We start from the raw sequence: 72,089 nt of genomic DNA on the forward strand, positions 1-72,089 counted from the left end.
GAGGCACAGATCTGGGGAAGGGTAAAACATTTCTGCAGCATTGAAGGCCCCTATTTTAGCCCCCTGCAGTAAAAGGTTATTCATGGGGTAAAATGATCTGTTTAAGTCATTAGTAAAGGGCACATCGTTAACAATACAATTATCTTTTTTTTTGTGGTCTATATCCTCTTCATCATTTATTCCTTCATAAATAGAAAACAACCTCTTGACCATTAAATCTGATCTGTTTAGGTCGTCAGTAAAGGAAGCATAGTTAAAGAGTACAATAAACCTTTCAAAGAGGATGGTGTGAGGCCTCTGGGGCTTTTTTGGGGGGGTTGACTGAGACATCCCTCGGACACTCTTTTATGGGGGGTAAAATGTATCTGTTTAGGTCATCAGTAAAGGGGACATCTTAAATATTACAATGACCCTTTCAAAGACAGACATCCCCCGGACATCTCCCATATACTATTTTTAAAAGGGTAAAAATGATCTGTTTAGGTCGTTAGTAAAACAGATGTTTTGAAAGACACCTGGGGGTCCAGGTTGTCAGTTATTTTGTGTACTTATTGTTCCCCTGTGTGCAAGGGCCCCCCGAGATTCACAACTTCTTCACCCTTAACATTCCCAGTCAAGGGGGAGAGAGAGGGAGAGAGATAGAGAGAGATAAATGACCCTTTCAAAGACTGAGACATCCTACCAAGAAAAGACTTCCCAGGACAGTTGATCAACAAAATAAATCAACAGATCACTGTGGACTGTGCCTCACTGCTCAACGTCAGAACGGCTCACGTCCCCACGCTGACATGTCAACACTTATACGATAATGTACATCTTGATCAGGACAGTATCAGAACCTTTGCCAAGGACCTAAAAAATGCAACACTTGGCAGGGACCCACACACCCATCACCCCAGCAACAGAGGTCCCCCGCCCCACATTCTGAAACAACAGTACCTCCACCATCCCCAGGAGAGAAGAGCCAGACACGGCTTATTACAGCACAGCTCTACTAGACCAGACCCATCACAACACAGATTTACCAGACCCGCCTCAGGACAGCACGACTAGACCCGTCCCATCACAACACAGCTCTACTAGACCAGGCCCATCACAACACAGCTCTACTAGACCAGGCCCATCACAACACAGCTCTACTAGACCAGGCCCATCACAACACAGATTTACCAGACCAGACCCACCTCAGGACAGCACGACTAGACCTGGCCCATCACAACACAGCTCTACTGGACCTGGCCCATCACAACACAGCTCTACTGGACCTGGCCCATCACAACACAGCTCTGATCACTACTCCAGGGTCGGACAGAACACTGTCCTTCAGAGAAGTACACCACATGATGCAGTCCACACCATGTATCATTCAGATCATCAGCCTACATATGCTGAGGTAACCTCTGGCAAAAGATACCTAGAACAATCAGAGATAGGAGAGGTGCACCAACTACAGCAACTAATATGCAGACTACTGAGCTAGACAGACCCTTTAATTCACACACACACACACACACACACACACACACACACACACACACACACACACACACACACACACACACACACACACACACACACACACACACACACACACACACACACACACACACTTGCAGATTGCATTGTACTTATTTTTCATGCAATCTTATTCCATTCTTATTCATTTGTTTACAACTATTCTTAATTTTATTGGCACCGGTATTATAGTAATGTATGTATGTATGTATGTATGTATGTATGTATGTATGTATGTATGTATGTATGTATGTATGTATGTATGTATGTATGTATGTATGTATGTATGTATGTATGTATGTATGTATGTATGTATGTATGTATGTATGTATGTATGTATGTATGTTATTATTATTATTATTTCAATGTACTTTACTCAAACCAGTGAATATCACTTATTATAAATGAGATCATTAACTATCAGCTCTTGGAATATCCAGGGCCTATACTCTTCACATTTTGGTTATAAAACAACAAATCCAGAATTGATTAAAAACATCAAGGGACAGGACATCATAATCCTACTGGAAACATGGTGTCGTGGAGACATAGATACTCAGTGTCCCTCAGGCTATAGAGAAAGTTTACTACCATCAATCAAACATAAAATTGTTAAACTGGGCCGAGACTCAGGTGGAATCATCATTTGGCATAAGCAGGACTTAGCACTGAATGAAATGAAAAAAGGTACCAGTCACATTTGGCTAAAACTTAACAAAGGTACAATCTACTGTGACAATGATGAATACATATGTGCAGCTTATGCTCCTCCTTCAGATTCACCATATTATGATGATCAGTTTTTCCACAATCTCCACACAGAAATTATTACATTTCAGGCAGAGGGTAAAGTGCTTCTTTGTGGAGATTTCAATGCAAGAACAGGTTCTGAGCCTGACTACACTGATGTGGGAGGTAACCACCACATATGTGGACACCCCTCCTTGTACAGTAGCCCTATTATAAATAATAGAAACAGTCCTGACCAAATACTGAACAAAAATGGGAAGGAGTTAGTGAATCTCTGTCGAGCCTTAGGCCTATACATGCTTAATGGCAGAATCAGAGGGGACTCTTTAGGTCGGTTTACTTACTGCTCAGCTCTTGGGACAAGTGTAGTCGATTATGCCATCACTGACATCGACCCCTCCTCCATTAGTGCATTCACTGTCAGACCACAGACACCATTGTCAGATCACAGTCAGATCAACGTGTTTCTGAAGAAATTAACCGGCAATACTCATTGAAAAAAACAGCCCATTAAACTCTACAACATAAACCCATCGTACAGATGGGCTCCAAACAGTGCAGAGAGATTCATTGAAACGTTGAACTCAAATGAAATGATGAACTCTATACAGTTTTTCAATAACTCACAATACCAAAACAATAAAGAGGGTGTCAATTCGGCTACTCAAAACATCAACTGCATATTCCAAAAAGCAGCATCGAAAGCAAATTTGAGAAAACCAAAGAAATGCAACATCAGAAACAAAAAACAAAATGTTTCTGATAAATGGTTTGATAATGAATGTAAAACAATTAGAAAACACCTAAGACAAATGTCAAACGAAAAACATAAGCAGCAAAACAACCCAGAGCTACGATATGAATACTTTGAAACTCTGAAACAGTATAAACAAACACTGAAACGCAAGAAACTGAATTATACCAACAAGACACTTGATGAAATTGAAAACGCAATTGACCAAAATCAGTTCTTGTCACGTCCTGGCCAGTATAAGGGTTAATTGTTATTGTAGTTTGGTCAGGACGTGGCAGAGGGTATTTGTTTTATGTGGTCCGGGGTGGTGTTTTGGTAAAAGGGTGTTTGATTTAGTATTTCCGGGTTTTTGGTTTATGGTCTATGTTTATGTATTTCTATGTGTAGTCTAGTAAGTGTGTTTCTATGTGGAGTTAATTGGGGTGGACTTCCAATTGAAGGCAGCTGTGTGGTGTTGCCTTTGATTGGAAGTCCTATATTAGTTGGGTGTGTTTGTTCTGTGTTTAGCCTTGTGCCTTGCCAGACTGTCAGTGGATCGTTCGTTCTCTTGTTTGTTGTTTTTGTGTTCGTTTTGATTTAATAAATGTTCAACATGAACAAACACAGTCCTGCTGCATTTTGGTCCTCCTTCACCGACGATACCCGTGACAGTTCTGGGACATGTGGAACAATTTAAGCACAACAAAGCCACAGGAATTAGCCATACAAGATGTAGGAATTTGGAAAACGTATTTTGATAATCTATACAAAAACATCCCACAAAAAGACTTACAACAGAACCAATTAGAAATTAAAGAAACATTGAACATCCTTGAATCAGTCATTAAAAACAACCAAAATCCATTAGATTACCCAATAACCCAACAAGAACTAAATGAAAAGCTCAAATCTATTAAATCAAAGAAGGCTTGTGGTCTAGGCAACATCAGAAATGAAATGCTGAAAAGCAGCACACCTGAGTTGCAAAATGCTGTGCTTAAATTGTTCAACATGGTTTTAACTTCTGGCTGCTTCCCTGATGTCTGGAACCAGGGGCTCATCTCCCCTATCCACAAAAGTGGAGACAAATCAGACCCCAATAATTACAGGGGAATTTGCGTAAACAGTAACTTGGGAAAGGTTTTCTGTAGCATTTTGAATTCAAGAATTCAAACCTTTCTTCAAGAAAAAAATAATAAGTTGTAACGGCTGTCGGGAGAGAGTAGACCAAGGTGCAGCGGAGTTTGTGTTCATCATGATTTTAATTTAATAAAGACCACTACACAAAACAAAATGAGAAAACTGACAGCCATACAGTCCTGTCAGGTGCAAAACACTCAACAGAAACAATTACCCACAAAACCCAAAGGAAAAACATGCTCCTTATGTGTGACTCCCAATCAGCAACAACGAACTTCAGCTGTGCCTGATTGGGAGCCACACACAGCCCAAAACAAAGAAATACAAAAAACCTAGAAAATGAACATAGAACGCCCACCCAATGTAACACCCTGGCCTAACCAAAATAAAGAACAAAAAAACCCTCTCTATGGCCAGGGCGTTACATAAGTAAATGTCAAATTGCCTTTCTCCCTAACCATCGCACTACTGACCATATATACACCTTACACGCACTAATTAATAAACACGTCCACCAAAAAAAAAGAGGGCAAAATCTTTGCTTGCTTTATTGACTTTAAAAAAGCATTTGATTCTATTTGGCATGAAGGGCTATTCTACAAAATTCTACAAAATGGGCTTGGTGGTAAGGTGTATGACTTAATAAAATGTATGTACACAGAAAATAAATGTGCAATAAAAATCAAAAACCAAAGAACAGAATTATTTTCACAATGTCGAGGTGTGAGACAAGGCTGCAATTTGAGTCCAAACCTTTTCAACATTTATATCAATGAATTAGCAGACATGTTGGACCATCTCCAGCCCCAGGACTCACACTATTTGACACAGAGGTGAAATACCTGCTATATGCTGATGACTTGGTACTTCTATCACCAACCAAAGAAGGTCTTCCACAGAACATTAATATTCTAGAGCAATATTGCCATAATTGGGCCCTGGCAGTAAATTTCCAAAAAACGAAAATCATGATCTTCCAAAAGAAAACCAGATGTCAGAAACACAAATATAAATTCACCCTGAACAACACCATCATTGAACACATTAAAAATTACACCTACCTTGGTCTGACCATATCTGCATCGGGAAACTTTAATATGGCAGTGAATGCACTCAAAGAAAAAGCCCTCAGAGCATTGTGTGCAATAAAAATGAAATTATTCAAAATCAACATCCCAATTAGAATTTGGACCAAAATATTTGACAGTGTAATCCTACTAATAGCTCTTTACGGAAGTGAGGTTTGGGGGCCACTCAATAAACTGGACTTTAAAATGTGGGACAAACATCCAATTGAAGCCCTACATGCAGAATTCTGTCGGAAAATCCTACAAGTCCAGAGAAATACACCAACTAATGCATGTAGGGCAGAATTGGGCCGCTTTCCAGTAATAATGAAAATACAGAAAAGATCATTAAAATGTTGGCTACATCTAAATTCAAGTCCAAATTCAAGTCTGCAATTTAAAGCACTCCGAACCCAAGAGCTGAGCCCAGAAACGAGCCCTCTCAGTCAGCTGGTGTTGGACCTCACCAACCAAGCTGACACCAGCACTGCTTCAAAAGAAAGAATTCAAATAAACAAAATCATGAACCAATCAAAGGACTCATATTTACAACATTGGAAAAACGAAACAAAATCCCAAAGCCGACTAAATTGCTATCTGACCCTAAACAGAGAATATGAATTGGCTGATTATCTCTACTCTGTCAGAGATACGAAGCAGAGACAGATCCTTACCAAGTACAGGCTGAGTGACCACCGATTGGCAATAGAAACCGGCAGACATAAAAAGACATGGCTACCCAAAGAGGAGCGTGTATGTGGTCACTGCACGACAGGGGAGGTAGAGACAGAGATGCACTTTCTCCTTTACTGTGATAAATATTCCTCACAAAGAGATTCCTTATTCACAGAAATGACTACATTTATTCCAAATTTGAACTTATTAAACCCAGACGAAAAACTAAAAATACTCATGGGCGAAGGAGCAATGGCTCCTCTTGCAGCCAAATATGTATTTGCCTGCCATAGCATGAGGGACACTGAATAATAACATCTGCATAGTAAGCAGTAACTTACTTATTATTACTATTATTGTTATTACTATTATTATTGTTGTTGTTTATCATTCCAAATAGTAGTGGTATGGGTGGTAATGATAGCAGTTTAGTGATGGTGGTGGTGGTAGTAGTGGTAATGATGATAGTAGTTGTAGTACTGATGTAATGGTGAAGATGACCGTTATTTAGTTATAACTTAGTTATAGATTCATTTTCCATATTTAGAGTTTTATATTTATTACACTCTACTATTTTACTATTATTTTACTACTATTCTATTGTTATTATTTTTATATTTAATTTTGTATTATTATTTAATGCCATTTTATATTATTTGTTATTGTTTATAATTGTATTACAATGTATATTGTATACATTGTTGCTTTGGCAATATTGACACAATGTTTTTCATACCAATAAAGCAGCTTGAATTTGAATTTGAGAAAGATTTAATTCATTGAAAATTACATTTTCTTTCAAACCTTTTATTTTATTCAAAAACTTTAGAACATACATTTAAACATACATATTACAATTAATAAAGTTTACTATGTAATATTAAATACTAAATTATGTCACTAATGTTTTATTACTAAAGAAATGTATATAAATCACATATGTTATTATTACATGTAGCAACACCACATAACAACAACATGGTAGAACACAACATAACAACAACATGGTAGCAACACAACATAACAACAACATGGTAGCAGGACAACATGGTAGCAGCACAACATGGTAGCAACACAGCATGGTTGCAACACAACATGTTTGCAACACCACATGACAACAACATGGTAGCAACACAACATAACAACAACATGGTAGCAGGACAACATGGTAGCAGCACAACATGGTAGCAACACAGCATGGTTGCAACACAACATGTTTGCAACACCACATGACAACAACATGGTAGCAACACAACATGAGAACAACATGGTAGCAGCACAACATGGTAGAAGCACAACATGGAAGCAACACAACATGGTTGCAACACAACATAACAAGAACATGGTAGCAGCACAACATGGTAGAAACTCAACATGGCAGAAACACAACATGGTAGAAACACAACATGGTAGCAGCACAACATGGTACAAACATTATTGGGCACAGACAAGAGCACAAAGGCAAGAAGGTAGAGACAACAATACATCACACGAAGAAGCCACAACTGTCAGTAAGAGTGTCCATGATTGAGTCCTAGAATGAAGAGATGGAGATAAAACTGTCCAGTTTGAGTGTTTTTTGCAGCTTGTTCCCGTCGCTAGCTGCAGCGAACTGAAAAGAGGAGCGACCCAGGGATGTGTGTGCTTTGGGAACATTTAACAGAATGTGACTGGCAGAACGGTGTTGTATGTGGAGGATGAGTGCTGCAGTAGATATCTTAGATTGTGGGGAGTGAAGCCTAAGAGGGTTTTATAAATAAGCATTAAACCAGTGGGTCTTGTGACTGGAATACAGAGATAACCAGTTTACAGAGGAGTATAGAGTGCAGTGAGGTTTCCTATAAGGGGCATTGGTGGCAAATCTGATGACCGAATGGTAAAGAACATCTTGCCGCTCAATGTATCCTACCATGACTATATCCAACCCAACTCCATGTGTTTCCACTATCAAAAATCCTACCATGACTATATCCAACCCAACTCCATGTGTTTCCACTATCATGTATCCTACCATGACTATATCCAACCCTACTCCATGTGTTACCACTATAATGTATCCTACCATGACTATATCCAACCCTACTCCATGTGTTTCCACTATCATGTATCCTACCATGACTATATCCAACCCTACTCCATGTGTTTCCACTATCATGTATCCTACCATGACTATATCCAACCCTACTCCATGTGTTGCCATGTATCCTACTTGGCTGAAGCTTTGATCCAGTGGAAGAAGTATTGAGGAGCAGGGAGGTTAAAGGTCACTTCAGGCTACAGCTGTTACTCTACAGTATCCCTAGATAATCCAGTAATGAGAGAAAATGTATAGATTATTTAGGGCCCTATAACATCTCTATCTGTATATAACATCTCTATCTAATCTGTTTTCTTTTCTCTTTTTTTTACCTAATTCCATTTTCTCCGTTTAGTTTTTCCAGGTTTCTGATTTGTCCCTGTTTTTCTGTTTTTCTCTCTAAATCACACTGTTAATAGAAAAACAACAACATTGGATGTTCTAAGTCCTCAACAATACTTAAACCACATCAGGAGACCACTTTTGAAGTCTGAGAAAAATCTAAGACATTTTCATTTTGGGATGTAGATACCCTTTAATTCAAGTGGCACCAGCAAGAGCCTTGCTTGGTAAGTGGTATCTCTGTAGCACACATGTGATTGCAGAGTTTGCTGAACAAATCACAACTGGATTGATGCAAATAATCATGATATCATTCTGCCAGGTAGGCATAAACTACTTTGAAGTTAACATTTAATTGACAAGGTTTTTGGGAAAGCTTTTCTATCAACCAGAAGATGGTTGTCATTAGCAACAGCTACACATAGTGGTAGACAAATGCACTCAGACAGGGACATTTCCTCTTCAGAAAGTTTAAGGAAAATACAAATCACTTAGGCAAATTTAACAACGGCTTGCAGGCAGTGGGTTCAATATAACTATGACAAAAAAATGAATACTCTTTAATCTGTCACCTAATCCTGCCTAATGGGCAGGTCAGCCCTGGAGGAAAGTATTGGCTGTAAGAGGTAAGAGAAAACAACATCTGGTTGTTTTTAAATGACTTCTTATGACATTGTTCGCTAGAATAAACATTGTAATTAATATTTTTCCAATCTGCTTTACCCACTCCAGTCAGCAGATGGCGATATGAGTATTTCAGGTGACGCTTCTTGCATGACGTATAATCTAGTGGACGGACAGGAGGCTTCTTCAACAGCGACAAAAGGCTTCTGATTCAACCAACGTGGTGGTTTGCTAGTGAACATACAACCGAAACATTGAAGCTCTTTAGACCAATCTTGTGTATATTACCATTAGTGTTTTCAACATAATTCTGTTTACCTATCTACTAGTTAATTTAAACGTAATTTGCTTGTTAAATTAGTAAATGTGTTAAATTGATACTGCACTAGTCTAATCGACCGGAGCATGAGGTCAATAAACTAGACGGAGAAAGAAGCTCTGGTGAAAGGAGACGAAGAAGCTTTCAGGATGAAAAAGGAGGAAGAGGAGGCTATCACATTGAAAGAAGAGAATGTAATGAAAGAAGAGGAAGAACCTTTTAGAGCAAAAGAGGAAGAGGAGGCTATCTCAATAAAAGAGGAGGAAGACGTTTTGGAAGTGAAAAAGGAGGAGGAGGCTGAAGATCGGATTACCACCAGTGAGTACTGTCTTAAAAACAGGGACACTATGCAGTTGTAGAACTAATGTGTTGTTTTAAAGGGGCATTCTACTGAAGTTCTACACTTGAATATGTTGTTCACTACTGTAGGAATTGTTTAAGGGACAATCTGCCATTGGTACATATTTTTTGGGGACTTCGATGTATTGAATTCTCATTCTCCATGTGGTCTTCATTAAAGTTCATCTCATCTAATATAACAGGCTTTTAAAATTCAATATTGGTGCATAATTTCTACTTAAAATATCAAAGGGACGTAAAAGCATCCATTCCGTTTAAATGACCCTTTACATTTGCAAAACAAACAATGTTTTACAAAATCATGATGAAAGTGGCCTTTTTAGGCCCTTTTTAGACATATTCATGCCACTTGTAAGACTATGATTGCAATAGATGGTCATGGGTTTACAATCGGTTTGATGTTCTCGTTCACACAGGAGAGAGAAATGACTATCGTGGATCCTCTGGGGAGCCTCAACAACATCCTGATGCTGACGAGGCAGAGAAGAGTCTCTCCAGATCAGAACACCAGATGGTACAGCTTGGTCTGGTCTAGCATACAGCTTGCTCTATCTGGGCTGGGTTTCTGTAAAGCACTTCATGACAACAGTGACATCAACATTCATAATGTTATGTGTCTGTGTCCCCTCTTTATGGTTACCAGGACAACGCTAGCCCTTCCTCTCTCCTGGAGTCCCCGTGTCGTGCCTCTCCCGGTATCACTTTACTGCTGGGTATGAAGAGGTTGTCTGTGCTGCTGGTGGACTGCAGGAAAACAACGGCACAGAGTGGAACTGTGAGCGGAGGAGAAGAGAAGAAAGGATCAGATTTGACTCATCAAAGTAAGTGCTGTAGTTTAGTTTGAAGAAATACAATAGATCTGCCCACTGGTATCTGTTACCAGGACAACCAGCAGAGTTCTGTTAGTTGACAGGAAGATAGACTGGTGGATATGGATGTTATGAATATCATAACACTGAAAAAGGATTCTGCCAATGAAAAGAGAGAAGCCAATAGACCATATAAAACCTTGATGAAAGTTAGATTTAGAAAGTTTCAAGATGATCTGATGTAAGGTGCATGTTTTACAAAAACATTTTCTCAAAACATTATGGATGTTACATTGCCTGTCCCAGTCAAACCCCCCTGTCTTTACAAGACTCTAGAACACACAAACTAAACTCAAGACACTTCAATGTGGTCTGTATTGCTTCATTAACATCTGATCTACAGATATATTATTCTACACTACTGGTCAAAAGTTTTGCCTCCAAAACATCCGGTGATTTTGTATCAATTTACAGAAATACTCATCATAAACGTTGATGAAATTACAAGTGTTATGCATGGAACTTTAGATCAACTTCTCCTTAATGCAACCGCTATGTCAGATTTCAAAAAAGCTTTACCGAAAAAGCACACCATGCTATAATCTGAGTACGGCGCTCAGACACAAAAACAAGCCATACAATATCCGCCATGTTGGAGTCAACAGAAGTCAGAAATAGCATTATAAATATTCACTTACCTTTGATGATCTTCATCAGAATGCACTCCCAGGAATCCCAGTTCCACAATAAATGTTTGTTTTGTTCGATAAAGTTCATCCTTTATGTCCAAATACCTCCTTTTTGTTCGCGCCTTCAGTTCACAAATCCAAATTCACGACGCTCAGGCCAGACGAAAACTCAAAAAATTCCATTACAGTTCGTAGAAACATGTCAAACGATGTATAGAATCAATCGTTAGGATGTTTTTATCATAAATCTGCAATAAGGTTTCAACCGGAGAATTCCTTTGTCTTCAGAAATGCAATGGAACTCAGCTACCTCTCACGGGCGCGCGCATGGCTGAACTCATGCCTTATTTTGGGACACCTGACTCTTCGAGCTCTTATTCTCTCCCCATTCACAGTAGAAGCATGAAACAAGGTTCTAAAGACTGTTGACATTTAGTGGAAGCCTTAGGAAGTGCAATAGGACACCACAGACACTGTATATTGGATAGGAAAAGACTTGAAAAACTACAAACCTCAGATTTCCCACTTCCTGGTTGGATTTTTTCTCAGGTTTTTGCCTGCCATATGAGTTCTATTATACTCACAGACAGCATTCAAACAGTTTTAGACACTTCAGAGTGTTTTCTATCTAAATCTACTAATAATATGCATATCTTAGCTTCTGGGCCTGAGTAGCAGGCAGTTTACTCTGGGCACGTCAGTCATCCAAGCTACTCAATACTGCCACCCAGCCATAAGAAATTAACACTTGTGGTTACTACGTTATTCCATATGTGTTTTTAATAGTTTTGATGTCTTCACTAATATTCTACAATGTAGAAAATAGTAAAAATAAAGAAAAACCCTTGAATGAGTAGGTGTCCAAACATTTGGCTGGCACTGTACATTAACCTCTCTGGGCTAGGTGGGAAGTGACCGTCCCACTCTATTCAACAGCCAGTGGAACAGCGTGGCGCGAAATACAAAAACCTAAAAAATGCAATAATTTACATTTTTTAAACATAGGACTATTTTACACCATTTTAAAGATAAGACTCTCGTTAATCTAACCACGTTGTCCGATTTCAAAAAGGCTTTACAGCGAAAGCAAAACATTAGATTATGTTAGGAGAGTACATAGCCAAAAATAATCACACAGCCATTTTCCAAGCAAGCATATATGTCACAAAAACCCAAAGCACAGCTAAATGAAGCACTAACCTTTGATCTTCATCAGATGACACTCCTAGGACATTATGTTATACAATACATGCATGTTTTGTCAATCAAGTTCATATTTATATCAAAAAACTGCTTTTTACATTGGGGTGTGATGTTCAGAAAATGTATTCCCACCAAAAACTTCCGGTGAATTTACTAAATTACTCATCATAGACGTTGACAAAATACATCATTATTTTAAGAATTATAGATACAGAACTCCTTTATGCAATCGCTATGTCAGATTTTTTGGCGAAAGCACATTTTTCAATATTCTGAGTACATGGCTCAGCCATCACGGCTAGCTATTTTGACACCCGCCAAGTTCGGTGCACACTAAACTCAGAATTAGTATTAGAAAAATGGTATTACCTTTGCTGATCTTCGTCAGAATGCACTCCCAGGACTGCTACTTCCACAAGAAATGTTGTTTTTGTTCCAAATAATCCATAGTTATGTCCAAATACCTCCGTTTTGTTCGTACGTTCAGGTCACTACCCAAAGGGTAATGCGCGAGCGCATTGCGAGACAAAAAAAATCTAAATGTTCCATTACCGTACTTAGAAGCATGTCAAACGCTGTTTAAAATCAATTTTTATGGTATTTTTCTCGTAAAATAGCGCTAATATTCCAACCGGACAATAGTGTATTCATTCAAAGAGGAAAAGATAAAACAGCGTGGTCGCGTGAACGGTTATAGCCAATCTCTTTGTCACCAGGCAGACCACTGAGAAACTGAGCTACTATACTCTGCCCAGAGACAGGAGACGCCTCAATCCGCTTTCTGAAGGCTTTAGAGAGCCAATGGAAGCCTTAGAAAGTGCTACGTAACCCCACAGATACTGTAGTTTCGATAGAGAATCAAAAGAACTACAAATTCTCAGACAGGCCACTTCCTGCTTGGAATTTTCTCTGGGTTTTGCCTGCCATATGAGTTCTGTGTACTCACAGACACCATTCAAACAGTTTTAGAAACTTCAGAGTGTTTTCTATCCACCTCTACACAGACTCGTTTCTGGGCAAGAGTAGTAACCAGTTTAAATCGGGTACGTTTTCTTATCCGGACGTGAAAATACTGCCCCCTAGCCCAGACAGGTTAAATTCCCTGGCAACAGCTCCAGTGGACATTCCTGCAGTCAGCATGCCAATTGCACGCTCCCTCTGAGACATTTGTGGCATTGTTGTGTGACAAAACGGCACATTTTAGAGTGGCCTTTTATTATCCCCAGCACAAGGTGCACCTGTGTAATAGTCAAGCTGTTCAATCAGCTTCTTGATATGCCACACCTGTCAGGTGGATGGATTATCTTGGCAAAGAATAAATGTTCACTAACTGGGATGTACAAAATTCTGAAATCTGTTTTTTTTTTCAGCTCATGAAACATCCAACACTTTACATGTTGCAATTATATTTTTGTTTATTGTAGTTACTATCAGTTTTAGGAACATCTACCCAAAATATTTCACCTTATTTTTTTACTTTACCCAAAATATGAAATCAGCAATAGTCAAAATGTTGAAAACCTATGAACATCTAAATAAGAAATTGGTCCATTTAACCTCTCTGGGGTATGTGGGATGCTAGCGTCCCACTCGCCAACAGCCAGTGAAATAGCAGAGCGCCAAACTCAAAACAACAAAAATCTCATAATTCAAATTGCTCACACATACAAGTATTATACACCATTTTAAAGAAACTTCTCGTTAATCAAACCACAGTGTCCGATTTCAAAAAGGCTTTACGGCGAAAGCATACCATTAGATTATGTTAGGACAGCACCTAGACAAGAGAAACCACACAGCCATTTTCCAAGCAAGGAGAGGCGTCACAAAAACCAGAAATACAGCTAAAAGGAATCACTAACCTTTGACGATCTTCTTCATATGACACTCCCAGGACTCAATGTTACACAATACATGTATGTTTTGCTCGATAAAGTTCATATTTATATCCCAAAAAAAACCATTTTACATTGGTGTGTAATGTTCAGAAATATTTTACCTCCAAAACATCCTGTGAATGAGCACTGGCTAACCTCTGGCTAACGTTGGAGTTCAGCTAGCCACGGTTAGCGGTCCTCAGCTATCCATTAGCTCGAAAAGCTATCGCCAGTTTTTGTACAGCGCGACTCAGACCAGAGCATACCGGACCTTTTCTCTCTCCATATCCCCGGATTTCTATCGCAGGCTCTGGACATTTACACCTGGATCTTGCAGCTAGCTAGCTGCTACCTGAGGAGTGACTATTGGCAACGTCGGTCCCGGAGTTAACATAAATTATTCTGGAGCTAGCCAGCTGAAGAGTTCCATCAGCCTCTCCTGGGCTACAATCACCTATCCGGACCCGTTTTACTGCCGATGCCCAAGGGAGTTATCTAACTGGCCCCTCCGTCGAGATGTAACCTGAATGCTCATCTGCGGCCCGCTAATCGTTAGCTGTCTTATCGGCTGCTATCTGAATAGGTCTATCGGACAATTTTCTTGGGCCACTATAACTAACTATTTTGCCCCCCTACCACACGGAACCCCACTAATCTACAGACGGAAACGCACGAGGTGGCTAAAAACAGACCTCCCTCCATCTTCTACCAGCTTGCTACCTATGGCTCGGCTAGCAATCTAATTCTCACTGGACCCTTTGATCACTCGGCTAAGCATGCCTCTACTTAATGTCAATATGCCTTGTCCATTGCTGTTCTGGTTAGTGTTTATTGGCTTATTTCACTGTAGAGCCTCTAGCCCTGCTCATTATACCTTATCCAACCTCTCAGTTCCTCCACCCACACATGCTATGACATCTTCTGGTTTCAATGTTTCTAGAGACAATATCTCTCTCATCATCACTAAATGCCTAGGTTTACCTCCACTGTATTCACAATCTACAATACCTTTGTCTGTACATTATACCTTGAAGCTATTTTATCGCCCCCAGAAACCTGCTCCTTTTTCTCTCTATTCCGGACGTCACAGACGACCAATTCTTATAGCTTTTAGCCGTATCCTTATCCTCATCCTTCTCTGTTCCTCTGGTGATGTAGAGGTGAATCCAGGCCCTGCAGTGCCTAGCTCCACTCCTACTCCCCAGGCGCTCTCTTTTGATGACTTCTGTAACCGTAATAGCCTTGGTTTCATGCATGTTAACCTCTATGGGCTAGGTGGGATGCTAGCGTGCCACCCGTGGTGCACTCCATCAACAGCAGGTGCATTTCAAGAGCGGCAAATTTGAATCCAAATAAATGTCAAAATTCAAATTTTTCAAACATACAACTATTTTACACCCTTTGAAAGATAAACATCTCCTTAATCTAACCACGTTTTACGATTTCAAAAAGGTTTTACGGCGAAAGCATAAATTTAGAGTATGTTAGGACAGTACATTTACAAGAGTTGTGTATAATGTTTTGTCAATTCAAAGACAGGGTCACCAAAACCATAAAACCAGCTAAAATGATGCACTAACCTTTTACAATCTCCATCAGATGACACTCCTAGGACATTATGTTAGACAATGCATGCATTTTTAGTTCTATCAAGTTCATATTTATATCCAAAAACAGCGTTTTACTATGGCATTGATGTTGAGGAAATCGTTTCCCTCCAATAACCGGCAGTCAAGTCAGCGTCACAAATTAAATAATTAAAATTAGAAAACATTGGTAAAATATTATATTGTCATTTAAAGAATTATAGATTTACATCTCTTGAACGCAATCAACTTGCCAGATTTAAAAATAACCTTACTGGGAAATCACACTTTGCAATAATCTGAGCACTGCGCCCAGAAAAATACGCGTTGCGATACAGACTAGACGTCATGTTGGGGAGATCTAAAATCGAAAATACTATGTAAATAATCCATTACCTTTGATTCTCTTCATCAGATGTCACTTCCAGGTATCACAGGTCCATAACGAATGTAGTTTTGTTCAAAAAAGCTCATCATTTATGTCCAAAAATCTCCGTCTTGTTAGCACATGATCTAAGCCAGCCGGACTTCTCGTCATGAACGAGGGGGAAAAATATATTTATGTTCGTTCAAACATGTCAAACGTTGTATAGCATAAATCATTAGGGCCTTTTTTAACCAGAACATGAATAATATTCAAGGTGGACGAATGCATACTCTTTTATAACGTATTGGAACGAGGGTACCCAACATGAACTCGCGCGCCAGGTGTCTAATGGGCCATCATCGTTCCATGGCTCTTGTTCGGTCAGATCTCCCTCCAGAAGACTCAAAACACTTTGTAAAGGCTGGTGACATCTAGTGGAAGCAATAGGAAGTGCCAAAATATTCCTCAGCCCCTGTGTTTTTCAATGGGATAGGTTTAAAGGTAATACAACACATCAGGTATCCACTTCCTGTCAGAAAATGTCTCAGGGTTTTGCCTGCCAAATGAGTTCTGTTATACTCACAGACACCATTCAAACAGTTTTAGAAAATTTAGGGTGTTTTCTATCCATATGTAATAAGTATATGCATATTCTAGTTACTGGGTAGGAGTGGTAACCAGATTAAATCGGGTATGTTTTTTTATCCAGCCGTGCAAATACTGCCCCCTAGCCCTAACAGGTTAAGGGACTGCAAAAACCATGAGAGAATACACACAGGGGAGAAGCCTTACCACTGCTCTCAGTGTGGCAAGTGTTTTAACCTGCTAAGAGCCCTGAAACACATGAGAGAATACACACATGGGTGTTCCCATTGTAAAAAAAAGTTTTAAACAGATAAGCTACTTGAAAAAACATGAGAGAATACACACAGGGTAAAAGTCTTACAAATGCTCAGACTGTGGGAAGACATTACTCATCACAGTCACTTAAAAGTCATGTGAGAATCCACACAGGAGAGAATAATTACTTATCCTAGTGTGTAAATTGATATTTCACATCACATTGACTTAAAATTCATCAGAGAACATACACAGTGCTCCCGTTGTCTTATATTTTTGACCGATAATGTGTTTACCTGTTTATACCATATGAAATTGAATTGTACAAAGTATACTCAAACATATATTTTTATGTTTTTATCAGAAAACATGAATTGAATATGGAGTATGTCAGTTTGAATATAAAGTAGATCAGATTCCTTCTGTTTTAAATGGTCCTTTTTTAAACTGTGTTTGTCATTCCTCCAGCACTACAGATAATCAAGTGATATTTGGACGTGATGCATTTGTTCCATTGTTTACATTTGCATTGTTGGCCCACTGATGGTTTAATGAAATGAAAATGTTCACAGACTGTAATGGAAATGTGTGTCCACATAACTGAGTATGTGACTGACCTTGTGAAACTGACCTATTATAATCTCCTGTTCCTGGGAGTATCATCCTGCGTTGCAAACTAGCTTGGACCTGTGTCCTTGTATGAATGAAGTCCCTCCCAGGAACAGGAAACTATAAAGATATGTGCTCATCACCCAATGCTTCACGAATTCAGACTGTCTCCTCTACGCTGTGTAACTCTGTTATTCTCTCTGAGCTCAGAAATAAACAATCTTGGTTTGACTTGGACTCCAGCAGATCCTTATTTTATAATATCCACCACAACTCTCCCACAGATTGCTGTTTCATCGTTGTCTCAATGAAGAGTTCTTTGTTTTACTTTCCTGGGGGCATTTACAAGCCTCCCACTGGTTGAAAAACATTATGTCCATGTCATTTCAACAAAACAAATCCATGTGATGATGTTTAATTAATGTGGAAAACTGATTGGATTTGTAAAAAGCCATGATCAGGTATTTTTTCACCGAACTGGCAACCTAAATCCAATGACATGTGACATTTTGTGTAGTAGTAGGACTGCTACTTCCTATCTGACTGGTAATAGGACTTCACTGCTACTTCCTATCTGACTGGTAATAGGACTTCACTGCTACTTCCTATCTGACTGGTAATAGGACTTCACTGCTACTTCCTATCTGACTGGTAATAGGACTTCACTGCTACTTCCTATCTGACTGGTAATAGGACTTCACTGCTACTTCCTATCTGACTGGTAATTTCACTGCTACTTCCTATCTGACTGGTAATAGGACTTCACTGCTACTTCCTATCTGACTGGTAATAGGACTTCACTGCTACTTCCTATCTGACTGGTAATAGGACTTCTATTTATTCAATCAATCAATCAAATTTGTATGGCCTTTTTTTTTTTTTTACCTCAGCAGTGGTCACAAAGTGCTTTTACAGTAATCTGGCCCAGAGAAACCTTGGACATACAGGGCACCACTGCTCCTGCCTTTCTCCCTGTGTGATGTCATATCCTTTTCCTGTTAAGGCACCTGACCAGCTGAGTGCAGGTGGGCACTCCTGTGAACATGGGGCTGAAGATCAGACAGTGAAGAGACTCCGGGGGCAGGGATGAAGGCTGTAGGAATGAAGATAGCATAACTTTCTGTAGGCAGTATAGCATAACTTTCTGTAGGCAGTATAGCATAACTTTCTGTAGGCAGTATAGCATAACTTTCTGTAGGCAGTGTAGCATAACTTTCTGTAGGCAGTGTAGCATAACTTTCTGTAGGCAGTATAGCATAACTTTCTGTAGGCAGTGTAGCATAACTTCCTGTAGGCAGTGTAGCATAACTTTCTGTAGGCAGTGTAGCATAACTTTCTGTAGGCAGTGTAGCATAACTTCCTGTAGGCAGTGTAGCATAACTTCCTGTAGGCAGTGTTTGAAAGTAGTGGAATAAATGACATGGAATTAAAAGGTGTGGTGTTTACTAATGAGTATGTACAATGTTTATTGTGTGATCAAAATCTACTATAAAAATGATAGTCGTCTTAGTTTACCATACTTAATTGCCAATCAACTATCCCAGCATGAACAGCAGCCTCAGAACAAATTCTTATTTACAATGGCAAAATGCCTGCTGTTGGGCAGTAAACACAGATCAATGACAGCATGGCAAAATGCCTGCTGTTGGGCAGTAAACACAGATCAATGACAGCATGGCAAAATGCCTGCTGTTGGGCAGTAAACACAGATCAATGACAGCATGGCAAAATGCCTTCTGTTGGGCAGTAAACACAGATCAATGACAGCATGGCAAAATGCCTGCTGTTGGGCAGTAAACACAGATCAATGACAGCATGGCAAAATGCCTTCTGTTGGGCAGTAAACACAGATCTGGTTATTTTGAAGATACTTTTTATGAAGTTGTTAGCAAGAATAAACAATGCAATTAACATTTTCCCAAACTAGTCAGCAGATGATTTTTTCAAGTTGTTTCTTGCGTGACGTATAATCTAGTGGACGGGACCGTTCGACACAAGGCTACTGATTCAGACAGATCAGTAGCTTGCTAGCCAACGTTCTATACTGAAAACGGGTACATTCTGAAAGATTTTGTTGACGTGATAACAAAAATGTTATTCACTTCTGAATTCAGGATAATGCTGTTTGTTTTATTTTACTTAAATGTTATTTATGTCTCATACTATGCGAATACACTACCAAGCAATGCAAGTAGATATTTGGAATGAACCCCAAAGCAGTTTTTGATCAAGAATTTAAGAAAACCAGTAGTCATGATCAGACTATGCTTCCTATTCAGGCATCATATAATGCACAGCCACATGCAAATACATGAACTCCACCAACATTTTAAAAAAAACTTTAACATGACTACTGGTGATGGTTAGATTGCATTATTTTTCTTTGTACATGGTGTGCCCGCCTCCTGAGTCTGACTAAAAGTCCACTCGGAATACCTCTTCTCTACCGTCGGCGACGAGCCCTGGGGGGTACGAACAAAGGATCCAATTCTGGAAAGTCGTATTCTTGGTCGTAATGCTGGTGAGTTACCGCCGCTCTGATATCCAAATGTTATTTCCGGCTGTATTTAATAACACAACAAACGTTCTGGGCTAATAGTAATAACACACACAAAACACTGCAAAGTTGCTAAGGAGCTAGAAGCAGAGTTTAGAATATGTCTCTTGGGAATATTTTAACTTGGCACATACTGTGCATTGGGAAAGTATTCAGACCCTTTGACCTTTTACCTTACAGCCTTATTCTAAAATGGATTAAATAGTTTTTTTCCCTACACACAATACCCCATAATGACAGAGCGAAAACAGGTTTGTATTTTTTTGCAATGTTGTGAACAATTATAAATGTACGCGACCCACCATTAACAGGGTCACAACCCATACTTAAGAAAGGCGGTTGTAGGGTCATACCCAAAACTCGATGCAGTAATCGCTGCCAAAGGTGCTTCAACAAAGTACCGAGTAAAGGGTCTGAATAGTTATGTAAATGTGATATTTCCATTTTTTATTTTAACCTGTTTTTGCTTTGTCATTATTGGGTATTGTGTAGATTGATTAAAAATAAATACATTTTAGAATAAGGCTGTCACGTAACAAAATGTGAAAAAAGTCAAGGGGCCTGAATACTTTCCGAAGGCACTGTATTTGCACCCTCTCAGTAAACTAATCCATGGCAGAGGCCTAGACTAAAATCCAATTTATGCTTTTTCCAAAAATTTGGTCTTAGGCTCCATATGGAGGGTTAAAACCTCTTCCAGATAGGACCCTTCATCTCAATTTCCACCTAAAATGACACCCTGCCTGCATCTCAGGACCCGAAGCAGGGATATGCATATTCTTGATACTATTTGAAAGGAAACACGTTTGTGGAGATGTGAAATTAATGGAGGAGAACATAACACATCTGGTAAAAGATAAAAACAAAAACATGTTTTCAATTTTTATTTGATCATCTTTGAAATAAGAAAGGACATACATTGAGATGGACGCTGGGGATCATTTATATGTTGTCCACAACAGGGCAACAGTATATGTGCAAAGTTTGACTGATAAGTTCAGGAATGAGCGAGTTACATGACATTTAGTATGAAGTCACCCAGGTGTCCCACACGAGTTGCCCAAATGTACCCAAGTGGCCAAATTGATACATTCAAGAAAATACCTATATAGAACAACACAAGAGGGCAACAGTAGTTGTGCAAAGTGTCAGACTGATAACTTCAGGAATGAGCGAGCAACATGACAGTTAGCATGAAGTCACACAAGTTGCCCAAATGTACCCAAGTGGCCAAATTGGTGAAGTGATACATTTTTATGCAAATAACTATATACAACATAACAAAATGCTATTCTTACACACCATTTTATAAAATAAAAATGTTTTAAAAAAAATATTTTAAAAAACAAGGGTAAACCCTTGGAAGACCCTCAGTCCTCTACACAATATCGTGCTGCTGATGCCATGTCCCATAGCAGTCTCTTTCTGCTGTAAAGCAGAGGCAAACTGAACAAGTGCTGCAGGTGATGGGGGACTTCATGCGACAAAGAACACAACGACGCCTCCATGCTGTGGCCTTTTGGCCCCGAGGCACATTCATGCCTGCAGTTATGAATTTTGGCATGTGAACAACAATGGTGACAGGAGTAGAGGGGACAGAAGGTGCTGCAGTGGACTTTGTGCCGTAGCCAGCAAGCTCCCGGATGAGCAGCTCTCTGAAGGCTAGCTGTGTCATGGAGGTCTGTCCAGAGCTCTTAGCCATTTCCTTCTGGAGGACGAATGCATTCACCACAGCAATGTCAATGAAGTGATAGAACACTGTCTTGTACCATTTCCTTGTCATGTGGAGAACATTGTTGTAGCCTATCAGAGCATCTGACAGGTCCACACCTCCCATGCTCTTGTTGTAGTCCTTCACAGCAGCAGGAATGGGGACATTCTTTGTGGTCCATGCCCCATTAGCGTCCTTCACACGCCTGACGACGTGATCGCCACTGAAGGATTTGTGGATAGTGGTGCACATGACCACCTCTCTGGTATCCATCCACTTTACAAAGAGCAGGTCATCTTTACGAATCCATCTCATGGTACCCCTATCAGCCCTCTTAGGCATGTCGTTCACTTTTGTTTTGGGAAAACCTACTCGGTTGGGACGAATGGTGCCACAAGCCCACACATCCAGCTTCCTCAGGTCTGTGAACAGGGTAGGGCTTGTGTAGAAGTTGTCCACAAACAGTTTGTAGCCCGTCCCCAGCAGTTGAAAATCCAATAATTCCATAACGGAATCATAACTAAGTCCCTTACCGGTGTCTGAGATGGATTTCCCCTCGTAAACAAAACAATTCCAAGTGTAGGCACACACAGAATCGGCCAAAACAAACAGTTTGTACCCCCATTTTGTCGGCGTGTTACACATATATTGTTTGAGGCCAATTCTAGCCTTTGAGGATACCATCCTCTCATCTATGGACAGGTTCTGGTTGGGCTGAAAATGGGTCTTGCAGGCCTCAACCATGCTGGGGTAGAGAGGTTTGATTTTGCAGAGCCTATCAAAGCTTGCTGTGCCTCTCTTCTTGTTATTGTCATCGTCAGCTTGTGGGTCACTGATATGAAGCGCCCGTGAGATAGTCAGAAACCTTTTACAAGACATGACAGTGGTGGGGAAAGGCAGTTGGTAGAGTGTTGACGTTCTCCAGTAGTCCTTGAGGTGTTCGAACTTCACAAGCCCCATGTAAATAACCAGTGAGATGTAACAGTACAGGTCTTGGATGGAAATGGGCTTCCATGCCTCTTTCTTGCCTGCTTGTTTCTTAGCCCCATACTTGTTGGTGTTAGACACCAGCGAATCCAGAACTGACAAGGAGAAAAACATCTGGAAAAGATGAAGGGGGCTGTACTTTGCAGTCATGTCCAGCTGAGGTCCTGGCTGTCTTTTCGGTCTAAATGTTGGTGGAAGTAGCTCCACATCATCTTCTAGCACGGTGTGCCAGCGGTCCTCTGCCTCGCTGGTAGTTATCGCTGGTTCACTGGCCCTCCTCCGCTTCTGGGCTGGCCTCTTCACACATCTAGATGGCCGGGCGGGGGAAGGTGTGGAGCCGGAGACAGCAGGGGTCCGGCTGGATGAACCAGCTTCAGCGTCTGAATTAGTGGGGGATGAACACCTTGACATTGGGGGTTCCCATTGTTCATCAGAGTCCCTGGCACTGTTTAAGAAAAAAAAGAAAAAAAATCAGTAAGAATACTTTTACAGATGAGCCCTGTATCAACACGTAAAATAAACAGATATCTACTATATAGAGTAGAGGGACCATAATCACGACAGTGAAGTGTGTGTTTATCAATGGTAAATAAGGCTGGTCAGGGGAGAACGGCTCATAGTGGTGGCCGGGGTGGGGTGAGTGGAATGGTATCAAGCAACACGGTCTGTGGTGCTGCTCCATTCCGGCCATTGTTGTGGGTCACCCTCCCCTCAACAGCCTCCAGCCTATTTATATAACAATGGAATGGAGTGAACGGAACAGCACCAAACAAACCATGTTGCTTGATGATGTGGAACCTTGGGGCGGCAGGTAACCTAGTGGTTAGAGCGTTGGGCCACTAACCCAAAGGTTGGTGGATCGAGTCCCAGAACTGACAAGGTAAAAATCTGTCGTTCTGCCCCTGAACAAGGCAGTTCCTAGGCCGTCATTGTAAATAAGAATTTGTTCTTAACTGACTTGCCTAGTTAAATAAAAAATAAAATACCATTCCACTCACCATACCCCGGCCACCACTATGAACCGTTCCCCCCCCTGACCAGCCACAGGAATAGAAGACCCATAGTTACCTCTGCTGCAGAGGATAAGTTCATTAGAGTTACCAGCATCAGAAATTGCAGCACAAATAAATGCTTCACAGAGTTCAAGTAACAGACATCAACTGTTCAGAAGAAACTGCTTGAATTGCTGCAAAGAAACCACTACTAAATGACACCAAATTAGAAGATGAGACTCTTGGGGCCAAGAAACACAAGCATTGGACATTAGACCGGTGGATATCTGTCCTTTGGTCTGATGAGCAAATATTTGAAATTTTTGGTTCCAACCGCAGTGTCTTTGTGACATGGAGTAGGTGAAGGGATGATCTCTGCATGTGTGGTTCCCACCGTGAAGCACGGAGGTTGTGGTGTGATGGTACTTGCTGGTGACACTGTCAGTGATTGATTTAGAATTCAAAGGTACCAAAGCATTCTGCAGCGATACGCCATCCCATCTGGTTTGAGCTTAGTGGGACTATAATTTGTTTTTCAACAGGACAATGACCCAACACACCCCCAGGCTGTCTAAGGGCAATTTGACCAAGAAGGAGAGTGATGGAGTGCTGCATCAGATGACCTGGTCTTACACAATCACCCGACCTAAACCCAACTGAGATGGTTTGGGATGAGTTGGATAGTAGAGTGAAGGAAAAGCAGCCAACAAGTGCTGGTTGAGAGAATGCCAAGGGTGTGCAAAGCTGTCAAGGCATGATTCCATGTGTGTGTTTTCATAGTTTGTCATCACTATTACTCTACAATATAGAAAAAAATAAAGAAAAACCTTTGAATGTGTAGGTGTGTCAACTTTTGACTGGTACTCATAATATATATATATATATATATATAGATAGTGGGGAGAACAAATATTTGATAACCTGCAAAATCGGCAGTGTTTCCTACTTACAAAGCATGTTGAGGTCTGTAATTTTTATCATAGGTACACTTCAACTATGAGAGACGGAATCTAAAACAAAAATCCAGAAAATCACGTTGTATGATTTTTAAGTAATTAATTTGCATTTTACGGTTAGGATGGTGTTCTTTGACTTGCAAGCCCCCACCTTTTTCCTATAAACATAAATGGTCATTATGGACAAACAGTTCTATTTTTGTTTCATCAGAACTGAGGACATTTCTCCAAAAAGTACAATCTTTGTCCCCATGTGCAGTTGCAAACCGCAGTCTGGGTTTTTTTATGGCGGTTTTGGAGCAGTGGCTTCTTCCTTGTTGAGCGACCTTTCAGGTTATGTTGATATAGGACTTGTTTTACTGTGGCTATAGATACTTTTGTACCTGTTTCCTCCAGCATCTTCACAAAGTCCTTTGCTGTTGTTCTGGGATTGATTTGAACTTTTCACACCAAAGTACGTTCATCTCTAGGCGACAGAACGCGTCTCCTTCCTGAGGGGTATGAAGGCTGCGTGGTCCCATGGTGTTTATACTTGCATACTATTATTTGTACAGATAAACGTGGTACCTTCAGGCGTTTGGAAATTGCTCCCAAGGATGAACCAGACTTGTGGAGGTCTACATTCTTTTATCTGAGGTCTTGGCTGATTTCTTTTGATTTTCCCATGATGTCAAGCAAAGAGGCACCGAGTTTGAAGGTAGGCCTTGAAATACATCCACAGGTACAACTCCAGTTGACTCAAATTATGTAAATTAGCCTATCAGAAGCTTCTAAAGCCATGACAAACGGAGGTATTTGGACATAAAGGATGGACTTTATCGAACAAAACAAACATTTATTGTGGAACTGGGATTCCTGGGAGTGCATTCTGATGAAGATCATCAAAGGTAAGTGAATATTTATAATGCTATTTCTGACTTCTGTTGACTCCAACATGGCGGATATATTGTATGGCTTGTTTTTGTGTCTGAGCGCCGTACTCAGATTATAGCATGGTGTGCTTTTTCGGTAAAGCTTTTTTGAAATCTGACATAGCGGTTGCATTAAGGAGAAGTTGATCTAAAGTTCCATGCATAACACTTGTATTTTCATCAACATTTATGATGAGTATTTCTGTAAATTGATGTGGCTCTCTGCAAAATCACCGGATGTTTTGGAAGCAAAACATTTCTGAATGTAACGCGCCAATGTAAACAGATTTTTGGATATAAATATGAACTTTATCGAACAAAACATACATGTATTGTGTAACATGAAGTCCTATGAGTGTCATCAGATGAAGATCATCAAAGGTTAGTGATTAATTTTATCTCTATTTCTGCTTTTTGTGACTCCTCTCTTTGGCTGGAAAAATGGCTGTGTTTTTCTGTGACTAGTTGCTGACCTAACAATCGTTTGGTGTGCTTTCGTAGTAAAGCCTTTTTGAAGTCGGACGCTGTGGTGGGATTAACAACAAGTTCATCTTTAAAATGGTGTAAAATACTTGTATATTTGAGGAATTTTAATTATGAGATTTCTGTTTGAATTTGGCGCCCTGCACTTTCACTGGCTGTTGTCATATCGATCCCGTTAACGGGATTCCAGCCATAAGAAGTTAAGAAATCCGTGGAGTGGTTGAAAAATGAGTTTTAATGACTCCAACCTAAGTGTATATAAACTTCGACTGTGTATGTATGTATGTATGTATGTATGTATGTATGTATATATATATATATATATATATATACACACACACAGTGCCTTGCGAAAGTATTCGGCCCCCTTGAACTTTGACCTTTTGCCACATTTCAGGCTTCAAACATAAAGATATAAAACTGTAATTTTTTGTGAAGAATCAACAAGTGGGACACAATCATGAAGTGGAACGAAATTTATTGGATATTTCAAACTTTTTTAACAAATAAAAAACGGAATAATTGGGCGTGCAAAATTATTCAGCCCCCTTAAGTTAATACTTTGTAGCGCCACCTTTTGCTGCGATTACAGCTGTAAGTCGCTTGGGGTATGTCTCTATCAGTTTTGCACATCGAGAGACTGACATTTTTGCCCATTCCTCCTTGCAAAACAGCTCGAGCTCAGTGAGGTTGGATGGAGAGCGTTTGTGAACAGCAGTTTTCAGTTCTTTCCACAGATTCTCGATTGGATTCAGGTCTGGACTTTGACTTGGCCATTCTAACACCTGGATATGTTTATTTGTGAACCATTCCATTGTAGATTTTGCTTTATGTTTTGGATCATTGTCTTGTTGGAAGAGAAATCTCCGTCCCAGTCTCAAGTCTTTTGCAGACACCATCAGGTTTTCTTCCAGAATGGTCCTGTATTTGGCTCCATCCATCTTCCCATCAATTTTAACCATCTTCCCTGCCCCTGCTGAAGAAAAGCAGGCCCAAACCATGATGCTGCCACCACCATGTTTGACAGTGGGGATGGTGTGTTCAGGGTGATGAGCTGTGTTGCTTTTACGCCAAACATAACGTTTTGCATTGTTGCCAAAAAGTTCGATTTTGGTTTCATCTGACCAGAGCACCTTCTTCCACATGTTTGGTGTGTCTCCCAGGTGGCTAGTGGCAAACTTTAAACGACACTTTTTATGGATATCTTTAAGAAATGGCTTTCTTCTTGCCACTCTTCCATAAAGGCCAGATTTGTGCAGTTAACGACTGATTGTTGTCCTATGGAGAGAGTCTCCCACCTCAGCTGTAGATCTCTGCAGTTCATCCAGAGTGATCATGGGCCTCTTGGCTGCATCTCTGATCAGTCTTCTCCTTGTATGAGCTGAAAGTTTAGAGGGACGGCCGGGTCTTCGTAGATTTGCAGTGGTCCGATACTCCTTCCATTTCAATATTATCACTTGCACAGTGCTCCTTGGGATGTTTAAAGCTTGGGAAATCTTTTTGTATCCAAATCCGGCTTTAAACTTCTCCACAACAGTATCTCGGACCTGCCTGGTGTGTTCCTTGTTCTTCATGATGCTCTCTGCGCTTTAAACGGACCTCTGAGACTATCACAGAGCAGGTGCATTTATACAGAGACTTGATTACACACAGGTGGATTCTATTTATCATCATTAGTCATTTAGGTCAACATTGGATCATTCAGAGATCCTCACTGAACTTCTGGAGAGAGTTTGCTGCACTGAAAGTAAAGGGGCTGAATAATTTTGCACGGCCAATTTTTCAGTTTTTTATTTGTTAAAAAGGTTTGAAATATCCAATAAATTTCGTTCCACTTCATAATTGTGTCCCACTTGTTGTTGATTCTTCACAAAAAATTACAGTTTTATATCTTTATGTTTGAAGCCTGAAATGTGGCAAAAGGTCGAAAAGTTCAAGGGGGCCGAATACTTTTGCAAGGCACTGTATATACACATAAAAATCAATAAAAAATATAAAATGAATATGCGACCATTTAAACAACTGCATTAACATGAGAAGCAAAAACATATTTTACTTACTGATCTAAAAGTGGATCTTTTCCTTCCAAAAACATTTCTTCCCCGCTGGAATCATAACTGTGGTCACTCACAGAGTCCTCATCCATTCCTTCTGTGTCACTCTGCCGGTCAATTTCTGCAATAATATCATCAAAATGTTTATACTTGGACTGAGATTTAGCTTTTCCACTCTTAGTAGCCATGTTTAACTTTTTCAGATTTGAGAAGTTTGTAGAAGAGAACGAACTGATGTGAAACGTAGACTACAGTTGTTCCTTTTTACATTTACATTTTAGTCATTTAGCAGACGCTCTTATCCAGAGCGACTTACAGTAGTGAATGCATACATTTCATACATTTGTTTCTCCGTACTGGTCCCCCGTGAGAATCGAACCCACAACCCTGGCGTTGCAAACACCATGCTCTACCAACTGAGCCACACATGAACTCTATTGACAGCTCTAGCGCGATGGCTGTTTGTCCTACAAACAGCGTTCACATACTGCTGGAAAGCCCAGCTCATTGGCTATCTAGCTAGGTTTCAAAACGATAGGTGGTCATCGGACCAAGATCCTTCATGGGCTAATTCAGGTGTTGTATAGCCAATACGTAATGTAGAATTTTGAAACAAGTTTGGTTGCCTTCTAGAGTGTCTGAGGATTGCACAGAAACCGGACTTGACCGTGTTAAACAACGTTAGATTGCTAACAATATTAGATTTCATAAAATTGTTTTGTTGCAAGTTGAAAGAGTCGGAATTCATGCAGAACTCTGTTTACAACATGGATCGTGTTAGGATATACACTACCATTCAAGAGTTCGGGGTCACTTAGAAATGTCCTTGTTTTTGAAAGAAAAGCAAAAAAATGTGTCCATTAAAATAACATCAAATTGATCATAAATACAGTGTAGACATTGTTAATGTTGTAAATGACTATTGTAGCTGGAAATGGCTGATTATTTGTGGATTATCTACATAGGCATACAGAGGCCCATTATCAGCGACCATCACTCCTGTGTTCCAATGGCACGTTGTGTTAGCAAATCCAAGTTTATCATTTTAAAATGGCTAATTGACCATTAGAAAATGCTTTTGCAATTATGTTATGTTTTGCAATTATGTTTTGCAATTATGTTAGCACAGCTGAAATCTGTTCTGATTAAAGAAGCAATAAAACTGGCCTTCTTTAGACTAGTTGAGTATCTGGAGCATCAGCATTTGTGGGTTTGATTACAGGCTCAAAATGGCCAGAAACAAAGAACCTTCTTCTGAAACTTGTCAGTCTATTCTAGTTTTAAGAAATGAAGGCTATTCCATGCGAGAAATTGCCAAGAAACTGAAGATCTCATACAACACTGTGTACTACTCCCTTAACCTGTTGGGGCTAGGGGGCAGTATTTGCACGGCCGGATAAAAAACATACCAGATTTAAACTGGTTACTACTCTTGCCCAGAAACGAGAATATGCATATAATTAGTAGATTTGGATAGAAAACACCCTAAAGTTTCTAAAACTGTTTGAATGGTGTCTGTGTATAACAGAACTCATATGGCAGGCCAAAACCTGAGAAGATTCCATACAGGAAGTGCCCTGTCTGACAATTTGTTCTCCTTCTGTGGCATCTCTATCGAAAATACAGCATCTCTGCTGTAACGTGACATTTTCTAAGGCTTCCATTGGCTCTCAGAAGGCACCAGAAAGTGTAATGGGGTGTCTGCAGTCTCTGGGCTAAGTACAGCAGCTCTGTTTGTGAGTGGCCAGGCTGGGAACAGTGACACTGGAGATGCGTGTTCATGAGAATTCTCAATTTTTTTCTTTCAGCCTTTGAATGAATACAACGTCGCCCGGTTGGAATATTATTGCTATTTTACGAGAAAAATAGCATAAAAATAGATTTTAACCTGTTATGGTATAGGGGGCAGTATTTTCACGGCCGGATAAAAAAACGTACCCGATTTAATCTGGTTACTACTCCTGCCTAGAATATGCATATAATTAGTTTGCAAGGTGGGATGCAAACGTCCCACCTTGCCCAGGGAGGTTAACAGAACAGCGCAAACTGGCTCTAACCAGAATAGAAAGAGTGGGAGTCCCCGGTGCACAACTGAGCAAGAGTACAAGTACATTAGAATGTCTAGTTTGAGAAACAGACGCCTCACAGGTCCTCAACTTGCAGCTTCATTTACTTCTTTGGGCTGGGGGGCAGTATTTTCACGTTTGGATGATATGCGTGCCCATAGTAAACAGCTTGCTACTCAGGCTCAGAAGGTAGGATATGCATATTATAAGTAGATTTGGATAGAAAACACTGAAGTTTCTAAAACAGTTTGAATGATGTCTGTGAGTATAACAGAACTCACATGGCAAGCAAAAACCTGAGAAAAATCCAACCAGGAAGTGTGGAAATCTGAGGTTTGTAGAAATCCAACCAGGAAGTGGTTTGTAGTTTTTCAAGTGATTGCCTATCCAAACTACAGTGTCTGTGGGGTCATTTTGCACTTCCTAAGGCTTCCACTAGATGTCAACAGTCTTTAGAATGTTGTTTTATGCTTCTACTGTGAATATTGAGAGAACAAGAGGTCCTGGAGTCAGATGACAGAGAATGACATGAGTTCAGTGGCGCGCATTCCCGTGAGAGTTAGCTCTGTTCCTTTTCTTTTTTTGAAGACAAAGTAATCGTCCGGTTGGAATATTATTGAAGATTTATGATAAAAAAGAGCCGAAAGATTGATGCTATACATCGTTTGACATGTTTCTACGAATGTAAATATAACTTTTTTTGACTTTTCGGCGTGACATTTCGGCGTGCTTCCTGCATTTGGAGTAGTGGACTAAACACGCAAACAAAAAGGAGGTATTTGGACATAAATTATGGACTTTATTGAACAAAACAAAGATTTATTGTGGAACTGGGATTCCTGGGAGTGCATTCTGATGAAAATCAAAGGTAAGTGAATATTTATAATGCTATTTATGATTTTAGTTGACTCCAAAATGGCAGGTATCTGTATTGCTTGATATTGTCGTCTAAGCGAAGTACTCAGATTATTGCAAAGTGTGCTTTTGTCGTAAAGCTTTTTTGAAATCTGACACAGCGGTTGCATTAAGGAGAAGTCTATCTATAATTCTTTGAATAACTGTTGAATATTTTATCAACGTTTATGATGAGTATTTCTGTAAATTGATGTGCTCATTCACCAGAAGTTTTGGGAGGCAAAACATTTCTGAACATTACACGCCAATGTAAAATGGGGTTTTTGGATATAAATATGAACTTTATCGAGCAAAACATACATGTATTGTGTAACATGAAGTCCTATGAGTGCCATCTGATGAAGATCATCAAAGGTTAGTGATTCATTTTAGCTGTAGCTTCTAGCGTCCCACATTTACCAGAGAGGTTAAATAGTACCCGCAAACCACCAGTCTCAACGTCAACAGTGAAGATGGAACTCCGGGATGCTGGCCTTCTAGGCAGAGTTCCTCTGTCCAGTGTCTGTGTTCTTTTGCCCATCTTAATATTTTATTGGCCAGTCTGAGATATAGCTTTTTCTTTGCAACTCCGCCTAGAAGGCTGAAGCATCCCGAAGTCACCTCTTCACTGTTGAAATTGAGGCTGGTGTTTTGCGGGTACTATTTAATGAAGCTGCCAGTTGTGAGGCATCTGTTTCTCAAACTAGACACTAATGTACTTGTCCTCTTGCTCAGTTGTGCACTGGGGCCTCCCACTCCTCTTTCAATTCTGGTTAGAGCCAGTTTGCACTGTTCTGTGAAGGGAGTAGTGCACAGCGTTGTACGAGATCTTCGGTTTCTTGGCAATTTCTCGAATGGAATAGCCTTCATTTCTCAGAACAAGAATAGACGGACGAGTTTCAGAAGAAAGTTTTGTTTCTGGCCATTTTGAGCCTGTAATCAAACCCACAAATGCTGATGCTCCAGATACTCAACTAGTCCAAAGAAGGCCAGTTTTATTGCTTCTTTAAAATCAGCATAACAGTTTTCACCGCGCTAACATAATTGCAAAAGGGTTTTCTACTGATCAATTAGCCTTTTCTTTCGAAAACAAGCAAATTTCGAAGTGACCCCAAACTTTTCAACGGTAGTGTATATATAGAAACACACGTTTCAAATTTGCACCAATTGATTGGTCGAAAGAACAGGTGGCTAAGTCAATCAAACAAGATTTTTATTAGTCAGGGACAGCCCTACTGGTAAAAGATACCAGTCCATCTTCATATCAACTAACAGAACTCTGCTGGTTGTCCTGGTAATAGATACCAGTGGGCAGATCTATTTTATTTGTTCAAACTAAACTACAGCACTTACTTTGATGAGTCAAATCTGATCCTTTCTTCTTTTCTCCTCCTCTCACAGTTCCACTCAGCCCCGTTGTTTTCCTGCAGTCCACCAGCAGCACAGACAACCTTTTCATATCCAGCAGTAAGGCACTACCGGGAGAGGCATGACACGGGGACTCCGGGAGGGTGGAAGGGCTAGCGTTGTCCTGGTAACCATAAAGAGGGGACACAGACACATATCATTATGGATGCTGATGTCACTGTTGTCATTAAGTGCTTTACAGAAACCCAGCCCAGATAGAGCAAGCTGTATGCTAGACCAGACCAAGCTGTACCATCTGGTGTTCTGAACTGGAGAGACTCTTCTCTGCCTCATCAGCATCAGGATGTTGTTGAGGCTCCCCAGAGGATCCACGATAGTCATGTCTCTCTTCTGTGTGAATGAGAACATCAAACAGATGGTAAACTCATGAACTTCTATTGCAATTACAGAGTCTTACAAGAGGCATGAATATGTTTAAAAAGGGCCTAAAATTAGCCACTTAAAAAAAATGGCATCATCTGGTTTGCTTAATATAAGGAATTTGAAATTATTTATATACTATTACTTTTGATACTTCAGTATATTTTAACTTTTACTCAAGTAGAATTTTACTGGGTCACTCACTTTTACTTGAGTTCTATTAAGGTATTTTTCCTTTACTCAAGTATGACAATTTCTACTTTTCCCACCACTGTGATGCAAATGTTAAAGGGCCGTCCCACGAAATGGGTGCATTTTGCATCCCTTTGATATTTTAAGTAGAAATGATGCACTGTATATTATATTTTAAAACCTGGCTATACTAGAATAAGTGCACTTTAATATAGACCACATAGAGAATTCAATCAATCACATTCTGAAGTCCCAAAAATATATGTACCAATGGCAGATTGCCCCTTAAACAATTCCTACAGTACTGAACAACATATTAAAGTGTATAACTTCAGTAGAATGCCCCTTTAAAACAACACGGTTCAACAACGGCATAGTTTGTCTCCCTGTTTTTAAGACAGTACTCACTGGTGGTAATCGGATATTCAGTCTCCTCTTTCATTGAGATATCCTCCTTTACTCCAAAAGGTTCTTCCTCTTCTTTCAATTTTACGGCATCTTCCTCCTTTTTGATTCTGAAAGCTTCTACCTCCTCTTTTTCCACTTTGACAACCTCTTTCCCATATTCCTCTTTCACTGTAATATCATCCTCTTGTTTCAATGTGATAGCCTCCTTTTTCATTCTTCAAGCTTCTTCCTCTCCTTTCACCAGTTTCTTTCTCCGTCTAGATTAGTGAGTTTGTGCTCCGGACAATTAGTCTAGTGCAGTATCAATGTAACACATTTGCTAATTTAACAAGCAAATTACGTTTAAATTAACCAGTCGATAGGTAAACAGAATTATGTTCAAAACACTAAGAGTAATGTACACAAGATTGGTCTAAAGAGATTCAATGTTTCAGTTTTATGTTCGCTAGCAAAGCTCCGCGTGGGTAAACCAGGAGCCTTTTGTCGCTGTTGAAGAAGCCTCCAGTTCCGTCCACTAGATTATACGTCACGCAAGAAGCATCACCTGAAAGACTCATATCGCCATCTGCTGACTGGAGTGGGCAATGCGGAGTAGGCAATGCAGATTGGAAAAATATTAATTACAATGTTCATTCTGGCAAGCAATGTCATAAGAAGTCATTTAAAAACAACCAGATGTTATTTTTTCTCTTACTTCTTACAGCCAATCATTTCCTCCAGGTCTGGCCTGCCCATTAGGCAGGATTAGGTGACAGATTGACGAGGGTGGTGTATTCCGAGCTAAATTGATCAAGGCCCATTGTTAACAACACATAATAACACTTCATATAATGAAGCAGTGCCCACTTTGCATAAGGCTACATGGACAGATAGGGCTCTACCTGTGTAGAGCACATGACCCTTTACCCTTCCTGTCTCTAAAGTGCCCTTTTGGGTGGTGGTATAATTTGGATTCATTTTTTCTCATAGTTATACTGAACCCACTGCCTGCAAGTCGTCGTTAAATTAGCCTCAGTGATTTGTATTTTCCTTCAGCTTTGTTCCTGTTCCCAAGAAAGCTAATGTAGCAGTGTGATGTTGTTACCCTAGATTGTGCGCCAAATTGCACACAAGGACCAATTCAAATAGGCCAGGTCAATAGGGGATGTTAATAATTTGATAATAATAATAATTCAGTGTGTTTTTTAAATTTAATTACAGCTGCATAGGTAATGTTATTTTTTGGTGTACAAACACTTTTTCATATCAATCTTGTACATACACGTGATTGTAAAAGTTTTGTATATTTTGGTTTGGCCCATTGCGGGTTATTTGTATTACCGTACCCCCTTATTGTTCTCTTTTGTCTGACCTTCGGCTAGCAAGTTATGTTGTCCTTGGCTCCGAAATTGTTCAATATAAAACCGTGGTAATGTTACACAATGTGCTGTTATGCAACCATAAGTTTGTTACAATGTGGACAATATAAAGATTTATGTTAAGTTTCACTGAGCTCGCTAACTAGGGTACCTACTGTAACTTGTGAGTACTTGGGACAGTGTTTGAGTGACTGTCCATGTGCTTGCGCACGTGCCTGAGAGCTGTGACAGCGCCAAGGGATAAAGTATTGTGTGTTGTCTCTTCGTGTGCAGGTATGTCTTTTATTTTGTCCGAATTATGTTCTATATCATTGTACTTGTATTGCATGGTGTGCTGTTGTGCACTGAATGCACGCAGCACCTGTTATTTCTTTTTGGCGCGCTCTCTTTTGTCTGACCTTTGGCTAGCAAGGTGCCTGAGAGCTGTGACTGCGCCAAGGGCTAAAGTATTGTGTGTTATCTCTTCGTGTGCAGGGCAAATAAAAATAATTCAACCAGCAGACCTCCAGTTGTGGCAGTGTGCTAATTAAAAGTACACAACGCAGAACGAACCACGCTACACCTAGGTATTTGTAGTTGTCCACATATTCTAAGTCAGACCCGTCCAGAGTAGTGATGTTAGTTGGGCGGTGGGTGAAGGGCAGCAATCGGTTGAAGAGCATGCATTTAGTTTTACTAGCATTTAAAAGCAGTTGGAGGCCACAGAAGGAGTGTTGTATGGCATTGAAGCTTGTTTGGAGGTTTGTTAACACAGTGTTCAAAGAAGGGCCAGATGTATACAGAATGGTGTCGTCTGAGTAGAGGAGGATCAGAGAGTCTCCAGCAGCAAGAGGGCGACATCATTGATGTTCCCAAGAAAGCTAAGGTAACTGAGCTAAATGACTATCGCCCCGTAGCACTCACTTCCCTCATCATGAAGTGCTTTGAGAGACTAGTCAAGGACCATATCACCTCCAACCTACCTGACACCCTAGACCCACTTCAATTTGCTTACCGCCCCAATAGGTCCACAGATGACACAATCACACTGCACACTGCCCTAACACATCTGGACAAGAGGAAAACCTATGTAAAAATGCTGTTCATCGACTGCAGCTCACCATTTAACACCATAGTACCCTTCAAACTCGTCAGAAAGCTCAAGACCCTGGGTCTTGAACCCGCCCTGTGCAACTGGGTCCTGGACTTCCCGACGGGCTGCCCCCAGGTGGTAAAGCTAAATTAAAGAGCAGTGATACTCTGATGAAGGCCTTGAGGTCGATACGTAAAGCTAAATTAAAGAGCAGTGATACTATGATGAAGGCCTTGAGGTCGATACGTAAAGCTTATTAAAGAGCAGTGATACTATGATGAAGGCCTTGAGGTCGATACGTAAAGCTAAATTAAAGAGCAGTGATACTATGATGAAGGCCTTGAGGTCGATACGTAAAGATTATTAAAGAGCAGTGATACTATGATGAAGGCCTTGAGGTCGATACGTAAAGCTAAATTAAAGAGCAGTGATACTATGATGAAGGCCTTGAGGTCGATACGTAAAGATTATTAAAGAGCAGTGATGCTATGATGAAGGCCTTGAGGTCGATACGTAAAGCTAAATTAAAGAGCAGTGATACTATGATGAAGGCCTTGAGGTCAATACGTAAAGCTAAATTAAAGAGCAGTGATGCTATGATGAAGGCCTTGAGGTCGAAACGTAAAGCTAAATTAAAGAGCAGTGATACTATGATGAAGGCCTTGAGGTCGATACGTAAAGCTTAAATTAAAGAGCAGTGATACTCATGATGAAGGCCTTGAGGTCGATACGTAAAGCTAAATTGAAAGAGCAGTGATACTCTGATGAAGGCCTTGAGGTCGATACGCAAAGCTTATTAAAGAGCAGTGAGACTGTGCGCGTTTCTTATTTGCTCTCAAGGCATCAAAATGTGAAAAAAAGCCTTTCTATAGGCTCTGTACAGCCTTTACCATGGAGTGAAATGGGATATCAGCCAACTCAGTGACAACAGAACACTGTACAGCCTTAACTATGGAGTGAAATGGGATATCATCCAACTCAGTGACATCCACAGAGCACTGTACAGCCTTAACTATGGACTGGCCCCATGAAATGGGACATCAGCCAACTCAGTGACAACCACAGAACACAACCAAAGAACACAACTATGTATAGTTTACACAAATATTAGTGTCTTAGCTTTTATTGCAGGACTTTGACTGTGTGTATTGAACATTCATATTGGACTGTACAGCCTTACCTATAGAGTGTACACCACCACCGATCACAACTTCCTGTTTCCATCACAGTTGTCGTGAGTTTTTTATACGGTATGACTTTACTGACATAACAACTTTGGATGGAAACGTGGTTAATCAATCTGTATACAGCCTAATTATTTTCCCCTCAGGAAGCTCCGGTAAACAGTGGTTGTAGTGCACTGCTGCCACCACCAGGCCTGGAGGGCATTTTGACTTTGTTGTTAGCTAGCTGTGTTAGCTAGCTGTGTTAGCTAGCTGTGTTAGCTAGCTGTGTTAGCTAGCTGTGTTAGCTAGCTGTGCGTCTAAAGATGTAGCAGCTAGCTGGCTACTGACCAACCTATTGTGTGTATTGAACATTCATATTGGACTGTAGCAGCTAGCTAACTGGCTACTGATCAACCCATTGTGTGTACTGAACATTCATATTGGACTGTAGCAGCTAGCTAACTGGCTACTGATCAACCTATTGTGTGTAATGAACATTCATATTGGACTGTAGCAGCTAGCTAACTGGCTACTGATCAACCTATTGTGTGTATTGAACATTCATATTGGACTGTAGCAGCTAGCTAACTGGCTACTGATCAACCTATTGTGTGTATTGAACATTCATATTGGACAGCCTTACCTATAGAGTAGCACCACCACCCATCAGCCCATTCTCTTCTTGACGTCAAAGCTGCAGTGTATTGTTGCTGTAGGAGTTTATGATTAATAATCCTATTTATTTGATGTCACCATACTATTCCTTTAAAGCCCCATGCTGTAAAATATAAATCATCAGAGTGGGTCACCAACCTAAACGTAAACAATATCACTTGATTATTAGAGGAGTAAACTATGAAGCCAGCAAGAACTACTCAGACATTCCAAATATCACTTGATTATCAGAGGGGTGTATTATGACATCAGATAGAACTACTCAGACATTCCAAATATCACTTGATTATCAGAGGGGTGTATTATGACATCAGATAGAACTACTCAGACATTCCAAATCAGGCTTCATCCATATATATTTACATTTACATTTAAGTCATTTAGCAGACGCTCTTATCCAGAGCGACTTACAAATTGGTGCATTCACCTTATGATATCCAGTGGAACAACCACTTTACAATAGTGCATCTAAATCTTTTAAGGGGGGGGGGGGGGTTAGAAGGATTACTTTATCCTATCCTAGGTATTCCTTAAAGAGGTGGGGTTTCAGGTGTCTCCGGAAGGTGGTGATTGACTCCGTTGTCCTGGCGTCGTGAGGGAGCTTGTTCCACCATTGGGGTGCCAGAGCAGCGAACAGTTTTGACTGGGCTGAGCGGGAACTGTGCTTCCGCAGAGGTAGGGGGGCCAGCAGGCCAGAGGTGGATGAACGCAGTGCCCTTGTTTGGGTGTAGGGCCTGATCAGAGCCTGAAGGTATGGAGGTGCCGTTCCCTTCACAGCTCCGTAGGCAATTACCATGGTCTTGTAGCGGATGCGAGCTTCAACTGGAAGCCAGTGGAGAGAGCGGAGGAGCGGGGTGACGTGAGAGAACTTGGGAAGGTTGAACACCAGACGGGCTGCGGCGTAACCATCCATATCATGAAGATGGATATTGATCCAACCATTTCAAAAGTAATGACCAGGCTGAACGAAATAGGATATGGTTTTACAATTTTATAAATGACGACAGACGATTTGTTAGTTTGTTTTACATGGTTTATTATTTTGTTTGACAAATAAAATATCTCTCTTATCCATAATAATCTCATTATGTATGTAGCCTACCATCACTGTATATGTGAGCTGCTGGCTACAGTGCACGGGACAAGAGCACGTTTGCTATTGTGGGAGATAAGCAGCTGTGCTGAAGGAGAAAGAACATAAATACATTGGCTATAGGAGGAGAAGATGACATCTGGTTCTAATAGAGCAACAGGCCACGGTGGGAGGCATAGCGACCTGACAACTGTACTTGAGTTATGCAGAAAGGGCCCCAAATACATTCAAGATAGTCAGACAAAGGGGCACAGAGAAAAGGATGGCGGCAAGAGGACCACACATGAGTATCCAGTGCATGCATTATTTTTGTACCACATGAGGAGGCCCTGCTAGCATTATAACCTATACAGCTGTCAGATGTGGGCGTTAACAAGCAACAACTGATATGGAGAGATAATGGTAAAGAACGGTCAAGGGAAGCTATTTTCATATAGAGGGAGGGGACTCTATACGTTATGCAAAGACAGAATCCTATAAAGATAGGACTCTGTAATATGAGAATTTAGTCTTTTCCATGGAAGGGCTTGGCTCTGTTACGTGTGTAATAGGGTCCTTCCATGGAAGGGCTCGGCTTTGTTACTCTGTATTAAAGTCTATATTGAATTCACAAGTTCTTGTAAGAGTATTATGTTCTTAAGACAATTTTCCACGACACTATATAACTCAACGTTTAAAAAAAAAAAGAAGATCAGTAGAGTTGAAAATGTGATGGAAACCAATTTAACTTGTATTTTTCATTCGGCACATGTGAATTTAACAGCAGGTGGATATTGATCCAACACCTGCCGCTTATTCAAACCAGCCCACTGGGCACAGACGTCAGTTCAACATCTTGTTTCCATTTACATGTCAACTAAAGTCAATTCAACATGAAATCAATACATTGGATGTAGTTTGCAAGTTCAGTGAAAAATGTATGAAAAATACCTGATGTTGATGGCTTTTTACAAATCCAATCAGTGTTCTACATTGATCTAACACCATCACATGGATTTATTTTGTTGAAATGATGTGGAAACAACGTTTATTTAACGAGGGGGAGGTTTGTAAATGCCCCCAGGAAAGTCAAACGAGGAACTCTTCATTGAGACAACGATAAACAGCAATCCGTGGGCGAGTTGTGGTGGATATTATAAAATAAGGATCTGCTGGAGTCCAAGTCAAACCAAGATTCTTTATTTCTGAGCTCAGAGAGAATAACAATTACATTGTCTACACTATCTGAATTCCAAAGCATTGGGTGATGAGCACATATCTTTGTTTCCTGTTCCTGGGAGGGACTTTATTTGTACAAGGACGCAGGTGCAAATTGGTTTGCAACACAGGATAATACTCCCAGGAACAGGAGATTATAATATGACAGTTTCACAAGGTTAGTCACATACTCAGTTATGTGGACACATACAATTAACATTTTCCATTACAGTCTGTGAACAATTTTTTGTAAATTAAAATCATCAGTGGGCCAACAATGCATGTAAACAATGGAGCAAATGCATCACATCCAAATATCACTTGATTATCTGTAGTGCTGGAGGAATGACACATGCAGATAAACACACACACAGTCAGAGTTTAAAAAAGGACCATTTAAACACATGGAATCTGATCTACTTTATATTCAAACTGACATACGCCATATTCAATTCATATTTTCTAATGACAGCTAGTCTAATGACATATTTTTGAGTATACTTTCTACAATTAGAATAATTATTCATGGTTTCTTACATGACTGTTAAGTGACTGTGATGAGTAATATGTCTTCCCACAGTCTGAGCATTTGAAAGGCTTCTCCCCTGTGTGTATTCGCTCATGAGTTGTCAGCATTCCTGACTCCTTAAAACTATTTCCACACCAGGCGCAATGGTATGGCTTCTCCCCTGTGTGTATTCGCTCATGACATTTCAGTTGTCCTAAGCGGCTAAAACTCTTTCCACACTGGGCGCAAAGGTATGGCTTCTCCCCAGTGTGTATTCGCTCGTGAGATTTCATGTTTCCTAAGTGGTTAAAACTCTTTCCACACTGGGCACAATGGTATAGCTTCTCTGCTGTGTGTTTCCTCTCATGTCTTTTCAGACTTCCTAACTTGGTAAAACTCCTTCCAATCTGGGAGCAGAGGTGTTGTCTTGCTGGTTTGGATGTCCCTGGTTCCTCCGGGTTTGTTTTTTCTCCTGCCAAAGACAGTGTTTATGTAAAGAGAGACCTGAATGAAACCTCTACATGATAAAACTAGCTGTATGATACAGAACGCGACCTACACACTTCCTTATTAAACCTAAAATAGGTAAAGAAGAGACAGACACAAAGCACAGTAAGATCTCCCCATTGTCAATTTGGGAAGATGATACAAAAACTATAAATACAACATGTAAAGTGTTGGACCCATGTTTCATTAGCTGAAATATAAAGATCACAGAATTCTTCACTTACGCACAAAAGCTTCTTTCTCTCAAATTTGGTGCACAAATTCAATTACATCCCTGTTAGTGAACATTTCTCCTTTTACAAGATAATCCATCCTCCAGGTGTGGCATATCAAGAAGCTGATTAAACAGCATGATCATCACACAGGTGCACCTTGTGCTGGGGAGAATAAAAGGCCACTCTAAAATGTGCAGTTTTGTCACACAACACCACAGATGTCTCAGGTTTTGAGGGAGTGTGCAATTGGCATGCTGACTGCAGGAATATCCACTGGAGCTGTTGCAAGAGAATGTAATGTTAATTTCTCTAGCATATGCCGCCTCCAATGTCGTTTTAGAGAATTTGGCAGTACACCCAACTGGCCTCACAACCGCAGACCACGTATTAACGACGCCAGCCCAGGACCTCCACATTGTCTGAGACCAGCCACCCAGACAGATGATGAACCTGAGGAGTATTTACCTCTGTAATAAAGCCCTTTTGTGGGGAAAAACAAATTCTCATTGGCTGGGCCTGGCTCCCCAGTTGGTGGGCTTATGCGTCTCCTTCCTGAGCGGTATGGCAGCTGCGTGGTCCCATGGTGTTTATACTTGCGTACTATTGCTTGTACAGATGAACGTGGTTCCTTCAGGCGTTTGGAAAAAGTATTCTGAGGTCTTGGCTGATTTCTTTTAATTTTCCCATGATGTCAAGCAAAGAGGCACTGAGTTTGAAAGTAGGCCTTGAAATACATCCACAGGTACACCTCCAATTGACTCAAATTATGTCAATTAGCCTATCAGAAGCTTCTAAAGCCATTACATAATTTTCAGAACATTTCCAAACTGTTTAAAGGCACAGTCAACTTAGTGTAAGTAAACTTCTGACCCACTGGAATTGTGATACAGTGAATTATAAGTGAAATAATCTGACTGTAAACAATTGTTGGAAAAATTACTTGTGTCATGCACACAGTAGATGTCCTAACCGACTTGCCAAAACTATAGTATGTTAACACGAAATTTGTGTAGTGGTTGTCAAACGAGTTTTAATGACTCCAACCTAAGTGTATGTAAACTTCCGGCTTCAACTGTATGTTGAAAACGTTTTTTTGGGAAACGCGATGGATCATTGGGGATCATTCAATATTCGCTTTTTTTTTTACGTTTAAGTTTCCGACTTCAACTCTCTGTCCATCTTCTCAAGGGTCTGTTTCACAAGGTCCACAAAGTACTGTCCAGTCGATGACTCAGTCAATGACCACAATGAGTCTCTCGTGGACAACATCAGTGACATATCGCAGAACTACTGCACACTGGTCGTTGGATGTTAAATCCTGTGTAGTGTCCATTTGTACTGAGAACATCCCTGCCTTTCTCACTTCAACAGCAATTGTCTGCGGAATCGACATTCTGATGACTTCAATTACTTTATTTGCTGTTTTGGGCAAAATAATAAAACTGGATTTTCAGTGCTTTTGCTGTCCCTTCCTATTTTCCGTGTACTGAACCTCTCTCTGCACATCTGGTTGCTCTGCAGAATGAGATTAACATTGTAAATAACCTAAACTTAAACGTGTATCTGAAGGTTCCTGCTCTGAGTCTAACTCTGTACTGACCACCATCTCCAGTTCTGCAGGAGCACCAGAAGCTCTAGGCGCTGCTGCTGCTTCCTTCTCCACCTTTACAAAGAAAATACTCTTATCATACTCACTATCATTAGTGTATCAGTAGGCTACATTAATACAGCGCTGGAAAAAAAATAGAGAGACCTGATGTCATTTTTGGCACGTGGACACTGCAACGAGAGCGTGAGAGTCGCGCCTGATGCATGGATTCTCCATCAACTCATTCCTGTTTGCTATATTGTGGCGGGTCAAGTTGACCATTCATGGCAGGCCAAAACAACACTCAGGCCACCAGGAAACGTCCCGGTGCTCCCGACGGCCAGTCCGCCACTGCTGTCAGGAGTTTTGCTTGCCTGTTCTAGAGTCTTGTAAAAATAGGGGGGTTGACTGGGACAGGCAATGTAACATCCATAACATTCCCAGGAAAGGTTTTTGTAAAACATGCACCTTACATCAGATCATCTTGAAACTTTCTCTCTAAAGCTAACTTTCATCAAGGTTTTATATGGTCTATTGGTTTCTCTCTTTTCATTGGCAGAAACCTTTTTCAGTGTTATGATATTCATAACATCCATATCCACCAGTCTATCTTCATGTCAACTAACAGAACTCTGCTGGTTGTCCTGGTAACAGATACCAGTGGGCAGATCTATTTTATTTGTTCAAACTAAACTACAGCACTTACTTTAATGTGTCAAAAATGATCCTTTCTTCTCTTCTCCTCCTCTCACAGTTACACTCAGCCCCGTTGTTTTCCTGCAGCCCACCAGCAGCACAGACAACCTCTTCATACCCAGCAGTAAGGCGCTACCGGGAGAGGCACAACACGGGGACTCCGGGAGGGAGGAAGGGCTAGCGTTGTCCTGGTAACCATAAAGAGGGGACACAGACACATATCAGTATGGATGCTGATGTCACTGTTGACAAAGTGCTTTACAGAAACCCAGCCCAGACCCCGATAGAGCAAGCTGTATGCTAGACCAGACCAAGCTGTACCATCTGGTGTTCTGATCTGGAGAGACTCTTCTCTGATTCGTCAGCATCAGGATGTTGTTGAGGCTCCCCAGAGGATCCACAATAGTCATGTCTCTCTCCTGTGTGAATGAGAACATCAAACAGATGGTAAACTTACGTCTATTACAATCATAGGGTCTTACAAGAGGCATTAATATCTCTAAACAGGGCCTAAAATGCAAATGTGAAAGGGTAGTTCCACGAAATGGGTGCCTTTTGCATCCCTTTGATATAAGTATAAATTATGCTCCAATATTGAATTTTAAAAGCCTGTTGTATTAGATGAGGTGCACTTTAATGTAGACCACATGGAGAATTCAATAAATCTAACTTAAAAGTCCCCAAAATATATGTACCAACGATTGAAACTTTAACAATTCCTACAGTACTGAACAACATATTCAAGTGTAGAACTTCAGTAGAATGCCCCTTAAAACCCCACATTAGTTCAACAACTGCATAGTTTGTGGCCCTGTTTTTATGACAGTACTCAGGGGTGGTAATCTGATATTCTGTCTCCCCCTCTTTCACTCCCAAGACGTCTTCCTTCTTCACCTTTATTGAGATAGCATCCTCTTCCTCTCTAAAAGGTTCTTCCTCTGTTTCCTCTATAACATCCTCTTCTTCTTCCACGACAATGTTCAGTCCCAGAGCTTCTTCCTCCATACAGCAGACCTCTTCTTCTTTTGCAGGGGACGAGTAGTTTAGTGAGGTCATGGTCGGGGATGTTAGCTAGCTAGTTAGCATTAGCTACTAGCCTGGTGCAAACCTCAGTATAAATATTTAACAAGTTTGCAAATTGAACAAGCAAATTAGGTTAAAGTTAACACGTCAACTGAACTGTGTTAACAACACTGAGATTAGCTAATGTACATTAACATGGTCTAAAGCGTCAATCTTTCAGTTTTATGTTGGCTAGCAAGCTACCGAGGTGGTAGAAAGAGTAGCCGTGTTGTTGTTCCTGAAGAAGCGTCCCGTCCAGTCCATTACACGTCACGCAAGAAGCAACACATGAAAGACGCACATCGCCATCTGCTGACTGGAGTGGTAACGCAGTTTGGAAACAATAGTTACAACACTTTTTGTATTGGAAAGAACGTCATAATAATTTAACAATAAGCTGATATATTTTCTCTTACGTTTTACAAAGAATACCGTCCTGTACACAGACGTAGAAGATTCATCTGAATATGTAATGCTGAATAAATACTTATATGAATAGGTTGTGTTTTAATACACATTTGCTCTGTTCAGTTTTTACATTCGTTTTTATCTAGATGTGACGGTACTATTCCCTTAAAGCTAAGATACAAATCATCCTGTAAACCAGGGGTTGGAAACTCCAGTCCTCGGGGGCCCGGATTGATGTCACCCCTTTTCTCCATCCCTAGCAAACACAGCTGATTAATCAAACTGCATTCTAAACTGAAGATCATCATTAGGTGATTATTGGAGTCAGGTGTGTTAGCTGGGGCTGGAAGCTATGATCCCTTATTGATATCACTAGTTAAATCCACTTCAATCAGTGTAGATGAAGGGGGGAGACAGGTTAAATAAGGCATTTTAGGCCTTGAGACAAATGAGACATGGATTGTGTATGTGTGCCATTCGGAGGGTGAATTGGGAAGACAAAATAGTTAAGAGCCTTTGAACAGGGTATGGTAATAGGTGCCAGGTGCACCGGTTTGTGTCAAGAACCGCAAAGTTGCTGGGTTTTTCCAGCTCAACAGTTTCCCATGTGTACCAAGAATGGTCCACCACCCTAACAGTGGCGGTCAGTGCCATTTAAAATGAGGCAGGACAATTTGTTTTTTTCATGAACATGGCCTTATTTCTATTACAGCATATTAGATGACTGTCATTCATATTTCATTCACCCTGTTCAATGTAACAGCGATAGGTTTAGGCTACTACATGATACTAACATTTCCCCTATACCCATCATGAGGTTGCTACAACTTAGCCTATGAATTCAAATTTAGAATGTAGGTGCACACAGGTTGAGAGAAACATTTGAGGTGACAGACAGTGACACATGGACAGACAGTGACACATTCAATACCACCTTGCACACTCTTGCCTGCATCTAGCTGACCTAGGGTATAATCATTAGTCAGTTGCAGACGAGAGTTTCTATTGGACAAATTCAGGTATGTTTATCCCCGTTTTGTTCCGTTTAAGAAACGTTTTGCAACAACAATCAGCGGAATGTGTGATCTAACTTGAACTTTAAGTAGCCTATATTTGATGTGATATATTCCTTTCGAGACAGGATTGTGTCACGGCACAGATCTGGGGAAGTGTACCAAAACATTTCTGCCACATTGAAGGTCCCAAAGAACACAGTGGCCTCCATCATTCTTAAATGGAAGAAGTTTGGAACCACCAAGACTCTTCCTAGTGCTGGCCGCCCGGCTAAACTGAACAATAGGGGGAGAAGGGCCTTGGTCAGGGAGGTGACCAAGAACCCGATGGTCACTCTGACAGAGCTCAAGAGTTCCTCTGTGGAAATGGGAGAACCTTCCAGAAGGACAACCATCGCTGCAGCACTCCACCAATTAGGCCTTTATGGTAGAGTGGCCAGACGGAAGCCACTTCTCCGTAAAAGACACAAGAAAGCCCGCTTGGAGTTTGCCAAAAGGCACCTAAAGGACTTTCAGACCATGAGAAACAAGATTCTCTGGTCTGATGGAACCAAGATTAAACTCTTTGGCCTGAAGGCCAAGCGTCACATCTGGAAGAAACGTGGCATCATCCCTTTGGTGAAGCATGTTGGTGGCAGCAACATGCTGTTGGGATGTTTTTCAGTGGCAAGGACTGGGAGACTAGTCAGGATCGAGGGAAAGATGAATGGAGCAAGGTACAGAGAGATCCTTGATGAAAACCTGCACCAGATCTCTCTCCAGAGATGTTCGATCCGGTTCAAGTCCGAGCTCTGGCTGGCCCACTCAAGGACGTTCCGAGACTTGTCCCAAAGCCACTTATGCATTGTCTTGGCTGTGTGCTTAGGGTCATTGTCCTGATGGAAGGTGAACCTTCATCCCAGTCTGAGGTTCTGAGCGCTCTGGAGCAGGTTTTCATCAAGAATCTCTCTGTACTTTGCTCCGTTCATCTTTGCCTCGATCCTGACTTGTCTCCCAGTCCCTTTTAAAATGATCAGAAAAAAAATATTCAGTTGTATTTGGAACGGCAAGCAAGACTAAATTAAATAGGCCTATTTATATAATGAATATGAATTCGGAGGGCAGAAATGATGATTTATTAAAGCATTAGACCTCTCGCTAAAGGCTTCAGTCATACAAAAGTTATACTTTTATTCCGAACTGGTTCTCTATCAGATTAGTAAGAATGTCTTACCCTATGTTCAAGAATGGCCTTTTCCCCTTTATTCAGAATACAACCTCTCACTTTCGGTTATTTGAAAATGAAATAATCTCCAAAATAACGTTATTTTTAAAACAAGCCATAGAAAGTTGGTTGCAATTTCAGTTTAATCCACCAGAAAATAACAAATAATACAAAAAAATGGTGGTTAATCTCAAATATACTAAACGATAAAAAAATAAAAGTAAAATTTAATACATAAAAAATGTATAATCTTTGTAAATTATATCATCAATAGGACTGGTGGAGTTGTCACACATGCAGCTAATAAAAATATATGGAAATGTCTGCTCTACCCAAAATTACAAATAACTAATTGCAGCATTACCACAAAAATGGAAGAGGCAAGTGGAAGGGGGGAAAAGTAAGAAACTTGTCTGTCAGCCCTGCTTTAAAGACCAAACTTGGTTAATGAAAATTGTGAATGACGCATGATTCAAAACATAGAATTTTTCAATTTAAATTATTGTACAAAATATATATGGGGGATACAACGAACCTCTCTGCAGATTTAGCTGCGAAGAGACAGAATCATTAGATCATTTGTTTTGGTACTGTCCATATGTAGCTTGTTTTTGGTCGCAGGTCCAGGAATGGCAACATTTACCTGGAGCTAACTCTGCAGACAGCACTACTGGGTGATTTGAAAAGTCATAGTCAATTGATCAATAATATAATAATACTTTTAGCAAACATGTTTATTTTTAATTTACAATCTGTAGCAACTATGAGAATATAAAGGTCAAGAACTTTTGTGAAACAGCACAGTTAAAAATATATGGCGAATAGAAATCAAACAGGGTGGTCTTCAGAGATAGATGGGAGAGGTTTAGGGTAACTGAAGGATAGGATTAAAAACAAACTAAATATAACTATTGTAAAATACATTGTGTCTGTAAAATGTATATAGTATGTATAAGCTGGAAGTAGAAGCCTGAGTGTTGGTGTGCATTAGTGGAAAACATTTTTTTTATACATACAGTGCCTTCGGAAAGTATTCAGGTTTTTTGAATTTTTTTCAAATTATATAAACTAAAAAGAAATACCTTATTTACATAAGTATTCAGACCCTTTGATATGAGACTCGAAATTGAGCTCAGGTGCATACTGTTCAATTGATCAGCCTTGATGTTTCTACAACTTGATTGGAGTCCACCTGTGGTAAATTCAATTGATTGGACATGATTTGGAAAGACACACACCTGTCTATATAAGGTCCCACAGTTCACAGTGCAAGTCAGAGCAAAAACCAAGCCATGAGGTCGAAGGAATTGTCCGTTGAGCTCCGACACACGATTGTGTCGAGGCACAGATCTGGGGAAGGGAGACACGTTTTTTTTGCAGCATTGAAGTTCCCAAAGAACACAGTGGCTGTAGCCAAGACCATAAGCAAATAGTTCAACTGGGATATGACTACTGAGGGTAGTGCGTACAGCCCAGTGCATCACTGGGGTCAAGTTTCCTGCCATCCAGGACGTATATCAAATCAAATCCAATTTTATTGGTCACATACACGTTATTAGCAGATGTTATTGCAGGTGTAGCGAAATGCTTGTGTTTCTAGCTCCAACAGTGCAGTAATATCTAACAAGTAATATCTAACAAATTGCACAACATATAGCCAATACACACAAATGTAAGTAGGAATGAATTAAGACTATATACATAAGGACGAGTGATATCAGAGCGGAACGGACTAGGATACTGTAGACTAGTATAGAATACAGTATATACATATGAGATGAGTAATGCCAGATATGTAAACATTATTAAAGTGACTAGTGTTCCATTCCTTAAAGTGGCCAGTGATTTCTAGTCTATGCCTATAGGCAGCAGCCTCTAATGTGCTAGTAATGGCTGTTTAACAGTCTGATGGCCTTGAGATAGAAGCTGTTTTTCAGTCTGTCAGTCCCAGATTTAATGCACCTCGCCTTCTGGATGATAGCGGGGTGAACAGGCAGTGGCTCGGGTGGTTTATGTCCTTGATTATATATTTTTTGGCATCGGGTGCTGTAGGTGTCCTGGAGGGTGGGTAGTTTACCCCCGGTAATGCGTTGGGCAGACCGCACCACCCTCTGGAGAGCCTTGCGGTTGTGGGTGGTGCAGATGCCATACCAGGCGGTAATACAGCTCGACAGGATGCTTTCATTGTGCATCTGTAAAAATGTGTGAGGGTTTTAGGTGACAAGCAAAATGTCTTTAGCCTCCTGAGGTTGAAGAGGCTCTGTTGCGCCTTCTTCACCACACTGTGTTCTTTGGGTCCTTCAATGCTGCAGAAGTGTTTTGGTACCCTTCCCAAGATCTGTGCCTTGACGCAATCCTGTCTCTGAGCTCTATGGACAATTCCTTCTACCTCATGGCTTGGTTTTTGCTCTGATAGTCTCATAGCAAAGGGTCTAAATACTTACTGTTGTGTAAATAAGGTATTTCTGTTTTTTATCTTTAATAAATTACCTACATTTTCTAAAAACCTGTTTTTGCTTTCTCATTATGGGGTATTGTGTGTAGATTGCTGAATATGTAATTTTTTAAAAGTCAATTTTAAAATAAGGCTGTAACTTAACAAAATGTGGAATAAGTCAAGGGGTCTGAATACTTTCTGAATCCACTGTACAAACATCACATTGAAAATTCAACTCACTTTCAAAAAGCTCCATGAGGAAGAAAGGATTCCCAGATGATCTTTAGATGTTCTGTCTTCAGGATGTTCTGGGTTGATGGCTGTTGGAGAGGGGAGGAGCAGTTGAGTGAGCTGGGGCCTTTTATTGCCCTTCCTCTGGGAGCCTGTCAGCTTGTGACATGAGAGAGAGTGAAAGAGGGTCTACCTGTAAGATAGTTAGGCAATTTTAACAATGACTTGCAGGCAGTGGGTTCAGAAAGACTATGACAAAAAAATGAATACAAATTATACCACCACCCAAAAGGACACTTTAGAGCCTGGAAGGGTAAAGGGGCATGTGTTCTACACAGGTAGAGCCCTATCTGTCCATGTTTCCTTATGCAAAGTGGGCACTACTTCATGTGGCAACACCAACACTCACCTAAATAGCCCATATGCCACTGGGTGAGAGAAGTTTTCATTGTTTTTGGGCAGCATTATGTGAGGTGTTATTATGTGTTGCTAACGAGGAGCCTTGGTCAATTTAGCTCGTAATACACCACCTAGGAAAATGCTACCCTCTTCAATCTGTCACCTAATCCTACCTAATGGGCAGGTCAGCCCTGGAGTAAAGTATTGGCTGTAAGAAGTAAGAGAAAACATAACATCTGGTTGTTTTTAAATTACTACTTATGACATTGTTTGCCAGAATAAACATTGTAATGGAGATTTTTCTCCAGTCTGCGTTACCCACTCCAGTCAGCAGATGGCAATGTGAGTATTTCAGGTTATGCTTCTTGCGTGACGTATAATCTAGTGGACGGAACTGGAGGCTTCTTCAACAGCGACAAAAGGCTTCTGATTCAACCAACGCGGTGGTTTGCTAGCGAACATAAAACCAAAACATTGAAGCTCTTTAGACCAATCTTGTGTATATTACTCTTAGTGTTTGGAACATAATTCTGTTTACCTATATACTAGTTCATTTAAACGTAATTTGCTTGTTAAATTAGCAAATGTGTTAAATTGATAATGTACTAGGCTAATCTCCGGGAGCATGAGCTCACTAAGCAAGACGGAGAAAGAAGCTCTGGTGAAAGGAGAGGAAGAAGCTTTCAGAATGGAAAAGGAGGAAGAGGAGGCTATCACATTGAAAGAAGAAGAGGATGATATTACAGTGAAAGAGGAAAATGGGAAAGAGGTTGTCAGAGTGGAAGAGGGGGTTGTAACTTTCAGAATCAAAAAAGAGGAAGATGCCATAACATTGAAAGAAGAGAGTGTTGTGAAAGAAGAGGAAGAATATTTTGTCGTAAAAGAGGAAGAGGAGGCTATGTCAATAAAAGAGGAGGAGGAGGGGAGGGAAGTTCCGATTACCACCAGTGAGTACAGTCTTTAAAACAGGGTCAGAGTGAATAAACGTGGTGAGTGAAAAACTTAATGAAATAGCCCACTCCCTACCCGGTATCTTATTCTCCCGCTAAACAACTTTGTATGCGCTGTTTGTTGGCAACCTTGTTACTTACGAAGTTTTTGGAACATATTCCTGTTGGAACGTTACACAAATTATACCCACCTGAACAAATGTGGGGTTTTAAGGGGCATTCTACTGAAGTTCTACACTTGAATATGTTGTTCAGTACTGTAGGAGTTGTTTAAGTGGCAATCTGCCATTGGTACATATATTGTTGGGACTTTTAAATTCGATTTATTGAATTTTCCATGTTGTCTATATTAAAGTGCCCTTATCTTTGCATAACAGGCTTTTAAAATTCAATATTGGTGCATCATTTTCTACTTAAAATATCAAAGGGGTGCAAAAGGCACCCATTTAGTGGAACAATCCTTTTCCATTTACAACACAAACAATATTTTACAAAATCATGATGAAAGTGGCCAATTTAGGCCCTTTTTAGACATATTCATGCCTCTTGTAAGACCCTATGCTTGTAAAAGAAGATCATAAGTTGACTGTCTGTTTGATGTTCTCGTTCACACAGGAGAGAGACATGACTATCATGGATCCTTTGGGGAGCCTCAACAACATCCTGATGCTGACGAGGCAGAGAAGAGTCTTTCCAGATCAGAACACCAGATGGTACAGCTTGGTCTGGTCTAGCATACAGCTTGCTCTATCGGGGTCTGGGCTGGGTTTCTGTAAAGCACTTTATGACAACAGTGACATCAGCATCCATAATGATATGTGTCTGTGTCCCCTCTTTATGTTTACCAGGACAACGCTAGCCCTTCCTCCCTCCCGGAGTCCCCGTGTCGTGCCTCTCCCGGTAGCACCTTACTGCTGGGTATGAAGAGGTTGTCTGTGCTGCTGGAGGACTGCAGGAAAACAACGGGGCTGAGTGGAACTGTGAGAGGACGAGAAGAGAAGAAAGGATCAGATTTTAAACATCAAAGTAAGTGCTGTCGTTTAGTTTGAACAAATGAAAAAGATCTGGCCATTGGTATCTGTTCCCAGTAGGGCTGTCCCTGACTAATACAAATACAGCGTTGAACACTCTTGGCATTCTCTCAACCAGCTTTACCTGGAATGCTTTTCCAACAGTCGTGCAGGAGTTCCCACATATGCTGAGCACTTGTTGGCTGCTTTTCCTTCACTCTGTGTTCCAACTCATCCCAAACCATCTCAATTGGGTTGAGGTCGGGTGATTGTGGAGACCAGGTCATCTGATGCAGCACTCCATCACTCTCCTTCTTGGTCAAATAGCCCTTACACAGCCTGGAGGTGTGTTGGGTCATTGTCCTGTTTAAAAACAAATGATAGTCCCACTATGCGCAAACCAGATGGGACGACGTATCGCTGCAGAATGCTGTGGTAGCCATGCTGGTTAAGTGTGTCTTGAATTCTAAATAAATCACAGACAGTGTCACCAGCAAAGCACCATCACACCTCCTTCTCCATGCTTCACGGTGGGATCCACACAAGCGGAGATCATCCGTTCACCTACTCTGCATCTCACAAAGACATGGTGGTTGGAACCAAAAATCTGAAATTTGGACTCATCAGACCAAAAGATAGATTTCCACCGGTCTAATGTCCATTGCTCATGTTTCTTGGCCCAAGCAAGTCTCTTCTTATTGGCGTCCTTTAGTAGTGTTTTCTTTGCAGCAATTCGACCATGAAGGCCTGATTCACGTAGTCTCCTCTGAACAGTTGATGATGAGATTTCTGTTACTTGAACTCTGTGAAGCATTTATTTGGGCTGCAATTTCTGAGGCTGGTAACTCTAATGAACTTATCCTCTGCAGCAGAAGTAACTCTGGGTCTTCCATTTCTGTGGCGGTACTCATGAGAGACAGTTTCATCATAGCGCCTGATGGTTTTTGGGACTGCACTTGAGTTAACTTTGAAAGTTCTTGAAATTTTCTTGATTGACTGACCTTAAAGTAATGATGGACTGTCGTTTCTCTTTGCTTATTTGAGCTGTTCTTGCCATAATATGGACTTGGTCTTTTACCAAATAGGGCTATCTTCTGTATACCACCACTACCTTGTCACAACACAACTGATTGGCTCAAACGCATTAAGGCAAGAAATTCCATAAATTAACTTCTAACAAGGCACACCTGTTAATTTAAATGCATTCCAGGTGACTACCTCATGAAGCTGGTTGAGAGAATGCCAAGAGTGCAAAGTTGTCATCAAGGCAAAGGGTGGCTACTTTGAAGAAATTCAAATATAAAATATATTTTGATTTAACACTTATTTACTACATGATTCAATATGTGTTATTTCATAGTTTTGATGTCTTCACTATTATTCTACAGTGTAGAAAATAGTAAAATAAAGAAAAACCCTTGAATGAGTATGTGTGTCCAAACTTTTGACTGGTACTGTGTGTATATATATATATATATATATGAACAGAAATATAAACACAACAATTTCAATGATTTACAGTTCATATTAGGAAATCAGTCAATAAATTCATTAGGACCTAATCTATGGACTTCACATGACTGGGCTGTCATTGGTGGGTCTGTGAGGGCATAAGCCCACCTACCAGGCCCAGCCAATCAGAATTTGTTTTTCCCCGCAAAAGGGCTTTGTTACAGAGATAAATACTCCCCAGTTTCATCAGCTGTCCGGGTGGCTGATCTCAGATGATGTGGAGATCCTGGGCTTGCTTTGTTGTACGTGGTGTGCGGTTGTAAGGTCGGTTGGACGCTCTGCCAAGTTCTCTAAACCGACGGAGGTGGCTTATGGTAGAGAAATTAACATTCAATTCTCTGGTAACAGCTCCACTGGATATTCCTGCAGTCACCATGCCAATTGCACACTCCCTCAAAACTTGAGACATTGGTGGCATTGTGTTGTGACAAAACTGTACGTTTTTTAAAGTGGCTTTTTATTGTTCCCAGCACAAGGTGCACCTGTGTAATGATAATGCCGTTTAATCAGCTTCTTGATATGCCACACCTGTCAGGTGGATGGATTATCTTGGCAAAGAGATGTAAACAAATTTGTGCACAAAATTTGAGAGAAATAAGCTTTCGTGCATATGGAAAAAGTCACATTCTGTAGCGTACAGCTATGAAGGTTATGTATTTACAACCACCTGCTTGATAGGAATCCAGCAATGTCTGTGTCTTGAGTGTCATAGAACTGTCTAGTTCTGTGTTCTGACTTATAAAACAGAATTAAAATAAGTAATGTAAACATTATCAGTAATTACCAGGAAACTCTACAACGTTTGTTTTAAAATCACACCAAGATTGTTTTAAATTATGAAATGTTTGAAAACTTCAAGTAATGATTCAAGAAGCAAATTACGGTATTACCTCAAGTAATACCTTGATCTGAGTGATCCGATTTAGATTAGACCTCATAGCATGACGGTTTTATCATGTGGCGATTTCATTCAGATCTCTCTTTAAATAAACACTGTCTTTGGCAGGAGAAAAACCAAACTTGGAGGAACCAGAGATTTTCAAACCATCAAGACAACACCTCTGCTCCCAGATTGGAAAGAGTTTTATCAAGTCAGGAAGCCTGAAAAGACAGAGGACATACACAGGAGAGAAGCCGTACCATTGCGTGCAGTGTAGAAAGCATTTTATGCGGTTAGAAAAACTCAAATCTCACGAGCGAATACACACAGGGGAGAAACCTTACCACTGCTCCCAGTGTGGAAAGAGTTTTAGCCAGTTACGAAACCTGAAAGCTCACTCGCAAATACACACAGGGGAGAAGCCATACCATTGCGCCCAATGTGGAAAGAGTTTTAGTCAGTCAAGAAGCCTGAAAGATCATGAACGAATACACACAGGGGAGAAGCCTTACCACTGCTCCCAGTGTGGAAATAGTTTTAGCCAGTTAGGAAGCCTGAAAGCTCATGAGCGAATACACACAGGGGAGAAGCCATACCATTGCGCCCAGTGTGGAAAGAGTTTTAGCCATTCAGGAAGCCTGAAAGATCATAACCGAATACACACAGGGGAGAAGCCTTACCACTGCTCCCAGTGTGGAAAGAGTTTTAGCCAGTCAGGAACCCTGAAAGCTCATGAGCGAATCCACACAGGGGAGAAGCCTTACAAATGTTCAGACTGTGGGAAGACATATTACTCATCACAGTCACTTAAAAAACATGTGAGAATCCACACAGGAGGGAATAATTACGTATCCTAGTGTGTGAACTTACGTTTCACGTCACATTGACTTAAAATTCATCAGAGAACGCTCCCATTGTCTTATATTGTTGACTGAGAACGTGTTTAATTGTTTACACCATATTAAATGGTACAAAGTATACTCTAAAAAATATGTGAATGGTTTTTTTAGAAAATATGAATTGAATATGGAGTATGTCAGTTTGAATATAGACTACATCAGATTCCATGTGTTTAAATGGTCCTTTTTTAAACTCTGACTGTGTGTGTGTTTATCTGGGTGTCATTCCTCCAGCACTACAGATAATCAAGGGATTTTTGGATGTGATGCATTTCCTCCATTGTTTACATTTGCATTGTTGGTCCACAGTTGATTATTGAAATGAAAATGTTCACAGACTCTGTAATCGAATATTTTAAGCATATGTGTCAACATAACTGAGTATATGACTAACCTTGTGAAACTGTCCTATTATAATCTCCTGTTCTTGAGAGTATCATTATGTGTTGCAAACCAGCTGCACCTGTGTCCTTGTATGAATGAAGTCCCGCCCAGGAACAGGAAACTATAAAGATATGTGCTCATCACCCAATGCTTCAGGAATTCAGACTGTCTACACTGCGCTGTGTAACTCTGTTATTCTCTCTGAGCTCAGAAGTAAAGAATCTTGGTTTGACTTGGACTCCAGCAGATCCTTATTTTATAATATCCAACACAACTCTCCCACAGATTGCTGTTTATCATTGTCTCAATGAAGAGTTTCTCGTTCGACTTTCCTGGGGGCATTTACAAGCCTTCCACTGGTTGAATAAACGTTGTTTCCGTGTCAGTTAAACAAAACAAATCAATGTGATGTTAGATAAATGTAGAAAACTGATTGGATTTGTAAAAAGGTTTTTTTTATTTATTTTTCACCCAACTGGCAACCTAAATTCAGTGACAGGTGACATTCTGTGTTGATTTCATGTTGAATTCACTTTAGTTGACGACTCAAAGAAATGTAAATGGAAACTAGATGTTGAACTGACGTCTGTGCCCAGTGGACTGGTTTGAATAAGCAGCAGGTGTTGGATCAATATCCACTTTAGTAGCTAAGTTTCCATGCAATTTGCGACAGATTTTCATGTGAATATTCTCAAATCTGCATAAAACAATATATGCATTTTCCCACCAGAAATGTTTCCATCAAACAGACTTACTGCAGATAAAAGGCTTCGTGTGTCAATTACAACACTTTTTCTGTTAAGTTAAATGGGTTTCTATCTCATTTTCAACTCTTGCGTTTATATAGCAAACGTGCACTTGTAGCCAGCAGCTGACAGATATAGTGCGGGTAGGCTACCTACATGATGAGATTATTATGGATAAAAGGGATATTATTTTATTTGTCAAATGGCAGCCAAGCATCGATCATCATGTTACCAGACCCTCAAAATGTATTGGAAAGGAGCATCAAGCTCATCACTTGAAGTTTCACCACCCTGTGAAGTTTATAACGTATTTAATATGTAGCCTAATAAACTGCAATAGGTTGATCGGTAGCCAGATTACATGTTGCTATGTCTTTAGCAACACAGCTAGCTATCACAACAAAGTCAAATTGCCCTCCAGGCCTGGTGGTGGCAGCAGTGCACTACAACCACTGTTCACCGGAGCTTCCTGAGGGAAAAATAATTAGGCTGGTAAAGTATTCAGACCCTTCAACTTTCTCCACAATTTGTTATGTTACGGCCTTTTTATAAAATTGATTAAATAGTTTTTTCCCCCTCATCTACACAATATCCCATAATGACAAAACAAAAACTGGTTTTTAGAAATTGATGCTAATTTATTAAAAAAATTAAAACTGAAATATAATATTTGCTTAAGTATTCAGACCCTTTACTCAGTACTTTGTTGTAGCACCTTTGGCAGTGATTACAGCATTGAGTCTTCTTGGGTGTGACGCTACAAGCTTGGCACGCCTGTATTTGGGGAGTTTCTCCCATTCTTCTCTGCAGATCCTCTCAAGCTCTGTCAGTTTGTATGGGGAGCTTTGCTGCACAGCTATTTCCAGGTCTCTCCAGAGATGTTAGATCGGGTTCAAGTCCGGGCTCTGGCTTGGCCACTCAAGGACATTCAGAGACTTGTCCCGTGGTTATTTCTTTATTATCAAATGAGGAGAGACAAACTTATCACACAAGTTAGTTATACTTAACCTGTTAGGGCTAGGGGGCAGCATTTGCACGTCTGGATAATTTTTTTTTACCCGATTTAATCTGGTTACTAATCCTACCCAGTAACTAGAATATGCATATACTTATTATATATGGATAGAAAACACTCTAAAGTTTCTAAAACTGTTTGAATGGTGTCTGTGAGTATAACAGAACTCATTTGGCAGGCAAAACCCTGAGACATTTTCTGACAGGAAGTGGATACCTGATGTGTTGTATTGACTTTAAACCTATCCCATTGAAAAACACAGGGGCTGAGGAATATTTTGGCACTTCCTATTGCTTCCACTAGATGTCACCAGCCTTTACAAAGTGTTTTGAGTCTTCTGGAGGGAGATCTGACCGAACAAGAGCCATGGAACGATGATGTCCCATTAGACACCTGGCGCGCGAGTTCATGTTGGGTACCCTCGTTCCAATACGTTATAAAAGAGTATGCATTCGTCCACCTTGAATATTATTCATGTTCTGGTTAAAAAAGGCCCTAATGATTTATGCTATACAACGTTTGACATGTTTGAACGAACGTAAATATATTTTTTCCCCTCGTTCATGACGAGAAGTCCGGCTGGCTTAGATCATGTGCTAACAAGACGGAGATTTTTGGACATAAATGATGAGCTTTTTTGAACAAAACTACATTCGTTATGGACCTGTGATACCTGGAAGTGACATCTGATGAAGAGAATCAAAGGTAATGGATTATTTACATAGTATTTTCGATTTTAGATCTCCCCAACATGACGTCTAGTCTGTATCGCAACGCGTATTTTTCTGGGCGCAGTGCTCAGATTATTGCAAAGTGTGATTTCCCAGTAAGGTTATTTTTAAATCTGGCAAGTTGATTGCGTTCAAGAGATGTAAATCTATAATTCTTTAAATGACAATATAATATTTTACCAATGTTTTCTAATTTTAATTATTTAATTTGTGACGCTGACTTGACTGCCGGTTATTGGAGGGAAAACACACACACACAAGTGAATGATGTAAGTGCTCTGCAGTAACGATGGCTGGTCGACGAACCACCCTTAAGTGATTCGTTGAGAGCCCCGACACAAAGAATACAAATATATTTTATAGCAAAGATACACCCCCTTAGTCTACATGACAAACAACAGATGTATGGAATGGGTCACAAGGTTAGGATTTGTATGAAATAAATAAAGCTCCATGAGGAAGAAAGGATTCCCAGATATTTTTTAGATGTTCTGTCTTCAGGATGTTCTGGGTTGATGGCTGTTGGAGAGGGGAGGAGCAGTTGAGTGAGCTGGGGCCTTTTATTGCCCTTCCTCTGGGAGCCTGTCAGCTTGTGACATTTATTTATTTTTATTTAACCCTTGTTTTACCAGGTAAATTAAGGTGAGAGAGAGGGTCTACCTGTAAGATATTTTGTGATATAAACGTACTTCTATTTAAAGAGGTTTTTGACCATTCAGGGACCTAATTTCAAACACTCATGAAAACAATATTGTCTACTCTAAAGACTGTGAATTTGGACATAAAAATGCATTTTGACAAGTTATATGCATGGAAATAAAGATGTTAGAAAAAGTGACATTTTGGAGAGGTTTTTGGACACTATAGGGGAGGCCTAAGCCTTGTTATGGATAAATGTCTATAAAGATATGGTATAAGATATCTGCTCCATTTTTGGGGCACATGTTGACAATTCACTGGAGAGGAATATTGACCAACTGAGCATCTCAGTGTACATTTCAATAAACACAATAGGCATTTTGTCACATTTCAGTCTTCTGTGATGTATTTAATGTGTCATATTGGGATACAAACTGAAATATGAATACATTTAAATTATATCTGACATGGTACTGGTGTCTTCTTTTTTTAAGTCCATAAACATGTGTGTGATGTGGATACTTTTGTTTCACAGTAGATTTGTTTAAGACTACCAAGAAAACACACTGTGTGCCCATGATTTAGCCCCCTGCAGTAAAAAGTTATTCATGGGGTAAAATTATATGTTTAAGTCATTAGTAATGGGCACATCATTAAAATACACTTCTCTTTTTGTTTTGTTGTCTATATCCTGTCAATCATTTATTACTTAATAAACAGAAAACACATGTTTTAAAGACACCTGGGGGTCCAGGTTGTTAATTATTTTGTGTACATATAGTTCCCCTGTGTGCAAGAGCCCCCTTAGATTCACAACTTCTTGACCTTTAACATTCCCAGCAAAGGGGAGAGACAGAGGAAGAGAGAGAGAGGGAGAGAGAGATTTAATTCATTGAAGGTGTATTACATTTTCTTTCAAACCTTTTATTTTCTTCAAAAACCTTAGTACAGACATTTAAACATACAGTGAGGGGAAAAGTATTTGATCCCCTGCTAATTTTGTACGTTTGCCCACTGACAAAGAAATGATCAGTCTATAATTTTAATGGTAGGTTTATTTGAACAGTGAGAGACAGAATAACAACAAAAATATCCAGAAAAAAGCATGTCAAAAATGTTATAAATTGATTTACATTTTAATGAGGGAAATAAGTATTTGACCCCTCTGCAAAACATGACTTAGTACTTGGTGGCAAAACCCTTGTTGGCAATCACAGAGGTCAGATGTTTCTTGTAGTTGACCACCAGGTTTGCACACATCTCAGGAGGGATTTTGTCCCACTCCCCTTTGCAGATCTTCTCCAAGTCATTAAGGTTTCGAGGCTGACGTTTGGCAACTCGAACCTCCACAGATTTTCTATGGGATTAAGGTCTGGAGACTGGCTAGGCCACTCCAGGTACAGCCTTACAACCTGGAATTAAAATAGATTTTTTTGGGGGGGTTGTATCATTTGATTTACACAACATGCCTACCACTTTGTAGATGCAAAATATGTTTTATTGTGAAACAAGCAAGAAATAAGACAAAAAAACAGAAAACTTGAGGTTGCATAACTATTCACCCCCCCCAAAGTCAATACTTTGTAGAGCCACCTTTTGCAGCAATTACAGCTGCAAGTCTCTTGGGGTATGTCTCTATAAGCTTGGCACATCTAGCCACTGGGATTTTTGCCCATTCTTCAAGGCAAAACTACTCCAGCTCCTTCAAGTTGGATGGGTTCTACTGGTGCACAGCAATCTTTAAGTCATACCACAGATTGTCAATTGGATTGAGGTCTGGGCTTTGGCTAGGCCATTCCAAGACATTTACATGTTTCCCCTTAAACCACTCAAGTGTTGCTTTAGCAGTATGCTTAGGGTCATTGTCCTGCTGGAAGGTGAACCTCCGTCCCAGTCTCAAATCTCTGGAAGACTGAAACAGGTTTCCCTCAAGAATTTCCCTGTATTTAGCGCCATCCATCATTCCTTAAATTCTGACCAGTTTCCCAGTCCCTGCCAATGAAAAAACATCCCCACAGCATGATGCTGCCACCACCATGCTTCACTGTGGGGATGTTGTTCTCGGGGTGATGGGAGGTGTTGGGTTTGCGCCAGACATAGTGTTTTCCTTGATGGCCATAATGTTAAATTTTAGTGTCATCTGACCAGAGTACCTTCTTCCACATGTTTGGGGAGTCTCCCACATGCCTTTTGGCGAAACATGTTTGCTTATTTTTTTCTGGCCACTCTTCTGTAAAGCCCAGCTCTGTGGAGTGTACGGCTTAAAGTGGTCCTATGGACAGATACTCCAATCTCCACTGTGGAGCTTTGCAGCTCCTTCAGGGTTATCTTTGGTCTCTTTGTTGCCTCTCGGATTAATGCCCTCCTTGCCTGGTCCGTGAGTTTTGGTGGACGGCCCTCTCTTGGCAGGTTTGTTGTGGTTCCATATTCTTTCAATTTTTTAATAATGGATTTAATGGTGCTCAGTGGGATGTTCAAAGTTTCTGATATTTTTTTATAACCCAACTCTGATCTGTACTTCTCCACAACTTTGTCCCTGACCTGTTTGGAGAGCTCCTTGGTCTTCATAGTACCGCTTGCTAGGTGGTGCCCCTTGCTTAGTAGTGTTGCAGACTCTGGGGCCTTTCAGAACAGGTGTATATATACTGAGTTCATGTGACAGATCATGTGACACTTAGATTGCACACAGGTGGACTTTATTTAACTAATTTTGTGACTTCTGAAGGTAATTGGTTGCACCAGATCTTATTTAGGGGCTTCATAGCAAAGGGGGTGAATACATATGCACGCACCACGTTTCCATTTTTTTGAATTTTCATTTCACTTCACCAATTTGGACTATGTGTATGTCCATTACATGAAATCCAAATAAAAAAAATCAATTTAAATTACAGGTTGTAATGCAACAAAATAGGAAAAACGCCAAGGGGGTGAATACTTTTGCAAGGCACTGTATTTAATGAAGCTGCAAGTTGAGGACTTGTGAGGCATCTGTTTCTCAAACTAGACACTAATGTACTTGTCCAGTTTGCACTGTTCTGTGAAGGGAGTAGTGCACAGCGTTGTACGAGATCTTCAGTTTCTTGGCAATTTCTCGAGTGGAATAGCCTTCATTTCTCAGAACAAGAATAGACGAACGAGTTTCAGAACAAAGTTCTTTGTTTCTGGCCATTTTGAGCCTGTAATCGAACCCACAAATGCTGACGCTCCAGATATTCAACTAGTCTAAAGGCCAGTTTTACTGCTTCTTTAATCAGAACAACAGTTTTCAGCTGTGCTAACATAATTGCAAAAGGGTTTTATAATGATCAATTAGCCTTTTAAAATGATAAACTTGGATTAGCTAACACAACATGCCATTGGAACACAGGAGTGATGGTTGCTGATAATGGGCCTCTGTTTTATGTAATATCTACATAGGTGTACAATCTGCCGTTTCCAGCTACAATAGTCATTTACAACATTAACAATGTTTACACTGCATTTCTGATGAATTTGATGCTATTTTAATTTAATGGACCAAAAAAAAATATTTTCTTTCAAAAACAAGGACATTTCTAACTGACCCCAAACTATTGAATGGTAGTGCATGTACCCCTGTATGCAGAACGATTCACCCATGGAGAACGTCAACAACCTATTCCAGGTAACACAACTAACAGCAGGTTTGAATACTAATGTAAATGTGATATTTCATTAAAACATTTTTTTTTTTAAATACATTTTGTCACGTCCTGACCATAGAAAGATGTTATTTTCTATGGTAGAGTAGGTCAGGGCGTGACAGTTTTTTTTCTAGTTTAGATTTTCTATGTTGTTATGTTCTAGTTTTTGTATTTCTATGTTGGTTTTTGTTTGGGATGATCTCCAATTAGAGGCAGCTGGTCATCGTTGTCTCTAATTGGAGATCGTACTTAAGTAGGTGTTTTTCCCACCTGGGTTTGTGGGAGATTGATTTTTAGTTAGTGTATGTTTCACCTCTGCGTCACGGTTTGTTGTTTTTGTTTATGTGTATGTATTGCATAGTTTCACAGTGAAAATAAAATGTGGAACGATAATCACGCTGCACTTTGGTCCGCTTCATCCTACGACAACCGTGACCTAAAGGACAGGGTGCCCATATTTAGCTCCACAGCCTCCACCCCTAGCTCCCCTCTATCCCCAAACACAGACTCATTAGGGCTGTCAGGGGGGTAAAAGGTACTCTTCCATGGATCCACTCTCCCATCCGTCCCTTCATCATTGTTTAAAAGGCAAAATGGAGCCTATACCAGCACTCCAACTAAATGTGAATACAGTAGCCCTGTGGCTCAGTTGGTAAAGCATAGTGTATAGGTTCAATTCCCAATGGGGCCCCAGCATGAAAAATGGATCCACGCATAACTGTTACATAACTATAAGTCCCTTTGGATGAAAGCTTTTCTAAATGGCATATCTTATGATATATTATTATAACACTTAGTTTGACTATACAGGTCCAGATATACAGGGTTAAACTTGTTGTGTTCAGGTTTTCCTGGTTCTGGGTTTGTTGACTGTGCTGTAGATCACAGAGGAATACTCCTCAGCTGCTTGTGCCGATGTGGGTCTGAGGAGAGAGAAACAGAAATTAAAACAGATACTACGTCCCCCCCCCCAAAAAACATCTTATACTCTTTATAGTGCACTACTTTGACCAAGACCTATATGGCTCTGGTGAAATGTAGTACACTACTTTGACCAAGGCCTATATGGCTCTGGTGAAATGTAGTACACTACTTTGACCGAGGCCTATATGGCTCTGGTGAAATGTTGTACATTAAATAAGGAATAGGGTTCCATTTGGAACACAGCTAGAACAGTTCCTCAAAACCACCACTCTCTCATTATAGACATAGTAATTGTCTTGAGATTTCCATTGTTGGGTTTGTAGTAGACCAATTCATATTTTTTTGGTCCTCCAATAATCGGTATCGGCGTTGAAAAATCCTAATCTGTCGACCTCTAGTTCGTAGTATAAGGAAATGCCATGTAAACAACGAGTGGTCACTAGGGGTCAACTGTTTTGCTTATTGATGACATCACGGTCGTCTCCTACAATAAGCAGCAGTATATAAATGACCTGATTTTACAATCTAAAAAGCTCTAAGTAGTGTATAGTGATGCATGTCTTTAGATGTTGTACACATTAAATGGTGTCATTCCGAACTTAATCCGCAACGTTATTGTTCCATGTTGTTTACGACTCGAACGATGCCGCTCGTCCATTCTAGCAGCATGATACACGGAGAGTAGAACAGTTGGATGGGGGAAACATCACGACACACACAAAATGGAATAATAACGTTGTGGATAAAGTTTGGAATGACACAATTTCATGTGTCCAACTGCAACATCTAAAGACCTGCATCACTATACTGAGAGCGTTTCCGTTTCTAAAAGGACGTTTTGGGGTGTTTCTTTAGAGCACCCGCACTGCACAACGAGGAAGGGAATTGCTGGTTGGGGTAAGTTTTTATAAAACAAGTGTCTGGACCCTTCTATAACATGGCATTTACATAAAAATAGAAATTTGGTTTAAAAAAAGCCAACTTCTCCTTTAATGCGGTGTATCCACAATGCTTTAGTATTGGCTATATGTTATTTTAATGGCAGAATATGCTTACCGGTTGACAGCACTGGGGCGGTTGAATTTCACAGCATCGTACTGGACATCCTCGTCCTGTTTCTGGGGTTCAGGCAGCTGGACGGTTGAATACAGAGGTACTTCCTGTATTTTGAAGCGAGAAAACTGGACACTGGCGTAGTGAACATGATCCTGGTCGACGGTGGCCGCTGTCTGTGCTGCAGTAGGGGTCATAGCCATGCTTGAGACAATGTCATACATGGGACTAGAGTCTCCCTGATGGGAAGAGGACAGACAACATAATGAGTAGAAATGTTCCACAAAGCAATACAAATAATCTGATCGTAAAAGACTCACCTGTACATTCTCTGATGTGTCTCTTGTGAGGTGGATTTGGAGGCCTTCTTCCTGGTTTGCACATTAATGAATGCATTTATTATTGAATGAACAAATTAAAGTTAACGAATGAAAGTTAATAAAAAGTGATAGAGTGAAATCATGTTTAAAAGATGTGAACTCACCTGAACCACATGAAGCCAGAGAGACCGAGGATGAGAACCAGAACAACCACTATGATACCTACAGCTGCAGTCTGAACTAATGTTTGTGTCCCTAAATGAAAATATGAATGAAATATGGACTGAAAATAAACGTAGTACAGGACAATAATACAATATTTGTTAAGTGATCTCATCTCAACGTATATATAATTATTAAGCAAGTATGATAAGCCAAAGTAGAATTATGAATATTAGCTTGAAACATAATTTTGTATTGAAGTATTGAAGATGAAACTTCACCTGGTAAAATGATCATCAGAGCTGTAGAGTTCCTAGATCCTCTTCCATTCCAGGCCTCACAGTGGTAATGTCCATTGTCCTTAGACTTGAACTTACTTATGTTGTACATCTGTCCAAATCCATTTTGAAAAGTCTTATTTTGAAAGTACCAGGTGTAACTCTGCACAGGTGGGTTGGCATCACTGCTGCAGGTCAGAGTCACTGAACTGCCCTCCACTATTTCACCAGAGGGACTGACTGACACTGAGGTGCTCTTTGGTCCATCTGATGTAAAAGATGAATGTCCCAAAGTGGTAATGTCACAATACTTTCATAATAATTTAAAGACTATATAGACAATGAGTAAAAAAAAGGCTTTTTGTTCTGTAATGATTGATAAAGTAAGACCTGTCTCTTTTGTCTGAATATATGAATACTTGCTGAGTAGAATACTGTACTATTGTACTGTACTCACACACTGCAGGAGAGCTGAGATCCTCACGGCCTTTTGCAGCACAAGCGTAGCTGTCCTTAGCATTAGGGAGGACTGAATAGGGGGAAGGCTTCTCAGTTACAACCTGTTCGTTCTTGTACCAGGTGTAGGTGCGGTTACCAGTCAGAGGAGGTGGTGCTACAGGTCACTGTCTCCCATGTTGGAATCTGTGAATAAGGAGTCACCTTCACCTGCAGATCTGGAGTACACAACATCAACCTGAATCACCTGTTGTCTAGTGTCATCACATGATGCAATACATTATCAAACAGCTCAATACAAACATGACGGTTGCTGTATAGACGTAGTATCATATTATTTGTATTCCATAAACACAAACCAAGACAATTGTCCTGAACTAAATGGAATTCAACAGTTTAGCTTTATAGAATGTTACTGTACCTGTGACAGACAGAGTGACTCCAGGAACACCAGTATATAGAATGTAACTGTACCTGTTACAGACAGAGTGACTCCAGGATCACCAGTATATAGAATGTAACTGTACCTGTGAGAGACAGAGTGACTCCAGGTTCACCAGTATATAGAATGTTACTGTACCTGTGACAGACAGAGTGACTCCAGGATCACCAGTATATAGAATGTAACTGTACCTGTGACAGACAGAGTGACTCCAGGATCACCAGTATATAGAATGTAACTGTACCTGTGACAGACAGAGTGACTCCAGGATCACCAGTATATAGAATGTTACTGTACCTGTGACAGACAGAGTGACTCCAGGATCACCAGTATATAGAATGTAACTGTACCTGTGACAGACAGAGTGACTCCAGGATCACCAGTATATAGAATGTTACTGTACCTGTGACAGACAGAGTGACTCCAGGATCACCAGTATATAGAATGTTACTGTACCTGTGACAGACAGAGTGACTCAAGGATCACCAGTATATAGAATGTTACTGTACCTGTGACAGACAGAGAGACTCCAAGAACACCAATATATCTCCCTACGGTCTTATCTGTTATAAATCTGAACTTGTACGTAGCTGAGTCACTCTCTCTCAGGTCTGCGATTGTCAGGTTGTGGTCATTCTTCTTATCGCTACGGTACTTCACACGACCTTTGTAGTCTGGGTCACCAATCAGACCCACAGCATAAGTTTTTGCGATCCAGAAGGTTGTTGTGACTCTATAACAGCTGGGATATTTGTAAGAGCAGGACATCTCCACTGTTGAGCCCTTCAAGGTACAGATACTCTGAGTGGTGTTCCGTCACACTCCAGACATTCTGACCCAGTACCACTGAAACACACAGTCACACAACGGTATCAGAATTAAGCCAAGGCCAATTGGCTCACATTAAGAGTAGGATTTGTCCACACCATGTTGCCATAGTTGGTGAGTTGAGTGTGAACGGAAACCACAGACAAGCATCACTCAGTGAGGTGTGAAATATAACTATTTAAGTTAGGTAAAGATGCCTAACAGAACACACCAGAACAACATTATGATTCTTATCCTTTTAGAAATGTCTGTAGAGAAACAGAGGAACTAAAAGACATAAATGAGACCATACCTGTAACAGACCAGAGAAAGACCACCAACACACTTCCTGCTGTTCTCAAGGCCATTGTTGCATCTCCCACCCTGCAGTCTTAGAAACATAAACAGCAACTCACTCTATAGCTGGTGAATAATAAGGGGGTACAACCACTAAAGGACTCCTTTAGGTATAAAAAAAAGATATAGAACAATGATATAACATTTTGATTAAATACAGAATTTGGCCTTTACTACATTCATAAATGGCAAAAAAGACAGTCCAAAAATCAATCATAAGCACCAAGGACTTGAAGTAATTGTCCTATATCTAGGAGATATAGGAACACTCAGGAAATATTATTATTTATTTATACATATTTAACCCTTTTTTGGGTAGACACAAAACTACCTTCTTACTTCCATGAATTTGTTTAAAACGGTACCGGTTACCTTCAGACGAGTCCCGTGACACGTGTGGGGGTCATAGAGCAAAACGTGAGACTCTCCCCTTTCCACAGTGGGGTCACATTAGTTATACGCCCAAACAGTTTGGAAGTGCGACATCGGCTGAATTGAGACGTATCCAATCTCATAGCTTAAACTGATGGATTTAGATTTTAGATTGACGCAATGGTGCGTCAATTGACTGTAGCGGGTTAAATAAATTATAGTCCCAAAAGTACAATGGAACCAATAGCATAGTCCCAAATGCACCATGGAACAAATAGTACAGTCCCAAAAGTACAATGGAACCAATAGCATTGTCCCAAAAGTACAATGGAACCTGAAATGATAGTCTCAAAAGTACAATGGAACCAATAGCACAGTCACAAAAGTACAAACTAAATAATTGAAAGCACATCTCACATAGTTTAAGGGATTTTGACAGCATTATGTTTCATCCCACCACTCACCTGGAGCCTCTCCAAGGGGAGAACTGCCATGTTGGCATTCTTGAAGTTGATGAAGGCACAGAATCTCTCATATAGAACCCTGATACTTTCTATCTCCCCACACCTACAACCACAACCAGGGAGGGACTGAACATAGAATTAGAATGTAGAACACTGATACTCTCTATTTCCACCACACCTACAGTACAGAACATAGAATTACAATGTAAAAGAATGATGATTCCCTTTCAATAAATGTAATTGGATTAGAATGGTGGACCGGCGGGCATTTTGAGTGAACCATTTAAAGTCTTAATGTTATGTTACTTGATGATTGTCACACCACACAATGTCAGAAACAAAGTCACATTAAGAGAAGCCTAAGCAGTGGATATGGAGATAGATATAGATAGATATAGATACAGAGGTGCAGATACAGAACTAAAACAGATAGAAATGGGGCATGGTGGTTGTACGTTTTGAAGAGGTCCCACATGTGTTTCTCAGTGAGGTCCATGGTGACGTACCCCACCCAGAGAGAGGTACAGGGGCACCTGAGGACGAGAGGAATGGAGGGAGGGGACCACGGTCACAACACATCCATTAAGATGCATCCTCTATGCAATCTGGTTTCAAAGCTGGTCATGGGTGCACCTCAGCCACGCTCAAGGTCCTAAACGATATCGTAACCGCCATCGATAAGAAACAATACTGTGCTGCCGTATTCATTGACCTGGCCAAGGCCTTTGACTCTGTCAATCACCACATCCTCATCAGCAGACTCAGTAGCCTTGGTTTCTCAAATGATTGCCTCGCCTGGTTCTCCAACTACTTCTCTGATAGAGTTCAATGTGTCAAATTGGAGGGCCTGTTGTCCGGGCCTCTAGCAGTTTCTATGGGGGTGCCACAGGGTTCAATTCTTGGGCCAACTCTTTTCTCTGTATATATCAATGATGTCGCTCTTGCTGCTGGTGAGTCTCTGATCCACCTCTACGCAGACGACACCATTCTGTATACTTCTGGCCCTTCTTTGGACACTGTGTTAACCTGTTGGGGGTAGGGGGCAGTATTGACACGGCCGGATAAAAAACGTACCCGATTTAATCTGGTTACTACTCCTGCCCAGAAACTAGAATATGCATATAATTATTGGCTTTGGATAGAAAACACCCCAAAGTTTCTAAAACTGTTTGAATGGTGTCTGTGAGTATAACAGAACTCATATGGCAGGCAAAAGCCTGAGAAGATTCCTTACAGGAAGTGCCCTCTCTGACAAGATCTTGTTCTTCTTGTCTCTGTTTGTTGAAGACTGAGGATCTTTGCTGTAACGTGAGACTTCCTACGGCTCCCATAGGCTCTCAGAGCCCGGGAAAAAGCTGAATGATATCGAGGCAGCCCCAGGCTGAAACACATTATCGCTTTTGGCAAGTGGCCGATCAGAGGACAATGGGCTTAGGCGCGTGCACGAGGCGACCCCGTGCTTTATTTTCTTTCGTCTTTTTACCTAAACGCAGATTCCCGGTCGGAATATTATCGCTTTTTTACGAGAAAAATGGCATAAAAATTGATTTTAAACAGCGGTTGACATGCTTCGAAGTACGGTAATGGAATATTTAGAATTTTTTGGTCACGAAATGCACCGTGCTCGTCACCCTTCTTTACCCTTTCGGATAGTGTCTTGAACGCATGAACAAAACACTGCTGTTTGGATATAACAATGGATTATTTGGGACCAAACCAACATTTGTTATTGAAGTAGATGTCCTGGGAGTGCATTCTGACGAAGAACACCAAAGGTAATCAAACTTTTCTAATAGTAAATCGGAGTTTGGTGAAGGCTAAACTTGCTGGGTGTCTAAATAGCTAGCCCTGTGATGCCGGGCTATCTACTTAGAATATTGCAAAATGTGCTTTCACCGAAAAGCTATTTTAAAATCGGACATATCGAGTGCATAGAGGAGTTCTGTATCTATAATTCTTAAAATAATTGTTATCCTTTTTGTGAACGTTTATCGTGAGTAATTTAGTAAATTTTTTGTAAATTCACCGGAAGTTTGCTAGTTCTGGACGTCACATGCTAATGTAAAAGGCTGGTTTTTGATATAAATATGAACTTGATTGAACAAAACATGCATGTATTGTATAACATAATGTCCTAGGGTTGTCATCTGATGAAGATCATCAAAGGTTAGTGCTGCATTTAGCTGTCTTCTGGGTTTTTGTGACATTATATGCTAGCTTGAAAAATGGGTGTCTGATTATTTCTGGCTGGGTACTCTGCTGACATAATCTAATGTTTTGCTTTCGTTGTAAAGCCTTTTTGAAATCGGACAGTGTGGTTAGATTAACGAGAGTCTTGTCTTTAAAATGATGTAAAATAGTCATATGTTTGAGAAATTGAAGTAATAGCATTTCAAAGGTATTTGAATAACGCGCCACGGGATTTCACTGGCTGTTACGTAGGTGGGACGAAATCGTCCCACTGGCCCTAGAGAAGTTAACAACCCTCCAGATGAGCTTCAATGCCATACAACTCTCCTTCCGTGGCCTCCAACTGCTCCTAAATACAAGTAAAACTAAATGCATGATCTTCAACCGATCGCTGCCCGCACCTGCCCGCCCGTCCAGCATCACTACTCTGGACGGTTCTGACTTAGAATATGTGGACAACTTCAAATACCTAGGTGTCTGGTTAGACTGTAAACTCTCCTTCCAGACTCACATCAAACATCTCCAATCCAAAGTTAAATCTAGAATTGGCTTCCTATTTCGCAACAAAGCATCCTTCACTCATGCTGCCAAACATACCCTCGTAAAACTGACCATCCTACCGATCCTCGACTTCGGCGATGTCATTTACAAAAAAGCCTCCAATAACCTACTCAATAAACTGGATGCAGTCTATCACAGTGCCATCCGTTTTGTCACCAAAGCCCCATATACTACCCACCTCTGTACGCTCTTGTTGGCTGGCCCTCGCTTCATACTTGTCGCCAAACCCACTGGCTCCAGGTCATCTACAAGACCCTGCTAGGTAAAGTCCCCCCATATCTCAGCTCACTGGTCACCATAGCAGCACCCACCTGTAGCACGCGCTCCAGCAGGTATATCTCTCTGGTCACCCCCAAAGCCAATTCCTCTTTTTGGCCATCTCTCCTTCCAGTTCTCTGCTGCCAATGACTGGAACGAACTACAAAAATCTCTGAAACTGGAAACACAAACATCTCGATCACTAGCATTAAATAAGCACCAGCTGTCAGAGCAGCTCACCAGTCACTGCACCTGTACATTGCCCATCTATAATTTAGCCTAAACAACTACCTCTTCCCCTACTGTATTTATTTATTTATTTTGCTCCTTTGCACCCCATTATTTCTATTTCTACTTTGCACTTTCTTCCACTACAAATCTACCATTCCAGTGTTTTATTTGCTATATTGTATTTACTTTGCCACCATGGCCTTTTTTGCCTTTACCTCTGTTATAAGAATTCTATATCTTGATGATAATAATCAAAAATCAATTCGCCTTGACTAATGCCCAAGGTTTGTAAGACAATGGGTTCAAATAATTAGGCAAGGACTCAGCTTTCTGCAGCTTTATTCAGAGAACGTTCTGGCGTCAGTATAACAAA

At 40.4% G+C, this 72,089-nt stretch overlaps 4 protein-coding genes across 5 annotated transcripts; 2 read left to right on the top strand and 2 right to left on the bottom strand.

Annotated features, from left to right (window-relative positions):
- The first annotated feature begins 9,072 nt into the window (after window positions 1-9,072).
- On the top strand, window positions 9,073-15,916 carry LOC145859390 (uncharacterized). The gene is made up of 3 exons (XM_082958526.1): window positions 9,073-9,560; window positions 10,019-10,116; window positions 10,246-15,916. Exons 1-3 carry the CDS (start codon window positions 9,392-9,394, stop codon window positions 10,444-10,446), a joined length of 468 nt encoding a protein of 155 aa, XP_082814652.1. The 5' UTR covers window positions 9,073-9,391; the 3' UTR covers window positions 10,447-15,916.
- Window positions 15,917-21,008: 5,092 nt separating this feature from the next.
- LOC123732502 (piggyBac transposable element-derived protein 4) lies at window positions 21,009-34,075 on the bottom strand. Its single transcript, XM_082958520.1, has 5 exons — window positions 33,582-34,075; window positions 32,854-32,951; window positions 32,547-32,724; window positions 28,240-28,354; window positions 21,009-23,282 (listed from the first exon to the last, which is right to left on the bottom strand). The coding sequence occupies exons 1-5, from the start codon at window positions 33,793-33,795 to the stop codon at window positions 21,518-21,520; spliced, it is 2,370 nt and encodes a 789-aa protein (XP_082814646.1). The 5' UTR covers window positions 33,796-34,075; the 3' UTR covers window positions 21,009-21,517.
- Window positions 34,076-40,108: 6,033 nt separating this feature from the next.
- On the bottom strand, window positions 40,109-45,026 carry LOC145859391 (uncharacterized). 2 transcript variants are annotated; one of them, XR_014379575.1, is made up of 4 exons: window positions 44,551-44,996; window positions 43,978-44,075; window positions 43,667-43,844; window positions 40,109-41,122 (listed from the first exon to the last, which is right to left on the bottom strand). XR_014379575.1 is itself a non-coding variant. In XM_082958529.1 (3 exons), exons 1-3 carry the CDS (start codon window positions 44,710-44,712, stop codon window positions 43,769-43,771), a joined length of 336 nt encoding a protein of 111 aa, XP_082814655.1. In that variant the 5' UTR covers window positions 44,713-45,026; the 3' UTR covers window positions 43,666-43,768. The 2 variants fall into 2 exon arrangements, 1 of the variants encoding a protein (XP_082814655.1); XM_082958529.1 differs by lacking the exon at window positions 40,109-41,122 and having other exon boundaries at window positions 43,666-43,844; window positions 44,551-45,026.
- A 5,808-nt stretch (window positions 45,027-50,834) lies between these two features.
- Window positions 50,835-56,277, top strand: LOC145859388 (uncharacterized). The gene is made up of 4 exons (XM_082958522.1): window positions 50,835-51,357; window positions 51,976-52,073; window positions 52,209-52,386; window positions 54,889-56,277. Exons 1-4 carry the CDS (start codon window positions 51,036-51,038, stop codon window positions 55,617-55,619), a joined length of 1,329 nt encoding a protein of 442 aa, XP_082814648.1. The 5' UTR covers window positions 50,835-51,035; the 3' UTR covers window positions 55,620-56,277.
- The last annotated feature ends 15,812 nt before the right edge of the window (window positions 56,278-72,089 follow it).

This window comes from Salmo salar, chromosome 12, assembly GCF_965601325.2.
Source record: "Salmo salar chromosome 12, fSalSal1, whole genome shotgun sequence".
NCBI lineage: Eukaryota > Metazoa > Chordata > Actinopteri > Salmoniformes > Salmonidae > Salmo > Salmo salar.

Coding starts and splice junctions, on each gene's coding strand:
- LOC145859390 (XM_082958526.1), top strand. CDS start 9,392: ATGAAAAAGGAGGAAGAGGAGGCTATCACATTGAAAGAAGAGAATGTA. Junction 9,561..10,018: donor TGAAGATCGGATTACCACCA/GTGAGTACTGTC, acceptor TCGTTCACACAG/GAGAGAGAAATGACTATCGT. Junction 10,117..10,245: donor CCAGATCAGAACACCAGATG/GTACAGCTTGGT, acceptor TATGGTTACCAG/GACAACGCTAGCCCTTCCTC.
- LOC123732502 (XM_082958520.1), bottom strand. CDS start 33,795: ATGAAAAAGGAGGCTATCACATTGAAACAAGAGGATGATATTACAGTG. Junction 32,952..33,581: donor TGAATATCCGATTACCACCA/GTGAGTACTGTC, acceptor TCATTCACACAG/AAGAGAGACATGACTATCGT. Junction 23,283..28,239: donor AAAGATCCACTTTTAGATCA/GTAAGTAAAATA, acceptor TTTCTTAAACAG/TGCCAGGGACTCTGATGAAC.
- LOC145859391 (XM_082958529.1), bottom strand. CDS start 44,712: ATGACCTCACTAAACTACTCGTCCCCTGCAAAAGAAGAAGAGGTCTGC. Junction 44,076..44,550: donor AGGATGCTATCTCAATAAAG/GTGAAGAAGGAA, acceptor TCATTCACACAG/GAGAGAGACATGACTATTGT. Junction 43,845..43,977: donor CCAGATCAGAACACCAGATG/GTACAGCTTGGT, acceptor TATGGTTACCAG/GACAACGCTAGCCCTTCCTC.
- LOC145859388 (XM_082958522.1), top strand. CDS start 51,036: ATGAGCTCACTAAGCAAGACGGAGAAAGAAGCTCTGGTGAAAGGAGAG. Junction 51,358..51,975: donor GGAAGTTCCGATTACCACCA/GTGAGTACAGTC, acceptor TCGTTCACACAG/GAGAGAGACATGACTATCAT. Junction 52,387..54,888: donor ATCAGATTTTAAACATCAAA/GTAAGTGCTGTC, acceptor TGTCTTTGGCAG/GAGAAAAACCAAACTTGGAG.